The following is a 70,738-nucleotide window of genomic DNA, read 5'->3' as shown; positions in this document are numbered from 1 at the left end:
TCCGACCAGATTCCGATCTTACTACGCAAATATCAGAAAATTAAATCACAGGCAAGAAGTGGAACCAAAACGACAAAAACAAATCAACATTCAACAGATTAGAGCTTGGAGGTACCTTAATGTTGCGCGTAAAATTGCATACAGTTTTTGGCTGAGATCGATAGATAATAGTTACGGATCGAAGTCGAGATTGATAGATAGAGAGAAAAGAAAATGCAAAATTGGTAAATTTCTGAAGGATCAAAGCAAAATTCACATATTACGGTTATAAAAAAAAATTATTGAAATTGGCAGCTTTCATTTACTTTTTTGCCTTTTTTTTCATTTTTTTTTTCGGTTTTTGCAATAGAAACATAAAGAGGGCGATGATGATGTACAGCAAATAGAAATCAACTGATGATGTGTACTCACGTGACACATTCAAGGCAGGCACGTGACTTTGAACAAAATATACATCCCCTCCGTCTCAATTCAATAAACCGTGTTTCCATACTTTGATGTTTCAATTCAATAAGTCATTTTTAAAAAATAACGAATAACCACAACCCATTATTTACAAAATTACATTAAATGTTATTGTGTCTCTCACAAAATTATCTCTTTTTTCACTTAAAATAATACTCCCTCCGTCCACCAATTAAAGACCTATATGAAAAAATACGGGTTTTAAGAAAAAGTGTATTTTTATTAGTTGAGTGGAAAAAGGGTCCCACTTTTTAATAAAAAGTGTATTTTTATTAGTTGAGTTGAGAAAGGGTCCTACTTTTTTGTAAAGAATCTTTGACTTTTTTGATTAAATAATGAATAAAAACTTACCAAAAATAGGTAGGCATTTTTTTTGTGGACGGACCAAAAAGGCAAGTAAGCCTTGAATTGGTGGACGGAGGGAGTAATATCTTTATTTTTTTTCTATTTTTTCATAAATTATCCTAAAAAAAGTTATTTTATCTTATTTATTTTTATTATAAATTATTTATTTTTCAATATCCGTGTCCAGATCTTGTGTCTATTGAATTGGGATGGAGGAAGGGAGCATTTGATTTGTACGTGTAAAATCTAAATATTTAAGGAAGCCAATGTCAAGTGGAATATTTACGAGCTCATGGGCCATGATTTTATAAGCCTAAACATATCGGGCCAACTCAGCTTAGCCTACTCTCATATGGCCCACTTGATTTTGGATTGACCTAAGGTGGTTTTCCACGTTGGCCCGATTTTGGTACCAGCCCAACCTAAGGCAATTTCTCGCATTGGGCTTACACATTGGGCCTTTTTTTTGTATGATTGAGTATTTTTATTATCAAGAGTAGGATTTTTCTAATTTCACCTTTTTAGTGAAATAAGAATCAAATAAAATTAACTTAAATAATAAGAATAATTAAAGGTCTTGGGATATCTTAAAGTTTCAATCCATCAAAGTAAATAAGATATTAGTCTTACTATTTTTATCTATCAAAACTAATACTTCAAAGTAAACGCTCCTTGAAGAACGTTTGTTTTGAATGATAAAATAATTTGGTCAAATATATGATTGAATGCTAATTTGACGGAAAATATGATTGAATGCTATTAATCTTACACAAAAATTCTTGTGAAACTGGTTTTATAGTAAAACCGTCTTTACAATGATACTACTTCAACATACAAATGATACTTTAAAATGTTAGTCCAAGCTCGAGGGAGCTTGCTGACAAATAAATTACTCCATATTATAACTGCTTAAAGCAAATTAATTTTATATCTATGTTAGTTTAAATTTATGATTTCTTTTGTAACCAACGGTTATGTGTTTGCATTTTACAAGTACATGTGCATCTCCTCAAACACTAATTTGAAAGTGATAGCTGAATTTACTATTTGAGTCAAATATCATGATTTAAATATTAATTAACTCTAACTATAAATTAAATTTATAGAATTATGCCCCCCCTGCACCCCCACAGAATTGTCAATTGTAGAGAAAATGAAAATTTTATTTTTACTATGTGCTGAAAAATAAACTTTCAACTCAATTAAAATTAATTTTGCTATTTTTTAAGTGCTAGCTTCAACAAAATATGCGATAGATTGTCAGGTCAAATTTTTTAATGGTCAACTTACTAACAACAAAAGCATTTTCGCATCTAAAATTAAAAGTTGGAGTTGGAAGCTTCTTTTAAAGAATTGTGTGCAGCTCAAGAATTATTGTTGAATTTTCCCTCAACTTTTTTTTTTTTCATTATGTTGAAACTTCTCTGGCATTTTCTACCAATTCATGTCAATAAATTTTCATTTATGTCGATTATTTCATCTCACTCTCACCATGTAATATATATAAAGGCTTTCAAGAATTGTCTATTTAACTAGAGGAAGTTTTTACTTCTGGCGGTGGAGCCAGAAATTTTCATTAGGAGGAGGGGTTGAATTTGTATGAGAAATTTGGAGCGGTAGCTTTCGAGCAAAAAAAAACTTTTTATCACCCTACACAATTACTACAAAATATATATAAATAATAGAAACAGATAATATCTCCATACATTGAATAGATATAATACATTATAAATAACTTGATGAACTAATTATTTATGTTTGAAAAATCAATACAAGCATTCGCATTCGTTGAGTTAATTGAAGGCTCATCCACGGATGAGTCGGTTATGAGTCAATGCCCTGTTTTCTTTTTTTTCAAATGGCGCGTGCATTGCACGCGCGTGCACAAAATAACGGATGAGTCTGACTCATCTATATGAGTCGAGCTCGAGTCGCCCTCGCCCTATATTGGTCTACTCATTCGCCAAATCGACTGGAGTCGAGCGGATGAGTCAACTAATGTGGGTGCTCTAACAATTAATTTCGATGGGTACTAATTTATTAAAAATGTTTGAATTTTTTTTATTATCAATTATTGAGAAAATATTCTTTTATTGTAATGATAAATTAAAATATGATACTAATTAGAAGATTTGATGAAGTAAAATAAAGATTAATTAGATCCGAGAGTTTAGTGTTGGATTTGAAACCGCACACACACAGCCGACATGATAATTGACATATGATTGTGAAAGAGATGCTTCCATGGTGATTGGAGTTTCGTGACAATCAGGAAAGCAAAATGGAAATGGAAATGGATGGTAGTCGTCAGCTTGGACTCAACAGCCGCCAATGAAATTTCTACCCACTTTCATCATCATATTTCTTCATTTCTCATTCTATTTATACAAACTCCAAAACGCCGCGCCAAATTCTGTATTTCGCCTCTTTCAATCCTGCAACAAAAGTGTCACGCAAAGAATTTCTAGCTCACTTTGAAGAATGGAGTTTTCGGAGAAGCCATCGCGAAGATCGTTGATCCCGAGCTTCCTCTACGCTTCGCCGCTGACGTCGAAGAAAGCGGCGAATTTCGAGCAGAGGAACCCGTTAATGATTCCGGCGCCGGCGGAGGGCGGAATAGAGATGTTCTCGCCGGCGTATTATGCAGCTTGCACGGCCGGCGGAATGTTGTGCTGCGGCCTCACTCACACCGCCGTCACTCCTATAGATGTTGTCAAGTGCAACATGCAGGTTAATGACCTAAAATTTCTTCATTTACTGTATTTGATTTTGATAATTCCAATCGAATACTCCCACTTGTGGTATCTGGATTATTTATGGTGGTAATTGGGAATTGACTTGAAACTATGAATACTATTACTGATAGAGGAGTTTGCTTGTTGAATTTCTGAATTAGTTAAAGCAATAATCAATTTTGGGGGTTTTGCATAGATTTTGTTATGATTCATTTGAGTATGAGTTTGATTAGATAAAATCCCATTTAATTTTGGTGGATATATGATACACCCAGCCCATCCCCTAGCTTGGCCCTATTATGCTCTAGCCCATTAGCCCATTAGGTTTTTATTATTAGGTATAAATGATGTAATCTCCAAGTTTATTGAGTAGAAATGAATATTTGGTTGATAGTTATCAAACTTCTTTCTTCTCTCTTGATTTCTGGAGTTTGAGCTTGCTCGAAAAGCTTCGCCATTGATACGGATCGTATCAATTGGTGCTTTCATTGAGAGAATTTCTCTTTGAATATCAAAAAAAAAAAAAAAAAAAAAATGTCAAAATCGGAAATTCTTGCCGCCATTGATGAGCTTCACACCTCCATCTCCAGCTTGCAACCTTCCATTTACGCCAATTTGCAAGTCACAAACCCATTCCCTCTATCCCCAACTACTGCTCCAGATCTCAGCCTGTTTCCACTCTCTTCCCCACCACCCCTTATTTCCCCAATCCTACATACAACTAACTCCATCTCACTTCTTCCCATTCGCCGTCTAAGCCGATCTGAAATCGAAGCTAAAAATGACCTCGGGTTGTGTTACAATTGTGACCAAACCTGGTCCGATACCCATCGATGCCGCAGCAAATTCTTGATTATGTTCGGCACTGACGACGAGGATGACTCCGGCGATCCTAAATCTCCAGATTTCATGGCTGGAGTTGAAGCTACGGTGGAGAATTTCTCAAGTCCTTCACCATTCCCAACCACTCACAGCCCCTCTCCGATTTTCTCGCCGTCGGCACCCTCCGCCACCACCGTTACTCCAACGGATCGGCCCTTTACTGATGTTCCGACCCATCTGCCACCCAAAGCTATTCCACTTCACTCTGTTCTACATCCGCCCACTCTGCCACCTCCCGCAAGGATGGATCTCAGCTATTCACCCTGTATCACCCCTCCTCTTGTTTTTACAGAACTCAAATCACCATCACCGCTACCACTGATAGTTCCCCAATCGTTGTTGCCGCTGCTGCCAATACCAACACCAGCGTCAATACAACCTCCACCAGCCGAGCCGCCTCCGGGCTCCCCGCCTTCACCTGCAATACCACAACCACCACCAATAACTCCTCCGGTGATAAAGTATGAGAGTGTAATTCATGAATTCGATCCTTATTTCAATTACAGAGTGACACAGTTTCTTACAAAAAGTGGAGTATATGACTTCTGGAATTGGTTTGACGACCGAACATGGTATCCTCTTGGGCGTGTGATTGGGGGAACTGTCTACCCCGGGCTTACACTAACTGCAGCTTTTGCTTCATGGGCCACATACCTTCTGACAAAGGAAATTAAAGGCCCCGGTGCTGGCTTGACTGCTGCAGCTCCTCTGGCCATGGTGCCATCATATATATCTCGATCTGTGGCTGGCAGCTATGACAATGAAGCAGTAGCAATATTTGCTTTGATCTTCACTTTCTATCTCTATATAAAGACGTTGAACACAGGATCCCTTTTTTATGCTACTCTAAATGCAATTGCATACTTTTACATGGTTTGCTCTTGGGGAGGGTACATCTTTATTATAAATCTCATCCCAATGCATGTGCTGCTATGCATTGTAACTGGTCGCTATTCTCCACGCCTCTACATTGCTTATGCTCCCCTTGTTGTCTTGGGAACATTGCTAGCAGCTTTGGTGCCTGTTGTTGGTTTTAATGCTGTCATGACATCTGAGCATTTTGCATCATTCTTGGTCTTCATCATAATACATGTCGTGGCACTTGTCTATTATATCAAAGGACTTCTGACTCCACAAATGTTCAAAGTAGCAGTAACTCTTGTTGTATCAGTTGGGATGATTTTTTGCTTTGCTGTATTGGCTGTATTAATAGCATTGGTAGCATCCAGCCCAACCAAAGGATGGAGTGGGCGAAGTCTGAGTCTTCTTGATCCTACCTATGCAATTCTCTACATTGTTACATCAGTATATTTTTCGGGGGTCATGGTGCGCCTAATGCTTGTACTAGCTCCAGCAGCTTGTATAATGTCTGGGGATACCACTAATGTTACTCAAAATGATGTGAAGTCTGAGAAAAGTGAGGACACAATAAAGGAGCGACCTTCAAGGAAAAGTAAAAAGAAGGAAAAGGAAAACACTGAGAAACCGTCTCTTGTATCCCGAGTTGAAAAGAAGCTTCTGGTCTTGCCCTTGGAGACTTCTGTGATCGCCGTCTTCTTGCTTGTCTTGCTTGGAGCATTTTATGTGGTTCATTGTGTCTGGGCTGCAGCAGAGGCTTATTCTGCTCCATCAATTGTTTTAACCTCTCGTTCTCATGAAAGCTTTTATCAAGCTTTCAGCTAGATTCCAGCCGAAGCTTCTTACCAAGCATGTGACGGGCAATCTTTATGTCGGCACTATTTTGTTTCATTTTTGTAATTAGCAGGCTGAATCATCTGCTGTCTTCCTACCACCATTTTTTTCATAGCTTCACCTTGAGGACAAGGTGATTGTGAAGGGGTGGGGAATGATACACCCAGCCCATCCCCTAGCTTGGCCCTATTATGCTCTAGCCCATTAGCCCATTAGGTTTTTATTATTAGGTATAAATGATGTAATCTCCAAGTTTATTGAGTAGAAATGAATATTTGGTTGATAGTTATCAAACTTCTTTCTTCTCTCTTGATTTCTGGAGTTTGAGCTTGCTCGAAAAGCTTCGCCATTGATACGGATCGTATCAATATATGAAATGTTGATATTTATTTTAGATTGATCCTGCAAAGTACAAGAACATTAGCTCTGCTTTTGGAATAGTGATGAAGGAACAAGGAGTAAAAGGCTTCTATAGAGGTTGGGTTCCAACCCTGCTTGGCTACAGTGCTCAAGGAGCTTTTAAATATGGGCTCTACGAGTTCTTCAAGAAGTACTACTCCGACGTGGCTGGAGCCGAGCACGCGGCCAAGTACAAGACCCTCATCTACCTGGCCGGATCCGCCTCAGCTGAGTTCATCGCGGACATTGCCCTCTGCCCTCTCGAGGCTGTCAAGGTCCGAGTCCAAACCCAGCCTGGCTTTGCCAGAGGTCTGGCTGATGGCCTTCCTAAGATTGTGAGGGCAGAAGGAATTTCAGGGTATATATATATATATATGCCCCTTGACACCTTGTTGTTTTCTCACTTTTTTGTTTATTCTTGTCACCATTGATTTTGTTTCTGCAGGCTCTACAGAGGGATTGTTCCACTATGGGGGAGGCAGATTCCATGTAAAGTCTTGATTGCATCTTTGATTTTGGTATATATGTATGTGCCTTATTTGATGATTGTGGGAAAACTTGTGTAGACACAATGATGAAGTTTGCCACTTTTGAGAACACTGTGGAGGCCATATACAAGTATGCCATCCCGGCTCCGAAAGAGCAGTGCAGCAACGCGTTGCAGCTTGGTGTGAGCTTCTCCGGTGGCTACATAGCCGGGGTGTTCTGTGCTGCCATCTCACACCCGGCTGATAACTTGGTCTCGTTCCTCAACAATGCCAAGGGTGCAACGGTAGCTGATGTGAGTATTCTGCAATCGCCTTTTCAGTTTCCCCTGATCGCCATGTGTTAATGATGCTGCTCTCGTGTAGGCCGTGGACAAGCTGGGGTTGTGGGGTTTGTTCACCCGGGGCCTCCCTCTTCGTATCGTGATGATTGGGACTCTCACCGGAGCACAATGGGTGATCTATGATGCTTGCAAGGTCTATTTCGGGCTGTAAGTTCTCCTCCTCCTCCTCCTCCTCCTCACCATATGCGCTTGCTTCTTGAGACGCGGATGAAAGAAATCACCGGTGTTTTTGCAGGCCTACTACTGGTGGTGGAAGCCATGATCCTGCAACAAAATGAACACAGGGATGATGTGAATGAAGTGATGAGAAAAAAAGTGTTGATTTTTGATGGATGAGTGTGGTTCCAATGAGTAAGATTTGATTAGTCATTTTGCTCGACTCATAGTGACATAGTGTGGATGCATGTAGTGATATCATTTGTTGTTACATCTCTGTGTTATTAGTGTGCATTGGCTTTGGCTGCATAGTGATGAAATCATTAACATATTATATATACCATATTCTTATTTTTGTTTGCATCTTGTGGGTCAGATTTGTGATATGTTTAGCCCATTTTCTCAAAGTCTAGGGAAAAAGACTGATTCTTGGTTCCTAAATATAGGATTAATATGAGTTCAATTAGGAATTATAAAGTTAAAAATTACCCCACACTTGAGTTAGATGCAATTTTTACAACGGTTAAAATAAATTAAACCATTCATCCCTGCATTAAAATATATTGTTATATATTCTTTAATTACCTATATATACAACATTCCCCCAGTATAAACTGCATGCTGTTATAGAATAATTAATTTATTTAAAAAATGATTTTGCTTTGAGAAATTATGAATTCAAATAAATTAAATTTTTGCCCCCATGAAATTCGAACATTAAATCATGAATTTATTTAGCAATATGATGAATCCAGTGTAAATCTTCACGATAAGTTGAAAATTGATTTGAATTACCTAACTCCTAAAGGACAAAAGTACTGCTGGTAAAAATTACTTATACTTGTGGTAAAAATTACTTTTAAAAGACCCCTTCCCCCCACCCCACCCCAAAAAAAGAAATCTATTTTTTGAACAAGTAAATCTTGTTCCAAGATTAATGAGATTCAACAATATGAACCAATTCCCCTAGAATTTTTTTATAAAAGATGGTACCCGAGTTGATCCGAATCTTGATTCGAACCCGCATTCAGATCCAAATCGTATAAATGACACTATTCAGTTATACAAATGACACTGCATGCAATTGATACTATATATTATGTTATACATATGACACTATAAGTCTATAATATTGTAAATGACACTGTGTACAATTGACACTATTTAGAAATATAAATGACACTGTGTATAATTGACACTGTTTAGAAATATAAATGACACTTCTTGTAATTGACACTATAAGATTGTAAATGACACTATAATATTTTAAATAACACTATAAGATTGAAAATGATATTATAGCATTTTAAAATATTACAATGTCATTTATATAATCGAATAGTGTCAATTATAGGCAGTATCATTTGTATAATCGAATGTGTCATTTACACGATTTGGATCAGGACGCGGAATCAAATTAGGATGCGGAGTCAGGGTCTGAGTGCGGGTCAATTCGATTATACGCTACACCCGATTACCCAAATTTTTTTGTTTTTATAATTGATAGTTCCCATTGAAGAACAAAAGATGTAATGATATGTTCCTCTAAATCCTTATCACTCATCTTGTGTCAAATTATTATTGTCATCTTCTTGTTTTAAAACATCATTTTGAGGTGTTTTATTTTATTTTATAAATAAATAATTAAATAATGAAAATTTTAAAGATGATGTCACGACGGAAATGAACCCAAATTTTTATTCTATCGCTAGACGAACAAATATCCATACCAAAAATTAAATTAACACTTAAATTGAAGATCGAACCAAGAACTTTATTCATGCTTAGTGCAGTGATTGAATCAGATGTAACCGTTGTTAATCATCTTGTAATAATGTATGCTGATAAGCAGAAATATTTAGGAATCAACTAGTGTTTGCAAACTTTATTTGATTTGACCTGTCCCTTATAGCAGATTTTTTTTCCCCCATAATTTACAAAAAGAAAAAGAAAAAAAAAAAGACACAGATGTCAAATTAGTTGCATTTTCTAGAATGAGACGTGGAAATCGATCTTACGTTTCAGGAGCTTTAAAAGTAGAACAACTATTATATGATGAATATAAAGCTAACTTTTTATAGATTGTGCCTTAGTTTTTAAGTTATTTAATTAATTTCTCAATTTGGGGGCGATGCATATATTTGTCATTTTTCACGTCTAATTGAATTTTTACGATTAGGAGCTAGCTAGTTCGATTTATTATACTCGTGGTTTCTAATTATGATCTTATTATCATATTGAAAATTTGAAATGTTCTTAAATTATACTCTCTCCGTCCTGTGAATCTTGATGCAATTTTTTTCGGCACGAGAATTAAAAAATGAGTAGTAGTTTGTGTGTTAAGTGTGATAGGTAAAAAAATAAAAAGAATATAGGGAAATTTTTTTGCCATATAAAGAAATGACTCAAGATTTGTGAGACGGAGAAAGTAATTTTTTTTTATTTAAAAATAACTCTACAAATTTATACTAATAAAAAATCTTATCTCCATTCATTATTTATAAAAGGTATGAATGATACTCAATCTTCACTCAAAACATAACTATCACACTTTTTTCTTAAAACTCATGTAATCTTCATTGCACCATAATTTTTAGGGACGAAGAAAGTATATTAAAAAGACAACTTTTAATTTGAAATCAATTTTAAAATTGAGTAACAATTTTGTAATTATAATGAGATTGAAGTCTTATTTGTAAATTGTAATATTTTAATTTCCTTTTTCTTTACCTTTTTATTTGTTTGTTTTATTTCTTTTGAAAATTGTAAAATTCGATTAATTATAAAATATTTAATATGTACTTTAATTTGATATATTTTGTATAAATATTTGATTTAAAATGTAAAAGTAGTATTTATTTAAGATTAATATTTTTTTAAAAAAATCTCTCTCTTTTCTCATATTTTTTCGAATAAATCTATTTTTCAATTCTTTTTTATTTTCATTTTTTAAACTTATTTTTTTGATTTTTCATAATATCAATTTTTATTATTGTGAATTTTTCTTTGATTTTTTAATATTAAGCTCAAATATATTACGTCAACATTAATTTTTTTAGTATAATTGAGTTATCAATTTTATATAAATATAAAAATATAACAATGTTTTCCGTGTATTGTACGTGGTGTAAATACTAGTTTAGTTCAAACGCATTGAGCTTACAAATTATATATGACTTGTTTTTCTTGATGTTAAATGAATTTTTCAAGATTTTGATTGACTGCAATTGCACTTGAGTTTAAACTCGTTAAACATATAATTTATATTTATACTATATTAAAAAGGAATTTTTTAATTTAAAATACATTTCAAATTGTTTTTAGTGATTATTTTATAAATTAAGGAAATGTCAATGGTATAAAATATGTAAAATTTTAAATCAATTCATGAAAATCAATTTAACAGTCTACTAGCCCCTCAATTAACTACCACTAATTTTTAAAGTTTAAATTTCTTCATTTTTTTCTCACACACACACACTGACACACATATATAAGCGCTATTTGGACAAAAATTTGTCTGGACAAAAATAAGGTTAAAAATTTTAAAATCAATTTATTTGTAAATTTTGATTCAAGTTTAAAAGGATACATTTAGTTTTATTGTTTTCTTTATATTATAGTTTTTTCGTAATTTTTTAACAAATTTTTTTATTTTTTGTTATTTTATTTGTAGTTTGTGTACTTTAAAAAATAATAATAATTAAAAAGGTCATTAAAAATTTCAAAACAATTACAATATAAAGAAAATAATAAAACTAGCTAAATTTTATTTTATTTTGAACCAAATTTTTTAAATAATTTTTTTGTTATAAAGTATTTCATCATATTTTGTCCAAATAGCATTAGTAGTAGTGGGACGGAGGGAGTAGTATATAAATTGCTACTGAACTTTAAAGATTTATTGGGAAGATAAATGAAGGCAGGAAGCTGAATTTGTTTTGAATTGAGAAAAACGAAGACAATTTTAGGGGTAAAAATAAAGAAGATAAAGGCGGGAGGAAATGAGGCATTTACCTGAATGATATGCACCATGTTTTTTTCTGTGTCTCACTGAATTAAAGGGAAAAAAGCAAACTGGCATTCAACTCTATAACTGTTCATTATTTACTCACTAACTAATCACTACAGAATGGCATCGACTTGTCTCACACAAAAACTTCACATCTTTAATGCCCCCTCTCTCTCTCTCTCAATATATATATATAGGAATGAGTGATGCTAAAGCCACATTGTGGGCACCCACAATTTACCTAAATAGAAAATAGTTTAATTTATTTAACTTATTTTTTAAAATAAAAATAAGATTTAGTTATTTTATTATATTCTCTACATTGTAGTTATTTTTTTGTAATTTTTTGATAACTTTTTTATTTTTATTAAAAAATAAATTAAAAATAAAAATGCAAAAAAAAATTAAAAAAAAATAGTACAATGTAGAGAATATAATAAAATAACTAAATCCTATTTTTATTTTAAAAAATAAATTAAATAAATCAAAAATTTTCTTATTATAGTAGTGTGTGGGTGGCCACAATGTGGCTACATAGATTTATTGTATTAGGATTTCCTATGTCGATCGACATTAATGAAAAGTTAGTAGCATTTTACCCTCGACCAATCAATGTATTGGCTTGGGTTGAAGTGATGCTTCTATTGAGAACTTAATTAATAAACGATAATATTATAGTACACAAGGTTAAATATCATGAAAACCCCTAAATTATACCTACTTTATAAAAAAATACCCTAAAACAAATTTTCGAAATGTTCTCTAAACCCTCAAACTATCAGGTTTTTATCAAATATATCTCGCATCTATTTTTCGGTTACTAGAAACGTGATTTGGCTCGCCGGATGCCACAGTGTAATTTATATTCTATTTTTTTTAAATGACATGAAAAAAACGACTTCGTTTCGTATCATATTCTATTGTGTTTATCCCTAATTCTAGGTTATTAGTGTGAATTTCAAACACGATAGGAGTGAATTTTAAATTTCAGAGTGGATTTTTTTTAATGATATGGTACGAAACGACATCGTTTATTTTTTTTGTTAAATAGAATGTAAAGTAGTTATGGCATCCGGAGAGCCACATCACGTGTTTGGTAACCGGAAAATAGATGTGAGATATATTTAATAAAAACCTGATAGTTTGAGGGTTTAGAGAACATTTTAAATATTTAATAATATTTTCTTTTATCAAAATTAACCTTAACCAATGCTAATTAATCCTTAATTCGATATATAATGATAAATTTGGAGAACTTTGTTTAGAAATTTGTAGCGAGAAGAGGATAATAAACGTTTGTATTCTATTATATGAAATAAATTATCACAAATGAATGATAAATGGGATTCAAAAAAATTTGTCTTAGTCTATTAAGGTTAACTTTGTAAGTGTTTTCCAAAACGTCATACTCTCTCCGTCTCACAAAAACATGAATAATTGAGAGTGACACGAGTCTTACGAAATGTTAATTGAGAGTTATTGTGAGTGGAAAATGGATTCCAATCCATTTATAAAGTGTTGTACGAGTGAGTTAATTCTAGGTTATTAGCGTGAATTTCAAATACGATATGAGTGAATTTTAAATTTCAGAGTGAATTTTTTTTAATGATATGGTACGAAACAACATCGTTTTTTTAAAAAAAATAGAATATAAATTATATTATGGCATCCAGCGAGATATCACGTTTTTGGTGATCGGAAAATAGATGCGGGATATATTTAATAAAAATCTGATAGTTTGAGGGTTTAGAGAACATTTTAAATATTTAATAATATTTTCTTTTATCAAAATTAACCTTAACCAATGCTAATTAATCCTTAATTCGATATATAATGAAAAATTTGGAGAACTTTGTTTAGAAATTTGTAGCGAGAAGAGGATAATAAACGTTTGTATTCTATTATATGAAATAAATTACCACAAATGAATGATAAATGGGATTAAAAAAAATTTGTCTTAGTCTATTAAGGTTAACTTTGGAAGTATTTTCCAAAACGTCATACTCCATCCGTCTCACAAAAAACATGAATAATTGAGAGTGACACAGGTCTTACGAAATGTTAGTTGAGAGTTATTGTGAGTGGAAAATGGATTCCGATCCATTTATAAAGTGTTGTACGAGTGAGTTAATTGAAGAAAAATAGTGGTGTACCATGATGATTTTTTGTGAATATACGAGTAATTTCTGAAATGGTTATTTTTTTTTTGGAGGTTTGGACCGTTTCTAATTATTTTCATATTTGAATTGCATTAAAGTATATTTAATTAATTGCACAAGAATTAAGCATGATTGATAAAATTATTCTGACAATATTTTAATATGGGAAAAAGCCTAATAGTAATGAGTAGGACATGGGTATTGAATGGTTCCCCAATGATGCTTGCTTCGTACTGGCTCTACGGCCCTACGGCGATGGCCGATCTAGAGGGGGCCGTGGCCCCCCATAAGTTTGAATTTTGCTCTATGTGATGTGTTTTTGAGGACATATTTTTACAAAAGCTTACACACACCCTTCCATCTTCTTCAAAATAGTGATGATATATGATTGATGACTCAAACTCGTGGGCCCTCATTGGATATTAATTCACCATGAATTAATTTTTGTTTTCTTTTTTTTTCAATTCAAAACAAAAATAATGGGATTAAACTCTAGACCTCATTGTTAACGCATGAAGTTATAATGATTTGAATAATTAAAGTGTATTTTAATATAGGGTTTTGACAAATGAAATCACAAATTATTTTAAAACTGTAATTTTATTATTAACACATGAGGTTATAATTATTTGAATGCCTCCAATGGAACACCACCTATGTTTTTATATATTAGTTAAGTTGTATTTTAGTATAGGGGTATTAGCTCGTAAATACACCCATTTCTACTAAAAAATCCTGATTATACGCATCCAACTTTGTATTATTTTTGATTTTGCACACGATTTAAAAATTTCTTCAAAACATTGCTGACATAGCGGCCTGAATAATTGACGTGGCATGATCGGTCGATTATAGAACGACGTAGCTAGCTTCACACCTTCGAAAACGCCACCGTTTTATTTTAAATTCATAGAATTTTAGTATTTAGAATATTTAAAGTGTGATTTGGGGCATATTTTGCATAACAGAGTGAAGAATTTAGCGAAGAACTAAAGCAAGAATCGAGTGAAACAAGTACATCATTTCTTATTTATTCAAAACAACATCGTATCTGCCATATATATTTAGTAATAAGTACATATCAAATTTTGACTCATCAAAAATATTTATCATGTGCAAAATCCATAAGAATTCAAAGTTGAAGTATAGTGATATTTGAATTAAGTTTTCAAAAGAAAAATGTCAAATTTTTTTTTTGAATGAATGAATGAATAGTGACCCAAAATTGAATAGGTATGTGTATGTGAGCTTGACACTAGAGACCAGTCAAAATATGTAAAGTAATTAACTGCATGGAAAAGAGGATTTTAGCAAAGTCTTTGTCTTCTCTCTTTCTCTCTCTCTCCCCCTTATATAAACCTGTCCCTCTTGAGATTGCCTCAGACCCATCATCATTATTTTCTTCTCCTCATTCAGAAAAATCAATCAAAACCCCAATTTTCAAGAATCTCTCTCCCATCACTTTCTTCAACCCTAATTCCAATCCCCCTCCAATATTTCTCTTCACCAAAGAGAGAAAATAAATAAATAAATAAATCATGGCAGCTTTTTCATCATCATTTCAGCATCTCGACGCATCATCATCATCAGTCTTCCTGTCAAGGCCAAACTCCTCTTCATCTTCGTCTCCCTCCACCACCATTAATAGCATGTGTGCCCTTTTCCATGATCCAAACAATGCCTTATCCCATCAATTCCACCACCTTCATCATGGTACAACACCCTCTTCCTCAAATAATAATATCAATGATTCTCCCCCTTTAAATGCTGCTGCTGCTACCAACAAGAACAGCATGGATTCCTCAATATCTGTCGTCACCCACAAAAACCGCCAAACCAAGAAGAGGAAATCCAATTCTGCTCAGTCCAAGGTTCAATTTTTAATTCAATTAATTTTAGTTAATTTAATTCCAAAATTATATTGTAGTAGTAATTTGTTGATTTGGGGTTGCAGGATATGAGAGAATTAGTGAAAGGGAAGAAGCAGAAGAAAGTGAAAGATTGTGAAGAGAAGAAAGAAGGTGAAGAAAAAGGTTATATTCATGTAAGAGCAAGGAGGGGCCAAGCAACTGATAGCCACAGCCTTGCTGAGAGGGTATATATATATATTTATGGAGTATAACTTTTTTTTTATTTATTTAATAACTATATCTGGGAGAGGATAATGTTTCGAGTTTTACTAAATTTGGATGCAGTTACTTGTTGTTTTACTATGGTTTCTTTTTTTTATAAAAATTTTAGGTGAGGAGGGAGAGAATTAGTGAGAGAATGAAGCTACTACAAGCTCTTGTTCCTGGTTGTGACAAGGTCAAATTCAATAAATTTGTCTTAATATCATTGTCTATTTGTTTTACATATATATATATATATATATATATATGTATATATATGTATATGTCTCTTTTATTTTGAGACTCCTGACATGTTCATGTGGATTTGAGTGATGAACAGGTAACTGGAAAGGCCCTCATGTTGGATGAAATAATAAACTATGTCCAATCACTCCAAAATCAAGTTGAGGTGATTAATTAATATATATATCACAATTTTCATATAAAAAACTCTAATCATATAGTATTAATTAGTTCTATTTTTGCAGTTTCTTTCAATGAAGCTTGCATCTGTGAATCCCATCTTCTATGATTTTGGTATGGACTTGGAAGCATTCATGGTAGGACCTGATCATCAGGTATGTAGAATGTTTCTTCTGATTTTTTTTAACATAATATCAAATTAATTTTGGAATTAATTTAATTAATTACTGTTTCTTATTTGTTTGCCTAATAAATGCATGCAGAATTTAAATAGCTTGGCATCACCATTGCCAGCAGGCATGCAAGAATGCAGCCCCACAACAGCCAATACCTATCATGTCTTAGATAATTCTGTTAATTCTCTTCTCTTACACCAATCCCAAATTCCAAATGCTCTACCCCAGGTGCACAAACTTAACTACTACTATTTCATTTCTCTTAAATATTAATTTATTTATATATGTCACACATAATAATTTTGTATAACATGGACAAAATTGACATCATTTTCAGGGTGATAGACAGGTTTTGTGGGAAGTGGATGAGCAAAGACAGAAAAATATTAATCAGTCAGGAATCATCAACAACTTGTTTTCTTTCCCATTGATGTAATTAAAAACCCAACATCATCTGTCCTACAACCATCTGGTAAGAACTCATATCATTCATTTGTCTCAACCATTTATTTATTTTTTTCTTACAATATACTAATTCATTTCATTAATTATTATCTACATATAAATATATACCAACCCCGGCCCCAATAAAATAAAATAAAATTCAAGAGCTAGCTAGCTAGGTCATAAACTTATAATTTTGATATATTTTAATTTACGAGGCACGCTAAGCATACATCCAAATGCACGGTGCATCCATCGTAATTAACTCGTAATTGCAATTTACTAAACTTCAATTGAAGATTAATAAACCCTATTTGAAATTAATGGGAATGAATGCACCGTATATCTGAATGTACACAATTTTTTGCATACGTACATACGTACCATTTTACGTGTAACGCGCTCTAACTAGTACAATATTAATTATATCAATTTGTTAATTTGTTTATAATTATTTTCAGATGGTTTTGATCAAAGAAAAAGGAGCAAAGGATAGTAATTAAATCAAAGGCTGGTTATTCTTGTCTGCGGTATCAATTCCTAATGTGGAGAAGTGGTGAAAGAAATTCGAAATCTTGGAGTCAGAAATCAATGGAGCCGACCAAATATCAGCAAATCTTTCTCTTTTGAGATCCTTTGTTTCCAACAAAATTTCTGCACCCATAATTAAGGTTGTGGTGGTTAGAATTTTATAGGGGGTTGCTAGTGGTCAAGAATATTGTATTATTGTTGTAAAAAAGCAGGAATATTTTTGGATATGTATTTGGTTGTTAATTATTTTAGTGTACTTTTATTTTTTGTTTTTTCTTTTGTTTTCATAAGAAAGACTGTTCCGGTGAGTCTGTTATTACAGTTAATCTTACAGTTATGGGTTTCTTTTCTTGCCCATTTCCTGACTTTTGTCTTTGATTTGATGTTTTGCTGTTGACATGACTGCTTATACGTAATACGTGTCTAGTTTTATGTGGGTATCATCTCTCTTTTTGTAGTATAATCTAATCTTTAATTTGTTTTGAATAATCTATCTTTATATATGGTGGAGAGGAGACATATCTAAAGAGACGTATGTATATATATGCACACGTATAATGAAGTATGGGAATATCTTATATGATCGAAAAAAGTACTTTTGGGAGTATATATATTTCTAAAAGGCCGGCCAATAATTATGAAAATATATAGAAATAGTAGAAAAATGATACTCCCTCCGTCTAGGGAAGGAAACACGGTTTTTAAGATAAAGTGTATTGTTTATTAGTTGATTGGAGAAAAAAATGTATTGTTTATTAGGATTCATCAATTAAAAAATATATAAATAGTTACTAAAAATGGGTAGGACATGAATTAATGGGCGAACCGAAAAGAAAAGTAGAATATGAAATTGATGGACGGGTAGTCCAATATGAAAAGTTGAGTGATATTCTTTTCTCTTTTTGATTGTGTAAAGGGGAGAGATCATAATATGACTCTAATTAATTCCTTATTAATTTCCAACTCAAAAAAGAGTAGATGATAAGTAATTAAAATATTGGAAAAATACTATTTTAAATATACGTTAATGTTTGAACTTTTTTTATAATTATACCGTAACGTATGTGAAATTACAAATCAATATTTAATTTAGAGATGACTTGAATATTCTAAGTTCTAACTTCTAACTGAATATTAAAGGGAAAAGGGAACAGAGGAGAATCCTATCAACTAAAGGAACGCGAGGATAATTTAGTTCTTATTAATATTATATCATGCAAAGGTTGGTATATTTGTGAAATTATTAGTATAATTATAAATATATTATTGGGTATTAAATTAAATTTAAATCTCAATCCTATCTCACAATAAGATAGTCTTACCTCTCAAGACTCCACCTCTTTAGAAATAGATTAATATTATATCATGCAAATTATTTATTTAATTATATAATAGATATCTCTTGTAATTCTAAAAAAAAAAACTATATATATATATATATATATATGCAAAAAATAATTTGCGACGTCTCAATCTTTGTCTAAAAGTTTTTGTCTGGTTCTTTTTTGTCTACTGTTGGCGAATGCACCTTCCACACTTTTCTTCTTTAAATTGGTTTAACTTTTTACAAACCTACCTATTATAACTTATGCTTAGATATAATCATATTATTATCTTAGATTTAATTAATAATTCAACCGACAATTATGAGCTTAGCTAGTGGCATTTATTTAATAAATTATGTTTATCCAAATCGATTGGTATCTAAATATTCATGCCTCTCCACCTACTAACATTTTCTCTACGAACATTCAATAATACAATCGACTTTAATTTCCCAAAAGAGAAAGACAAGGCCAAATTTAAGGTGGGGTATATAAACTCTAAATTAATTAAGTTTATTGCGATTGAAAATGTAAATAAAATTTGCAATACTTGGCTGAAAAGTGTGCATGTCAAAGGCATATATGTAGACATTTTAATTAATCTTTGTGTCACATGGGTTTTAGTCTTGTCTAACACTGCCTTTCATGAAGGGCCAAAAGTAGTGTTCTGGCTTCAAGTTGTAATCCTTCTTAGCAATTAGAAATCAATCTTGTTCACAAACCTTCACTAAATAGATGATGGTGACCATGATCATGATTGATTTTCATGCTGAATTATACATTTTTCATGATAATACATTACGAATTAAATTAATTTGATAATGCAATTTATTCCAGGCACAACAAGAAAACGGGCCCTAAAGACCAAAAAAAACGGTCGTTAAAAGTCTTAACGACCGAAATAACGCCCGTTACCAGTGATTGCCGTTTGAATCGTCGTCCTAGTCTCTAACAATCGTTTTTTCGGTCGTTGCAATTAACGACCGTTTATTTATTTTTAACGACCGAATTGATGATTCTAATGATCTTGCATATATGGATGGATGCGAATTTTAAATTATTTGTGGTATTTCTTTTCTTTAACCTCGTAAACACTTTGTTGAAGTGGCCTAGCCGAAGTGACAAAAGTTGAGGCACCGAAAAACTCTCTCTTCCAAGAGGTTAATTATTGGTTAAAGTCTCACAAAAAACATGTGAGTTGTATTTTATTTAATTTATTGGGTTGTACTTGTATGATCGTTTATTTGTAACAGCATGATTATCATTTGATTAATTCATCGATGTGGGTATCATGTTTTTTACTTTCTCCCCCTTCTTATGTAAGATCATTTATTAAACTACTATATATTTTCAAATAACTTGCATAAAAGATCGCCAGATTAGTAGGTAAAGTTCAAATCTACCAATCAATTTGTAGTACTTGATTTTTTTAGACATATACTTGAAATAATTAATTCCCGACATTAATATAACCCAAATACAAACAGACAAGATTAAAAATTTAATGTCATAAATGATGCCTGGTTCAAACAAAAATGTTTGTTGGATTTCATCGATCAATCCTAATATACAAATTTCGCATGCTAAATGATATGCCTATTAATTATGTTATATAATAATTTACTAATTAAATATTTACTATATTAGTCATTATCGGAATTTCTATCATATACAGTCATTTGTGTTCCAACTTCCAATGATTTTGGCCACCGTGTCGGCAAGCCTTGGAGATTCTGTTATAGATTTTATCATGTCCTAATATTAATATCTTTTCAAATAAAATTAAATACATATATAAAAAAGTAGTAGCACATGTAAATGAAATTAAATACAACAAGGGAAAAGAGACTTGCTAACTATCTATATATGAGTATTATTTTATCGCAACATGTGTTGTCTTGTCTCACAAACTATTAATATAAGACTAATATAATGTATTTCCGTAATGTAATTTCTAATAATGACCTTTCATATTATACGTAGACATTCAAATTTTCTATTTATGAATTATTTTTTAATTAGAACTTAATTAAATTAAAAAAATGAATTACAATAATTAAAATTCAAATTTGAACTACGGTTGAATAGGACCGAATCGTGCCCAAACATGTTTGATTAGATCTAGTTAGAGGCGGTACATGGTGGACTCGTTTATCGCGGATGCTTGTATCTCAAGCCAAATACACTCGGAATTCCGACGGAGCTCTTTGCATAGCTTCATGAGCATTGCTCGACGCTGGATTGTTCTCCTCCTTTTCCCATCCTGTAGCATTGTCCATTCATCATCGATTATCATGTTGCACACAAACATGATATCGTTAAGTTGCTTCTTTTACCAAAGCCGAGCATGACCTTTGATAATAGCTCAACGTGATTGAAGAACGTCAAAAGTTCATTCTATGTCATTCCTTGCAGTTTCTTGCATCATTTTGAACATCTTCCAATTCTCGTCAGTCGAGAATGCAGACTCTTCACGAACATTATTACTGAAAGACTAATGATGTCATAATTGCAAACAAATAAAATAATAAGTTATATATGCCATGTTTTAATCAAAAGGCGCATAAAAATTACAAATCTAAATAATTATGATTATGATATCCAATAGTTAACCATGAAAGAAAAGTTCATGTGTGACATTATGCCCCCCCTAATCCCAAATCAAAGTGTCTGTCCCTCTCTAGAATAGTACTTAGCTAGCAATGCAACACTCATTTATTGTGAATATGATTACACAAAATGGCATGAGTCATCACAATCTAGATGTGACATGGCCATCCACCTATGGGCCTCATCCATCACTTTATCTAGCATATTCACAAACGTGGATGCATCCATCGCCAACTCCTTTATATTGTTGCTCCTCTTAATTAATCCCATTAATTTCTGCTCAAATTCATGAATCAAAAACACCATTAATTCAGATATCAATCCATACATATACTTCACACGTGTTGCTCCACCAACACAGAGATTAACGATAACAATAAATCTATGCAGCCACATTGTGACCACCCACAAATTAGTATAATAAAGAAAATCTTGATTTATTTAATTTATTTTTTAAAATAAAAATAGGATTTAGTTATATTATTAATTATATTCTCTACATTGTACTTTTTTTATAAAAAAAATTTGCACTTTTTATTTTTAATTTATTTTTTAATAAAAATAAAAATGTTACCAAAAAAAATAACTACAGTGTAGAGAATATGATAAAATAACTAAATTTTATTTTTATTTTAAAAAATAAGTTAAATAAATTAAATTATTTTTTATTTAGATAAATGTGGGTGGCCACAATGTGGCTGTTTAACATTACTCTAACTATAATTAAAGGATGTGTCACATTTAATTGATTAGTTTCCAATTCTATTTTTAAAATAATACTCCTTATTAATTACACCCTCCGTTTTTTATAATTGTCCCATTTAGCTCATTTTTTTGTTTCTCAATAAGTGTCCCATTTCAAAATTTGAGAGTATATTTATGACATTTTTCCTATTTTATCCTTATTTAATACTTGTATGAATGTAATAATTAGTTGTATATATGCATTTATTATGACAATTATTAAGGTTACAAATGTAAAATATCTTATTTTATTGGTATGTGTATTTTGACGGCTGGGGACACTTAATAAAAAACAGAGGGAGTACTTTTGAAATTAATTATGATTAGTGGGCAAACCCCTAAGATATTTTTATGATCCGTCACCATGCATGCTGTTTTCATGCGTTGTGGAACGTAAATTGAACGTAGCTTTCGTAGAAATTCAATAATTTTAGATCATGCATATATATGGGGATAAGGGATATGGATTCCTTTAAATTTTTTTTCCCTACTACTCTTTGTTAGAGAATTAAATAGGTCACAATTAGTGGTTATTACTATTTGTCAAATAGTGGTTAGTTGAGGGCGATCGATAAATCGTCGTTTATAATTATTAAATTCCACCAATACTTATCCTTGTAGATTGTGCTAAGCCAATGGTTTTTAAAGTATATATATTCGTGTCTCCATATTATACGACAAAAATCCAACTTTCTCTAAAGATTGTAACACGTAAAGGACAAATTGGATGTTCTAATTAATTAATTAATTAATTATATGTTATAATTTAAAATATTATTTAATATTTATATAAATATAGGAACACATAGAACATGTGTTGGGGGGAGAGAATTGAGTAGAACATGCAATTAATTGGTAACATATATGTTTAGTCGTTAACAATGATACTAATATGTTTACTCTTAAACACTATGTTGCCTTTATATAGCTAAGCATGCATGTGGATACTTTTAAATGAGTAGTAGTGAGATTAATTAGTATGTTGTTAATTTTTTTTTCCTCACATGTATTGTTGAAATTTATGTTATGGATGTATACTGTTTGAGGTAGTGGTCCTTATTAGACTTGGACAAAAACCATGTGATATACTTTTATTTTTATTTTTATTTTTGGAAATTAATCGATTGGGTTCGTAAATAATTTTGGATATATATAATAGAATTCATCTTATCATCTCATCGAAAATGAAGGATTTTGAAAATTGAGAGGAACGTAAATCTCTTAGCTAGCTTTGTGAATCATATTATAAGCCATGAACGTCTAACGTGAATAATTAATGAACCATAAATTTCTTATTTCTATATATCTTGGCTATCCATTTATTATTTACCACCATGTTCAGATCATTTAGCCCCAATACGAATTAGATTCCTACCTCAAATAGGAAGAATTGATAATTAGTATGTACATATATGGTAGGATATTTTAATTAGTATTCCTTTTCTATACTCATATTATGATCTTATATTTTTATGAGAAAAAAAATTTATTATTTGGACGATAACTCATATTTTTATGAGAAAAAATCATTTATTAGTGTTCACGAAATCCAACTTTAGAATCGTTATTAGAAGCAAAAATTGTTATTCTTTCCCATAAAAATGATTATGAGAAAAAATCATTTATTATTATGAGAAAAAAAATGTTATTTTCCCATGAAATTTGACTTGCATTTTCTTTTTTCTCATACATATGTATTATATTAATTCTAATTCAAAATTTGCCCAACCCAAAATGATTTAAAAATAAATACAAAGCTGATGTGTCTGTTAATGTGTGACGCAAGTGAAGAAAATCAAATGCGTTAACACCATAGTGGCATCGGCACTGCCGTCAACCGAAGTGTTTATTTTTCAGCCCATTCCATTAAATTCTGGATCCGCCTTCTATTAGAGAGATAAAATTGAACAAAGATTAAATTACAAGAGTATATAATGAAAATAACAAATCATAATAGTAGAGTTATTTTTATAAAATAATTAATGGTTGCTTATAAAATTATAAAAAAAATTAAAATTAAAATTGAGGAACTTATATTTGAAGGACTTATAAATTATTGGAGCTTATTTTTATAACTTATAAGTTATTCAAATATTTATTTTACCAAACAATTATCAAGAACTTATAAGCTATATTTAAGCCAGCTAAACATATTATTCAAACTAGTCATATTAGTCAACTGAAAGTCAACGATGCTACAAGTATTTGATTGATAATTAATAATTTTATCACTTTACGACAGACTTCACTTTAGATGTGTCAAATGTTGAATTTCTTTTCTCTTTTTGTTTTCCCCAGCCATTTAGGTGTATTAGAAGTTCCTCTTTTAAAACAGCAATACAATTTTCCTTCAAATTTGAAACAACTAAACATGACCCGGTTGTTTGGTCAATAAATAATTAATTCCCATGATTCCTTTTTGGCTGTTTGGTTCAACAAATCCGAATCATAATAATAATAATAATAATAATAATGAAATGGTGGTATTAGTGGTGGTGGAAGGATATGGGGGAATCCATTTAATTGTGTTTAGAATAAACTAGTATCTAATATGCTTCTTGAAGGAAAGATAATAAAATGAACTTTAATTTGATATATATGATATGTGAAAAATAGATTTAAAATGAGCGAGTTTTGATAACTTAAAATTTTAACATATTAAATAATTTATATTTTTAAGTGATAATATTTTCCTTGATACTAGAAACTTTATTTTAAACATTTTTAATTTCCTTCTTTTTTCTAAATTTTAATATTTTAATTATTTAAATTATGCACTATTTATTTTATATATAAAAGTATTACTGGGGCATTATGCATTTATTATAGAAATACTATATATTTTATTTAAAAAGATAAAAAGACACTAAATCAATATATAATCTCATTTAATATATTTAATTTTTTTTAATTTAATTATAAATATTTTATTTTAAAATATAATTATTACCGTACATTGCACTACTATTTTGTTATTAGAATGGACGATGTCGATCACTTAATTACCTTTTACCCTCATATATTCACTCGAATTATTTTCACTTAATCGATGTACACAACAACAAAAAACATGCAGCATCAATACAAAGATGATTGAACCAAATAAAATGTTGATATCCAACAAGAATTTAATTATAGTGACATCACTATCAATCATATACACAATGCCTCTCAAAAAAAATATCATATATACAATTAATTAGTTTGTTGTTTGAATTGATTAAATTAGAGAAGAAGATTCTTCTTCCCCATTCGTTTGTCCTTTTCTTGCATTAACTCCACATATCTTGTCTCTCTCAACATGTCTTTTACCGGCCACACTAAATAGTAACCCCCAACTCCATTAAAGAAAAACATCTAACATAGTAACAAACATTATTTTCTTGAAATTCTATATATAGCCACGATATAATTCTCTATGAAACTTTTATATCTACAACTAATTCTCGAGATTAGTACATGAATTTTTGATACCATTAGTGAATTAACAAATTATAGAAGGTGTTTTTCTTTAAATTAGTTACTTCATTTGTATTTTTCATTTCAATATTGAATGAATGTTCGTTTAATTTTAAATTGCATTATTTATCTCTCCTTTTTAGTGCTACATTGCTAACTAATGCGGCCAAAATTGTGCTAGGGATGCATAGTTCATCAAGCAATAAAATTACATTGATACAAAATAAACAAACTTACAAGTCACAACTAATTATTTACAAAATGTAAGAAAAATTACAAATTTCTAGAAAACTAACATACAACTTACAAAATGTAGGAAAAAAAATACAAGTTTAAGATTAATTCTAACTTTAAACATACAAATCAACATTAACCCTACAAAATTAAAAGGGTTAATGGCCTGTAAAACCACGAACTTTGAGCGAATTCTGGTTGTAACCTCTAACAAAAAATTCCGCCTGTAAAACCACGAACTTTGAAATCTTTTTGATTTTGACTACGGGATAAATTTCTGGCCAAAAATAGGGCAATTTATTAGCATCTTATTAAAAGAATTTTACATAGATATTACTTAGAAGCTATTTATATTTTCTTCAATCCACTTGGTTCCACCGAATGCCAAAATAATTTAGAAATAAATAGAGCTATTATAATAATAGGATGAAAGGTAAGAAAGCAATTAGAGGAAATGGCCGGAATGATTCTTACTAATGACCTAAGAAATTGGCCAAGAATTCCACCGAATAGTTGAGGATTTCTTACTTGAATGCTTCCTCCGACTCTGGAGAGATTTTGGGGGAAATTACTAAAGGAAATAGATTTTGAGAATTAGGGCATTTAATTAGAATAGATTCTGCCACAGGCCCACATCAGCTAGTTAATTTATTTATTTTTTAATATTTATTAGCCATATCAACTATTATAAGCCACATAAGATTAAAATGCCACATAAGCCGCCGAAAAATTATCCCATAGTCAAAATCAGAAAGATTTCAAAGTTCATGGTTTTACAAACAGAATCTTTTGTTGAGGTTAAAACCAGAATTCGCTCAAAGTTCGTGGTTTTACAGGCCATTATCCCAAATTAAAATTGGATGGTTAACCTCAAGTACGATTGAACTTGTCAATGATACATTGAAGTCACGTTTTGCTCACGATTTTTGCAGGCGTTGAATATATTGACATGTCACACAATAACTCAAAAATGGGACACTCATGTTATTTCAAAAAAAAAAAAATTAAATTAAATGTAAACTTAAAATTCTACTATATAAACTCAAATATAAGATTGTACATATAATAAGGCGTGGGACTTGATGTAGGGGTGTCGCGGCGATGCATTTGGTGGGGGCGGTATGGTGGCATTGAGATATGAAATTGTGTTGTCTCCTTAATTTGTGACTATATTATAATGAAGAAGGTGACAATTGATGTTATAAGTTAATGTCTTCATGTAATGCATCTAACCCATATGGGCTTGTCCTAATCTTGACTAGGATTTGCAACCCCACTTGCTTCTTTGTCTTCTTCTCTTTCCAACTCTATTTTTTTTTTAATTAGTTTAATTTATGATGTTGTTTTTCAAAGTTTTGTTGCTCACTATTTGTTTGGACAATGGTCCCTTATCCTATTAATGAGTTCAAAAACAATATCTAGGTAGATATAAAGTAGTCAAAATAACATGCATGGTTGATGCACCGCGGTATTGATTCTCTATGGGTGTTCCATTCTTTTATGTTGTTTGTGTTTATTGGGGTTGGTTCTAATAGGGGTATGTTTGTAATTTGAATTTCATCTTCTAGCTCCCATATCCCTAAATAAATGGGATATTTTCATAGATAATGGTGTTTGGCATTGTGTTAGTTATGAATTTTGGATATTGTTATGTTATAGTAGTATATAGTTTTTTATTTTCTTCCTAGATATTTATTTGCGATTACTTTCGAAATTCCTATATTTTTTTTATGTGTTTCGATTTATTCATATCTTAATCTGTTTATAAGCCCTCACTAAATATTATATGCCTATCAGGAGCTTTGTCCTCACACGTTTTGAGCGTTATGGAGTGATTGTCGGTGCAAAGGCACATACAAAGAGCTACTCCCGATAAGGCTTCTAAGCAGAGAGAGACATGAATGAACCAAAACACATTTGAAAGAGAGGAATTTTGAGAACATGTAAGAATGTGAATGCGTATTTAAGGAGAGCTTAAAAGATTTTATAAGTGCTACTCATATCAATAAAGTGTACCTTGTATTCGAAAGTTCATCTCATAAAAACTCCAAAGTTAAGTGTGCTTGGATTGGAAGAACTGTGAATATATGTGAGTGAGAACAAATAAATTGAAAAGAATGTTGGCATTTTGAAATCTTATGAGAAATGATATATATATATATAGGGTGTGGTTCTAGAGAGAACTACATTATTTGTGAGAATGGGAGAACCATCAAATCTAATGCATCCACTGTAAAAATTAATGCATTTGCTGTTAAAATTAATGCACTAAAAAAATTTAAAAAAAATGCTCCCTTCAGGATTCGAACCCATGATCTGCATTCATCCAACGAGATGATGCATCCATCGTAGATCTTGATGATCGAATGACTGAAAATGGTTCTTCGGTCTTCTTTTATTTATGGTTCTTTCTTGAACCTCTCCCTATATATATATATATATATATATATTAAGTAAGAGCTGCAAAATAACTAGAGAAGCTGCAAGGAAGAATTATACCAATGAAAAAAATATATTACTCATGACACAATAATATTATGATCTTCACAATATTAAATACCATTTTCATGAATTTAATATTAATACCACTAATCGGTGGAAACACCCCATAATTTAGGGACATGGAAGTTACAAGAGGACATTCAAATTAATGAACTTCGAAGGTTTGTCTGTTAGGCTCATAAACTTTATACCTTTGACTTTTATTAAAAAAAGAAAGAAAAACTTTTATTAGTGTAGCAAAAACCAGCCTAAAACAGCAGCTTGGGCACTAGGCTTGGTGCCATCCGGCCCAACCATTTTCTTATGTTTCATAACATAAAAGATAAAAACTTTCAAAAAAATCTAACATAAAAGCTAGTAAAAAATAAAAACGAGATACTTTGAACCGAGGGGAAAAAGCTTAAAGCATTGATTAATCTTGGCAATTTTTTTAATGCAATTTTTTGTTATTTATAATGCAATTTTTTTATCTTGGCACAAAAAATACAAATTGTATATATTGTGAATTACAACGTGATCGAAATGTGATGAAATTAAGTTGGTGTGATTGTTGAAAAGTACACGAGAACTACTCAGTCAACCTACTTAAATGAAGTCATTTCAGAATTACGATATTTTTTTTACAAAAAATTGTAACATAAGAAATGAATAAAAATCACGATACTATTAGTTTCCTCTAAGGGCTCGTTTGGTATGAGTGATTATGTTGTATAATATACCTACGACATTCTAAACAAATCTTTCATGTATTGCAAAGAAGGCTATTCTAGTTAAGTATGTATTAACAAATCTTTTATCGCATCAAATTTCTACGAATAATTTTGTCACTTAGTTAACATAAACACTAGTGAAGTTATTACTATATCAAGGGCTTATTTCAAAATCTTGGATGTCCTACTTATGGAACTGTGACACCCGGGGATGAAGTGCGGAGTGATCGCCGGTGCAAAAGAGGCACTGATAAGGAGCGACTCCGATTAAGATTTCCAAGCAGAGGGGCGCAGGGATGAACCGGAACACAACGGAACGAGAGGGATTCCGAGAATATGCAGGTATGCGACTGCATATTCGAGGAGAGCTTAAATGATTTGATAGGTGCTACTCATAACAACAAGATGCATCTTCTTTTCTGGTGCCCACATGGAAGAAACTCCAAGGTTAAACGTGTTTGGCTTGGAGCAATTCCGAGATGGGTGACCCTCTGGGAAGTTTTTCGGGGAGCGTGCGAGTGAGGACAAAAACACGCTAGAAAAGACTCGTGCCATAATACTATATCTTAATAGTTTTGAGTACACAATACCACATACTAGTCTAGACAGAAATAAGCCATTGTTAAGAGCCACCAAATACTCCATGCATATACAAGATATTTACTGTTTGTTTTAAACACATCCATATACAAACATACGGGGGTGAGGTCTATTGACAATTAACTAAGAACCAAATCCAATCCACTAATTAGATCATATGGATATGACCAATCTTGAATATATATATATATATATATATATATATATATATATATATATATATATATGAAGAAGTAACTATATTTCGTTCTGAATAAGTCAATAAATTTACCGAATAAATCACGCGACCGCACGAATAGTTATTTTACTGAATAAACACGTACATTTTTCGTTCATACGCTTGCGTGATTTATTCAGTAAATGTATTGAGTTATTCAGCCTTCGTTGTTTCCTTCTACATTTAGCATTCTTTATTGATTCATTCCCTATATATATATATATATATATATATATATATATATATATATAGGGTGTGGTTCTAGAGATAACTACATTATTTGTGAGAACGGGAGAACCATCAAATCTAATGCATCCACTGTAAAAATTAATGCATTCGCTGTTAAAATTAATGCACTAAAAAAATAAAAAAAAATGCTCCCTTCAGGATTCGAACCCAGGATCTGCATTCATCCAACAAGATGATGCATCCACCGTAGATCTTGATGATCGAATGGCTGAAAATGGTTTTCCGGTCTTTTTTTATTTATGGTTCTTTCTTGAACCTCTCCCTAGGGAAGAAAATATGAACAGAATATTATCCCGCTACTATCCCATGATAATATTATTATGAATTGGAGTGAAAATGAGGCAAAATGAGTTGCTCGAATTTTTTTTCCATGTTGCTCGGAAAAAATTATCTACCGTATAAAACATGTGAATATAGTGAAAAAATGATTAAAAAAAAAGAACTCACATCGTCCCATTTCACTTGGTCTTTTATCTTTTCGACACAGTTATTTAAGATAGTAACATTGCAGTGTAAAAATATGCACTTTATCAAGAAAGGAAACATGTCAAATTAAGTGGATAATCCGAAAACAAATATAGACTAAATCAAATGAGACAGCGAGAATATATGTTTTCTACCCTAATATATGAATGAGTAGGCAGTAGGCACCGTAGTAGGAATAGTAATCTTGAATACCTCTTAGGGTGCGTTTACTTTGGTTGTAAAATTTTCATTGGAAAATGATGAATAAGAAAATGTGAGAAAATATTATCCTTTTCTCATTTTTTTTTATCATATGTTTACCAGATTGAAAAGATGAGAAAATATTGAAAAATACTTTCACACTCCTACTTTAGGATAATATTATCCAACATTGGAGAGAAAATGAGAGAAAATTGACTGCCCTAGAAAATTTTTCATCATTGTAATCATGTGAAAATGGTGAAAGTGAGTAAAAATATATATATATTTTTTTTCATGAAAGTAAACGCATCCTTGATGATGGAATAAATATGGGGTTAAGATTGGGTTGAGGCAATGATGAGAATTTTGATAGTATTGAAAAACGTGGAAAACTAGAACCGCTAAGGCCGTATTTGGACCACTACCATTATTGCCTTGAGAGGGCCAACTCTAATATTAACTTTACTTTCTATATTTGTAAAAACAAATATATTTAACTCGTATATTTCTCTAAATACTACTATATCAAATGGTCAAAGGAGGCAAAAATAGCATGCAACAATATAAACACTTGGGCTTCAACTTGTGCTACCTCATCATGATCCCTCTATTTCCACACAAAATGACAACATATATATATATATATATATATATAGAGAGAGAGAGAGAGAGAGAGAGAGAGAGAGAGAGAGCAATTTGGCAAGTTGAGAATGTGAACACATTTTTCCTTGGTATCATCTAAAGACATACCTCATGCATATTCACCTCATCAAGTCACAATCTGAGAAATTCAACACTATTTATGTTGTGGTTTTATTGGGACAATCGAAACTGTGAAAATACAGCTAAAACAACACAGACAGGTAAAGAATGCCTACATATCAATTTGGTCGGAAAAATGGTTTATTCTCACTAGTAATTTCTCAAGTGATGATTAAATACATTCGACACCATAAATACGAGAGGAGATACATCTCCTACAGCAACAGATTCTCGTGCAAACAAAGGACGCGATGACAAAGCTTCGTACTAATGTTCGACAGCCAACGGATAATTCTTAAAGAAGGAATGAATCGGGTAATTTACTCTATTATACAAGCGTAGAATCGGTCCTTATTTGTGAAGGCCAGGCGAATGGACCATAGCACCGGTGACTCAGCCTAGATGAGATTAATTGTGAAGGAGACGTAAGGATGAGCATCTGCGTCGCCTGCAAAACCGGCCATCCCTCCTTCATCCTCTGTTTTCCAGTATGTGCTGCACACACACAAACAAGACAAATCGCATATCAACAAAAACCGTTTCTCTTTTGAAAAATATTGGAGCTCATATGTCCCGGGACCATAAAAACATGTGCATTCTGAAAGGAGCATATTGGAGTCAGTAAAACGAGAAACAATGCATCTGCTTCAAGAGGTGGACCAATGCCAAATCGTTTCGCAGTAAATGCTATGCATGTGTTGAACATGCAAAGGTTTACGTCTGTCCCTTCCTCTACATCTTTTTACAAATGAAGACAAGGTGAGATGAATGTAATATTTGATACTTCTAATCGATCTAGACTCTGAAGATGCCAAAGTTCATGAATTTATGGTTTAACATTTTATGCCCGAAACATTCTCCAGATATGATTAAAGCACATGATTCACAAGTTCCAATAACCTTGCCAAGAAACGAATTTAATTGCAAAGCTCAGTGGTGAACTATAGTACCTATTTGAACTGCTGCACAATCCCTCCAGAATGGATCGAACTTTCTTCTCATTTTTAATAGATGGTGACAGCACAACGGACTGAAATAGAAAATTTAGAGAGCCTCTCAGCATACACTACGTTGTCAAGTGCATCCAAGGGAAATGAAGGGACAAAGATATAGAAGTTAGAGGGATAGGTTGTTTACCAGAAATGATGGCGGCAGACCATATCGCAGGATGCTTTCACTAAAGACACGTACAGCGCAGAAGTGCATCCAGGAGCTAAAGACCTGTCGAGCAAATAAAGATTGAATTTAAGAATCCAAATAAGAATCCTGAATAACTATGAAACATTTTTTTGTTACTAGCATTTTTAAAACCCTTTATGTTTGGGTATGTAAGCATGTGGTGCATATGTATTATATTTGTGGGTAAGAGCAGCAAGACATTGAAATTCAAGTATTAAGAATCTATTTTCCGTCCTTGGATTTTTTAGGTAGCACGAATCACCAAAAATAAACATGTTAGCATCTTACAGTAAATGGCATTAGCATGTCAAGCTGAAAAATATAACTTACGCTACGGACTACTAAAAATGTTATCTTTGAATGTCAATAAAACATTGAATTCTCTTAGGAAGAGGGACAATTCCAATATATGAAAATGAACTTGCATAGAGGTTGAATATCTTTATTCGTATGATGCCTATATATAAAATATAAAGCTGGATAAATCTAATTACACCTATTAATCTGGTCTTATTTGATTCTTGTAGCTCTTGAAGTCGATAACTAGCCAGTAACAATATAATACAAGGGCACCCCAGGATAGTAATTGCAGTTGGAATATCTAGAGTCCTCAGTGAAGTACAGCGATCGTAAATTATTAAATTTCATAATGAGAGCAGCATATCATCTGCAGTGAAGATATATGAAGATGCGATACAGTTTACTTGGGACAAATATCAGATTATGGCCTAACGTTCATATTTTTAAACAATTACAAATTAATATCTACCTTTCAACATTTGAACAACTATATCCTGAGATGAAATTTTCGGCACCTGAAATCCCACGTGGTCGCTGGAATTTTATATGTAAATGGATGCCATACATAGAGGACTATGTGGTTTTTTTCACATGCAACGTCACAACAAACAATGTCGTTCTGGTCCAAAATTAAAAAATCCACAAAGACTTCGGTATATAGGTCGTCATCCAATACTTGTTGATGACGAAAAATTTTGTCGAATGAATTTTCAACAATTGCCATTAAACTGGATATCGAAATTCATCGACGTAAGCAAGTACTAGATGTCTTATATGTCAAAATATTCATCTCCTCAAGCTCGTCAAAGCCCAAACATTGATTTCTTAAATCAATATCTCAAAATAAGAGAATTTGAAGATTTGGGTTGCCAATTTTTGGGGTGGGGGGTTTTATTGCAAAAAAAAAATGAAAGGTTGAGTACTTGTTTGTTATGTTTTACAAGTAAGGTCAAATTGTGGGTCAAAGTTCGTGAGTTAAATAGTAATTATCCCAACAAAGAAAGTCTAGAAAAAAAGGGGTTTTTGATTTTCTTTCCTCATTTTCTCTCCTAATTGTGGAAAACAGTGAGAAAATTTAAAAACCCTAAAGAGGGATCCATGAAAGGGATTACTACGTCCTTTCGGTCGGAGACATCGAAGTGGTGAAGACCTTTTGTGTGTTAGGAGAGTGGTCCAGGGTTCAATCCCCACCGCCCCCTTACCCTAACTCAAAAAAAAAAGACAAAAAAAAAAAGTGAAAGGGATTACTACAGGCTGGCACGTGTGAATTGCTTTCAACTATAATAAATGGATCAAAGTATTTTAATTGGGTGGGCGAGGGCTTGTGGTCGGGTGAGAAAGTAGGCCTGGCGTGGAACATGGTTTTGCCATCGCCATCACCACCACCGGAATCATGAGTCTCATGACATCTAAAGTCTATTATTTAATACTATTTCATACCAAAATAACATCATTCAGTATGATGTGGTGTGTGAAAGAATTTATGCAGTTTTTGTATTTTAGCATGTTGGTAAAGACAGGCCGGGTATACCAGTTCTTAAATTGTACGAAAGGCGAAGGAAGAGACAGAAGTTGATTATTATATTCTAAAGTTGTTATTTCAGTTTTTGAGTTAGAGTTGTCTTTTGCTTTCCCGTAATTAGTTAAGTCCAATAAAGGTTTCTTGCATGGGCCTAAGTCAAGTAGTATAAAGAGTCAGTTTTAGGGTTTCTTTGATCATCAAGAGATCATTATTGTTGGCAATGATTTTGGTTTGGCAGGAAGATTTGTTCCTGTGGACAGTGGACCTGTTCCGAGGTTGAGTTTTCTGGCTACTATTCAGTTCTATATCAGTTATCTTTTTTATTGTACCTTCACTCCATCACATGTATTTTCTTATCGGACTCAGGGGGCTAGATGCACCTTTAACGACAATAATATTTCCGTCCAAATGGGGGCTAGATGCACCTTCCTCAAAAGTTCAGGCTGGATGACACTGCAACAGGATTCAATGCAACTTCGACCAAAGGAAATAGTGTAGGGATTTGTACGTTTTCCCTTTGTTGGAAACAAAAAAATTAAATCCTTAGCCTAATAGATGGTGAAACAAATACCTCCCCATAACTGGTGTAGCACCACTGCAACAAAGAGCTTCTCAATGTCTCTTGGTCTTGCGTCAGCTTTTCAAGCTCTTGCTTTCGAGAATCTTGTGTCTCTGGATTATATTCAAAATCACGAACCTATATTGCATAAAATGTGATTCAGTGCAGAATCCTTCCAGACCTCATGAATTCGCAACACCACAAATACTTGTGAGGTGATGCTGATAACAGCAGGCATTGGCAGAAACAAAATGCATAAGAAATTGCAACCTCACCTGAAAACCTCTTTCGCGTGCCTTAGTTCTAAAATTGTCAGCATCTCGACTGAATAATGTTACAGTATATAGAGCATATTCATTGTCCTCATGGAGCTTCTTGGAGGATCTGGGGGCCTAAAAAAATCAGTTCTATCAATAGGAATTCAATTTCAAGAAAAAATAAGTAAACAGCCACCAAGTAAACAAAATGCTAATTTAATGTCTGTCATAGGAGAAGACTTGGAATTTCTGCAACCAACTATGTTAATGTGGCAATAAATGCTGAAATGTAAAGAGGGCCCCTAGAATGCAAATGAGAGAGAAGAACATGATAGCCTCATAACCATTGAATGAGCACTTACCACATAAGTTGTGAGTGTCTCGTAGCTTGATAGCCAATCCTTCTGTGAATACTTCGAAACAACTGCAAGCAGAGTTGTCAAGTGTTCTGAAGTAACGATGTCTTGTGGCTTCACCAAGTTGGAAAGGTCACGAACAGCTAAGCTGCAAAATTAGCTTTGACTTAATTGCAACAGAGTCCATATTCTCAATTAAAATGGCAGTCTTTAAGAAATGCCGCTATTGTATTCCAGCCCCAGCTCAAGCATAGTATATTCATGCATGAGAATGAGTGTTTGTTAGAGAGAGTGAGAGAGAGCACAATAGTTAAACTATTCAAAACTTCATCCAATAGAAAAAGGAAATACCAAATGTACGACTTACTTCAAAGTTTTTATTTGACACCAAATCTGTCAACCACCGTATATTATAAAAACTACAAAGTTCCCTTTCCAAGTGATGTATAATCTTTCTTGTTTCTTGCAGATAAAGTAAATATGCTTTGTAAAAGGTGACACACGGATTGTATCATATCTGTCACTAGTTTTAATTGAGGAAATTTCTTGACGGAGAAAAGAATAGTGTAGGTAGAAATAGAAGGCAAAGTATCAGTTTTGCACCTATAATATGATAAGCCCATCTGTGATGTTTAAAATGCTGAAGACCAGGCTATCCTCCAATTGAAATTGATCTCAGACTTATAGCTCTTTCTATTCATCCATAATAAAGCCCATCATTCCTTAAATATCTTCATATCTTCAAAATTCTGTAACTTTAAAATTTAAATCAAGCCAATGTGGACAAATAATAATAATAATAGTATCCATGATCTATCTATATAGATGCTTCATTTATGCATCTAGCTTTTCAAGCAAAATATCACCCAAGACTGGATATTAAGTGGTTACTCCAAGTCCAAAGAACGTAAGTTGATAGTGATATATACATGTGCCTAAATTTTGCTCAATTGAAGGGCTAAAATTTATTAAGAACTGTAGTTTCGCCGCTTCCAGACTTCTCCAAGTATCAACAGGGTATTGTACTCTAAAGAAGCTCCAAGAACGTGGGTTTCATAAGCAAATAATTCTTGGTAATACCAAAGGAAAGTAATGCATATAAAATGGAGTTTCTCCTACAATTTGTGCCAATTATTTGACTAGAAGGAAAATGGAGGCTTAGAGCATTCATGCAAATCAGGTAGCAGCACGAGTTCCCTTTGCAAAACATTAGTTTGTAGGAATCAGATAAATGCAAACATCATACATTTATTTGAAAAGTACACCATATATCTTGCAACAAGACCATGCCCTTGCCAAAACACATGCAGGTGATGCCAAAATCCTAAATCACAATGATTCCTGTCAACAAAATACCTTCCAGCCTGCTTTCGATTAATGGCATTTAGTTGACTGCGCACGTTACTGTATTCAGCAACCCGAACCTGTGAGATAAAATCCACCCAGCAGTAACATGCTTAGTAAAAGGCTAGAGATGATAGATTTATATATTGAATTTGTAAATACACAGAAAGAATAGGGAACGATACAATGAGTGTGAGGGAGAATACTATTGCAAGAACTTTCTAAGTAAACAGAAAAAGTCCGGAAATTTATCTAGAACCTGGGGTAACTTAACACGTATGTGCTTTAGTCCATGGACAATAGCATCTTGAGTTTAACCAAAAAGAAGGTATATAGACTAACTCAGCCTTGTAGAATATCCAGATAACAAACAGCGGTAAGGGGAAGAAATCGAGTTCATATGAAACTTAGACATATCTCTAAAAGGTGAGGTTCATCTGGTAATAGTTACAGTTAAGATTATATCCTCCAGTCACAACTTATAAAAATCAACCACCGAGTAGATACATCACATAACTCCTATCTTCAATGATGAAGCATTTCAACATAATTAGTGTTGAAGAAAGGATATTTTTTTATTCACCAAACCACTGAGACCTAAATATCAAAGTTTAGACAAGCAAGCATACCTTCAAATCATCTTCAATTTTAGCAATATGTACATGAATTCCATCCACAATCTCCTTAAGAGGTGACATTGTGGGATACTTTGCTTCATCCCATGCAAACCTACACCAATCATCAAATATTTACAAAACCCAATCACTCACATAGTCGAACGCGCGGTTGAACATATGATCAGTCCAATTTAAAGAAAGAACAATGACCTAGTGAGATAAGAGTCAACTGGAACCCCATCAACCGTAAGAGAGCTACTAACAACCCCAGACAACCTCTCTAATTCCTCAATCTGTCGCCGGATTTTGTGCGACACCCCTTCAATGAAGTTGTTCGACTGAAACATAAAACTCATTATCCAACAACACTGTCTTCCTAAATCCCTAAACAATGTAGACACAATAACTTTAAATTCTTCAAACAACTCACTTTCAACAAATCATCACTCAATGCCAACAGCGAATCCAGGGTGCCTACGCGCAAATTCGGAATATTGAACTGCAAAATCCAATAAAAACCACACGCGTGACCCAAACAAAAAACGAACTTTACTCGATTAAGTGGTAAAAAAAAGTAATTTTTCCCAAATTAGATCTGCAGCTCACAGGAAAAAATAGACAAATATGAGCAGAATTGCACATAATGATAAATCAATCATTACTCGATAAAGAGCGGTGTCAAAGGCTTGTTTGGAGATAGATTCTTGAAGGCGGCTCCACAAAGAAGATGCCGACGAGCCTTGGCCAACGGGGAGAGAAGCCGCCCAGTAACGAGTCGTCATTGCCGCGAATTTCTGATTATTGAATCAAATCAAATTATATGCAAAAGTGGCGAATCACTTTTGGGGGGAATTTATCGGAGGGCTGGAGATGCGAAGAAGGATGGGATAGTGGCTGCTGATCTGATGAGTAATCACGCTTCCATTTCTTCGACCAATTTCGTTTCTATGCTGTGATCGTGCTTCTTGTCACGTTGTTCGTCTAAACAAAATGTTTTATCATATTTTGTTTATCTTAATTTTTCTTCTTTTAATTATTTCGATAACGACTTATAAATATCACTGTTTGTCAAAAATTATATCACTATTGAAACATTTTGTTGCAGCATCATCTTTTCATATTTTTTATACACAAAATCTCCTATACACCCAAGTGTACGGTAGTCGGTACACCCGGATTGTACCTAACCCGAATTCTGACTCGAATTTAATCCAACTGGACTATCCTACTCAAATGTCAAGTGTTAGTGTCATTTCGATATAGTGTTAGTGTCATTTTCGAAATAATGTCATTTGTAAAACAAAATAGTATTAGTGTTATTTCAAAATCGTGTTAATTGTCATTTCGTGTTAGTGTCATTTTAAGAAAAAAATGGGTCAGAATAATTCAACTGAGTCAGGATCGGGTCGGATACAACCCTAATGTACGATACACTCGGGTGTACAGGAGACCACCTCTTTTTTATATCACCAATTAAATAACTGATTTCTAATGTCGTGACTTTTGATCACGTTTTCCAGATATTTTCTTATGGCAAAAGAGATGTGTCCTTTCATCGGAAGGTTAGTTGCTATTGAACTTTCTTCGTATTTTTTTCTCTGACTCATTTGTATCGGTTGCACACTTACCTTTAATTTAATTCTTCTATAATGCATGTTGCTATTAATTTTTTATTGACTAAGGTTTGTAATTTTCAGTATTTGCAAAAAGAGAGTATCAGAAAAGAATTGGGAAACAGATAACAAAGCTTCATCTTGTTAATGTGTTCAAGAATTCACATTTCATCTGAATAACACAAGATAATGTGATTGTGGATAATGAAAAATTGTTAAGAAATGTCAGGTACCTTTTTACATGGAAATAAATGGCACATCGAAACTTACAGAAAGAAAATTGATTTTCTGAGAGTAAGTATCAAAGACTTTCCATAAGTAAGGCTATACATGTTGTAGCTAATTAAACAAAGAGAGCTGTCTGTTTCTGACACAAAAGAGTATAACTCACCACACTAGTAACAAAACCACATACAGCTTTATGTACAAAAAATGGAAACAAAACTTAGAGGTCAGGTGCAGAGCCAACTGGAAGTAGTGAATGATAGATACTATGAAGCTAACAGAAACTACTTTGGGAGACTTTGACAACCTCACTGATGAAGGATTTCTCATCATTCCAGCTTAACTCTGTCTCCTTCCAGCTGCTGTTTGTTTGGCTCGGCGGGAAAGTATTTTATACCTACCATATCGCCTACTTCGCTGATTACCTGATATCAAAACCAAGTGGATTGGATGAATTACGAACCACAACATGTGACGTATAGCCACTAATTCAGACAAGTCAAATGATAAACCCAACTTTGGTCTACAAAATCTTCAGGACCTATGCGTCAAGCACACGAACAGCATGGTTTCCAATCACCATTTTTTACATAGCCATTTAGAGTTAGTTCCATAACATAAATCTACTGAATCAACTATTAAACGGTGGTCAAACGACAAGGGCAATTTAGGAAGGAACATGTAGGAGGAAACACGAGAAAGGAAAGAACAAAATTAGTATACAGCATAGGAGGATAAGACTCTGACCTCCAAAGCTTTAAGAAGGTCTTCCCTTGAATGAGCAGCAGAGATGCAAATGCGTGCACGTGCCAAAAGCAAAGGTGTGGCAGGAAATGCGACAGTCACAACAGCCACCTACATGGTGGTGGAGAACATAAGAAGACATAAAAACACACTAGAAATAAACAATCAAAGAGCTTGCTTGTGAAACTAAACAAACTCAAATGCAAAATGTATGTGGAATATTTCGCCAGCTTTTGGGTATTTTGGAAGAAGATTGTACTGGAAAATGTCATCTATTAGAAAGAAAATACATTGGGAAATGTAAAATATTTTATTGTGTCATTGCATATTTTGCGAGAAGCGTTACCTAGGCTTATAAAAGGTTCAGGGGAACAATAAAGCTGAATAAATCAAAAGACGTACATTTCTTTTCAGGCACTCTCGTGAAAATGCAGGAATTTTTGCTGGATTATAGAGCATTATGGGCATGACAGGAGAATCATTATCACCAAGAACTTCAAAACCCATTTTCTGCAATTCAGATCTGAAAAAGTTGCTATTCTCCCGTATCTTGGCTAGTTTCTGAGCCCCTGTCATAACAAAATACTTGATAAGTTCACAATCGAGTATAATATAAGAGCAGTGAGACATTACAGTTATCCAAGCAACTAAAGGTAGATCAAATTCCACCTCTGCTGGAACCATCTTCTCCAAGAATAACCTTAATGGCAGAAATGATCTGCTCTGCAGCAGGTGGCGATATTGAGGTGGCATAAAGATGAGCAGGGCAAGTATACTTCAAGTATTCAATAAGTTCCTGCAAAAAACAATGACGTGGTCGTGTACGATTTGGTCACAGAAATGATAACAGAGTTCACTATGATGGTATGCACATATACTCCTTTCATCTTGTAAAATAGTCCTAGGAGGGAGTGGCAAGGGATTTAATAATTGTAGTTTGTATAGTGAGTGGAGAAAGGGACCCACGTTCGTCGAGTGTATTGTGAGTGAAGTGGTGGGCCATACGTGGTTAGAATATGTAAATAAGTTGATATACTAAGGGTAAGGATAGTATCTATAAATAGAATAGGACTATTTTTGTGGACATTCCAAAATAGAATGACATCAGGCAATTATGAAATGACATTAATTAAGAAATTATGTCTGAATATCCAAGGAAACAAAAAAGGAAAAGCACTTATGAAGCAAGCATTTTATATTATCATATGCTATATATTTGTATATAGTCAGAAGCCTGAACAAAATTGTATAGCTCACAACTACGATGTTTAAGATTACACTATGCTGCCACATTTACAGGAAAACTGAAAGGTTATAATGAAAAGCACCTTAGATCCTGCAATATAGCCACCACACGATCCAAATGATTTTGTGAAAGTTCCCATCATAATATCTACATCTGCAGTATCAACACCTAAGAGCTCACAGACGCCCCTTCCAGTTTTCCCAACAGCTCCAATGCTGTGTGCCTCATCTAGATAAATGTATGCCTGTTACAAAGAAAAATCAAATGAAAAGAATAGATTAGATGTAAAACTGTAGAAGAAATGCAGGTTAGGAAATAGCAAAAACATAATTAAATGAGTTAACATGTAGCATGCCTCAGAAACTGAAGTTCCGAATTTCTTTACAAGAAGAAACAGAAACCTTATCAAAGATCATTAGTATCAAAACATTTAAAGTTTGAAATGGAAGATATTTAAGTTTTCTTTAATGTAAAATAGAAAATTGGTGATTATTGAACAAAGAGAGGAAGCTGCCTTGCTTAGATAATTGCCTTGTATTTCTTGCATATGGCGACAATCTCAGGGAGCTTGCACAGTTCTCCTTCCATGCTGTAGATTCCTTCCACCACGACCATTATCTTTTTCCAAGGTCTGTGGGTTCTTGGCTGTCCCTCAGCAATTTGTTCTCTCAGAACTTTCTCCAAATGGGACGGTGCTAAAGAAAGGATGATGAAAAATAAAATAAAGCACTTAAATTATTCGATAATCTTTCCAGATATTTCAGTTTAGAAGAAAAATGAGGGATTATAGACATACTATTATGCTGAAAAACCCGTATAGTGGCTCCAGATCCCCGAGCACCATTAACAATAGAGTTATGATTCAGAGAGTCACTGATAATCAGACGTCCCTGTAAATTTTGAAATAAAATAAGTACCATTGACAAAATAGAACCATCGGATAATACCAGGTTAACTAACTGGCGTACCTTCCCCATTAATACAGGAAGAATGGCAGAATTTGTGGCATAGCCCATGCCAAAAACTATAGCAGCTTCCTTTCCCAAATAATTAGCTACGCACTTCTCTAATTCCACATGCAACGTGGTAGTGCCTGATCACATAGATTTACTTATCACTATAAACATTAAGAGCAATATAAATCATGGTATAGCTAACAAACTAATTTTTACCTCCATCAACCCGAGTACTGCAGGAGCTAGGGGAAAATTTCTTCAATGTCTCAATTGCACGTGGCGTGCAGTATTCGTCTGCTGCAGCAAACCCCAAATAGTTATAAGATCCTAGGTTCAGACACCTTTTCACTTTTGTGGTTCGCCTGCATAAAATAGTTTTTACTCAGAATAGCTGTCCAAAAAATAGTAGCTTTTACATAGGGAAACCATGCTTCAGAAATATCAATATTTGATTTTCTTTAATTCAACCTCCATATGGTGCCATAACAACTTGATGCCAATTGTTATCGTATAAAGATAGCTTTGTTCAAAAATAAAATTATGGAACCGGAAAGCGATTAAGTAAAAAGTAAAAGGAAAAAGAGAAAAAGCAACACATTGTAACACCAGCAAACAGATACTTACTTTAAAGTTTTGTTGTTGTCGTTGGAGATACGCTCCACCACATCGAACCAAGCATCAGGAGAGCTTGATATTGGTCTATTAAAGCAATCCTGCAAATTACATGGATATTACTTGGGGTAATCACATACTTTTAGCTTCTGATGATGTCTAAAAGAAATAATCATATTCTACACCAATAAAGATTCCTTTTTTTTTTTTTTGCGAATATCAACTCCAATTGAAGGAGATCAACTGCCATATATTAACCTTGTTACTAGTTTGACACTTCATATCGTCTCTACTTTTCTTTATCGCTACAGAATTAATTAAGGTTTGCAATGAAACTTTCTAGCATTCGCCATTGAAGGAGAACATAAAATCTTGTTCAGACAAGGCATTTGGCATTCAACCAAAATGAAAATTTAAACAAAAGAACTAAATAAGTACCACCACTCACAAGATGTGTGTCACTAAAGATCCCCAAAAATCAAACAAAAAAAAACAATCCAGATTCTATTTACAGAGCCAGCAGCCTATGCATAATACACACACACAGGAAGAAAGTGCGAACCTGAATCCGTAGATACAATCTCCGAATATAGAAATCCTCAAGCCCCAAGCAGATTGGCGCGTAACCCTTCCACAATGAAAAACACATGATATCAAAACCAAATCCCACAGACAAACTTCTTAAAAACTACTTCATGCTTACGAATAACTAAACGCTGAAACGCTCAAGGTATACAGTATGGAATACCTGAAGGTTGCTCTTGGACCACCAGTCGAAAAATTTTCGGAAAAAATCGCGGAGCTGACCGAATGCGAAGAGGAGGCCGTAGCTGAAGTATGTGGTAAGGGCGGTGATGTAAGGAATTGTGATCATCTTGGAATCCACGGCGGCGGCGATCTGATCCTGCGGCGTGGAAAGGAGAAGAGGATCGGAGCCCCCTCGGCTGAGATCCCGATAGAGAGAGAAAAGTATGTAAGAGAGAGAGGAAGAAAAATAAGAAAAGAGGAAGGAGATTGATTCTGACCGTACCTCTTTTTCACTGATTTGAAATTTCTTTTTTTTTTTGCGGTTTGGGGTTTATCGATTTTCTTACATTTTTGTTTTATTTTGCTGTTTCTTTATCAATTTTGGATATTTATCCTTCTTTATATATTAAAAAAATAATTTTCAATTAAAATTCAATTATTAATTAATTTCAATGACAATTTTTTGATTTCATATACCCAATTTAAAAGAAATGCAGTATGCAATAAACATTGTTTTTTTTCGATACGAGAATTTAGATGGGATGATTAAAGAATATACTCCATCCGTCCACGAAATGAGTACCCATATTTCCTTTTTCGTCCGTCCACAAAATGAGTACTCATTTCCCTTTTTGACAAGTGTACCCCACACATCTCTTTAATTAATACACTCAAAAAGTGGGACCCTTAAACTATTCACACTACACTCCATACATTTCTTAAAACCCGTGTCGTCCACAAATGGGTACTCATTTCGTGGACGGAGGGAGTAGATAAAATATGGTGGAGCTCACTTTTTTTTTTTATATATAAAGTACACTTATTATGAGACGGCCCAAAAAGAAAATGTAGATACTACTTGTTATGGGACGGAGGAAGTACATGTTAAATTAAAAATTATGATACGAGCTCTAATTTGATATATATATATATATATTTAAAAAATAGATTTAAAATAACCAAGTTATAGGCCTTTGTTGTAAATATGGTACAAATCTATATTTACATAATCTATAAAATAAACAAGTTAAATGACTTGTTAGATGACTTCTTTGGTAAATATTAAACGTGAATGAAGCTGAAAATATAAGGGCATGTGTGCCAAAATAAAAACACTATGCTTATTATATAGATAGATTAAAATGAAAAAATATCACACTTTTATAGAAGAAATAATTCAAAATGCAAAATTTACGAACACTCAAAGTTTAAATTAAAAACAAAACAAAAAATTGAACAAAAATATTTCCTGACTATTCTTTTTCATTTCTTCTTTCCACTGGTTTCGAGCCATCTGATCCAAACGGTATTAGGCATTCTATTTTTGTTCAAATCATTTCCAAATGGAGAGCATATAAATAAGCTTCAATTTCATGCTATATAACACAACACTCAGAGAATCTCTAGTCATACCAAGTGATCTATATTGCCGATAAAAATTAGTGAATGTTAAGATTAAACTTCATTAGAAATATCATCTGCAGAGTATAAATTGATCTAAAGAATCTGGTTGTTCAGCATCAGTGCCTTTGGTAATGTGGGCAATTCAGTGCCTCTTCTTTCCAGCACTTGCTTTTGTTGGAGAACGGATGATGTTCGCGAACATGATGATGATAAGCACCGCTGAAATTTGTGAGCCGTACTTCGCCAACAACATCTGCAGAGATGGATACAACAAGATTAGAAGAAAATGTTGAAGTAGAACCTGCACAATTTTTGCAAGTTTTTGATTGCATTTGAGAACACATTGGTCTATAATAATTGGCCTAATAGGCAGATAACAGTCGAAGATATATTTATATTGTGAGGAAAGAAAGTTGTTACCTTTGCCTGAATAATATTTGCACATCAAGAGATGATTGCACAGATGAAACAAGAGGGTAAACACCAAGTCAGTATCATATGAAATCCCCATTTAAGGTGAAATGAAACAATAAAGCTTCATAATAGCAAGTAGAAGAATATTACAATTTCAATTGTGTTCTCAGCAGTTGATTCCGAAAGAATTCTCACTGGTAATATAGGAGTTGAATATGCTTCCTGTGTAAAAAGTAATCAGATCACAGGCCTTATAACCGAATCGGTTTTGATCAACTCAGTTTTGGAGAGAGCATACCTGCAGTTTCGAATTTGTGGGAATGCGGAAAGTGATCAAAGCAGGTGTCCCGTAATACACAGTTTTCACCTTAGACTCCAATTCAAATGAATGAGACACAAGGGAACCGCTGAGATAAAATGGAAACAACCCTCAAATCAATAAAAGAAAAACGTCAACGAATGAACTGTATACACATAAGTTCTAAACTTTGGAAGCTTACGAATCAAGCTTTTCCCAAGTCTTGGATGTATTTCCAATAACAGTGTTGAAAACCTCTTCAGCCCAATTATCATCATAGAGTGTAACATCATAGGCAGGTCTGCAGTCGATAATACACATCTTATTACTTTCTAGATTCAATGTTTCAATCATGTGTAAATCATAAGGCTCAACAAAATGCTGGTTATTGTGAGAACAAATTACTCCTAATCTTGGCAATTCCACTCAGAGCCAAACAAAAGGAGTGAAATCCTTTTGAGGTTGGACATTGTTCTTGAAGTGTCAAGCAGCTAAAATAGAAAAACTTGTTTAGCATAATCAACTGCATCATCTCACTAATGAACTATTACGATATTGTAAACATAAGGATACATCTCAAAGCAAGCAATTAATAAGAAGACTTTTGGAATGCATTCAACTGTTGCCAGAATCCATATCGAAATGTTGAGATTTGAAAAATAAATCAAAATTAAATACTGAATTCAACATAATTAAGTGATTGTGTAAATCAGATTTTGGAGAAGAAATCTCAATTCTTTTCCCGATTTTGCTTAGTCAAAGATTAATTTTGTGAATTATGGAAACAAATAAAAACCAGCTACTTATTTGATTTTATGTAAATATTTTTCTCTCTTCTTTTACAATTTTATCAATACGAGTTTTGAGTACAAACAAACGTCGTATGAATGCACCAAAATCAATCAAACTGTTCATAGGCTAACGCCTTTCTTTGCATTTCTTCAAATCTATCACATATAGAATGAAAAAAATGAGCACACAACATGAACATAAACAAAATGCAGCCTACAAATCGATCATAGAATCGAAAATTTACACGGTAAATAACAAAACGATTAGCAACAAGCGTTCTAATCACAAGAGCAATTTCAGCAATCAACTACCAAATTGGAGAAAAAAATGAGTTTGTTGTGCGCACTTCCACACACATTCTTAAAAGAAATGCAAGTGAGAGAAAAGAGGAGTACTCGGATCCAGTGTTATAAATGTCGATGGAGACGGACACCCGCTCCAAATCCGAATTCATCTTCGTGTGAGAAACTCTTTTATGAGCCACGAGAAACGGTGAATTTGCGGATTCCACAAAAGACAAACAAAGAATTGAGATCGCGCATGCGACGGCGACGATCGGCGATGGCAAGTAGTTCGCCATTGATTCTTCAATTTCAAACTGTATTCCTTCGTTTTCTAGGAAGATTTCACTGTCAGTCGCCTCGACTCGTACGGACATTGGTACGAAGTCTTCCTTTATATCGTCCGAAATGGGCCAAGCCCACTCTAGGATATGGGCTTGATGGCCCATCAATTCTCACTATGTTGGTGTATTCATTTTATACTATTTATTTTATTACTTTAATAATAAATAAAAGCATCTAATGCTTTGCGAGATTTTGTTATTTTGGGAAATTTGTTTTAAATATGTTGGTTAATTAATTCGATTAAGTATTTCTATCAATTTGTGAAGTCGGTCAATGATGATGTAATGACAAGAATCGAATAATATAGTCATAATATTTTATAATTTATTCATGATACACTAAAAGTGCATTAATTAAATTTGTTATCCATTATTTATGTGGATATGATACCACATATATTTTATAAAGTATTAAGATTAAATTTAAAAGCGTTGTTGTGAATATATCATATTTCTTCCACATCAATGAATATGTTAGTTGATCCTGACCAAGTCAATAATCGGGCTAAAATTGCACCAAATTAATCAAAATGATCATGAGGAATCATGATCATGTAAAAATAATTCTCTTTGCAATCGTATATTCGACTAATATTCTAATTCAACCTAAAAAATATAGGAACAACCAAAATTTAACCTGCCGAAGTCCTATAGAAATGTCACATGATATATATATATCTTACTTTGCTTCAATATATTACCTCTTAATCTATCATTATTACTACTTATATAAATGCATATTCTACAAAATTTTGATATACCAATAACATTTTGTATATAATTTAATTTTAGTTATAGTTTAGTAATTTAATAATACTTAGGTTTGTTTATTTTAATATAAGAAATCCTTTTACATCTTAAAGAATTCTTTATAATTGTGATAAAACTCCTCATAACTTTTACATATGTCGCACGTAACATGTAATTATTCATTAGAAAATAACTCATAATTAAAGTTGGAAATAGAATATAAAAAAACTAAGTTATAGCTATTAATTATGTAATTGTATCAATCATTCTTGACAAAACTCCATAATTGATCGTAGCTAACATGCACAACGAGGTATCGATATATATATTTTGTTATATTAATACGACCAATACATCCAAATTAAGAGTATAATGTTAGTAAAATATGTGATTTATGCAAGATATATATATATATATATATATATATATATATATATATATATATATATTGGGAGAAATAATCCAGTGAAAATGCTATCTTTAGCAAGAATGAGAAAAATATATGAATAAGCTTCTCTTGTAATGCACAAATAACCATTCAAACCTAAATTCCAATCTTGGAGGGGGCGCAAATTTCACCATATTATCTTGAATACGTTGCATTACAAGAGCAGCTTATTTATGGATTTATACTGACTTATTCATTATTCTCATTTTTCACGAAAAATAACATTCACACTATAACCTATATCATAATAGATGAGCTCGTGGACGGACCAAGGACTCAACTTGAAATGCATGGAAGAAAAGGTCTAGCATGAAAGATAAGAACCTATTTGAATAGCCAACGGACGACGCCTAGAAACCCTAATTAGGGCTCTTCACATTTGATGAGAAGCCATAAATCATATTTAGGCAAGTCATCCTTGGCTACCAAATGAGAGGCTCTTCATCTTCATACAAGGCCTCTCTTCCTATATAATCTCTCAAATTTCTCCCTCTTGTGTTTTGCCTGCAATTTCTCATTAAAAACACAACATATATATATACATCTAGGGTGGAGATTGGAAAAGGTGAAAGAGATCAGATTCTATATGGGAGATGGGTGAATAAGCCAGCTATGTGAGTTGACTTTTCATTCAAATCTTTGTCACTCTTTGTTGCATTTATCTTTGCTAATTGACAACTCAGTTGCATCCTAGTGCTTCCAGAATATAGAAATTGTCCACTTGAGGTCCAAGTGATTTTGTGGTTTTATTTTTGGGTGTTTTAGGGAAAAATGAATCAAATGTTACTCTACATATTTTTTTGATTATAATTTGGAACTAGACCTCTTGCTTAAGCAATGCAGGTAAACAATAAGGGCAGGCTGGGATTGAGATAAACATATAGATATTGTAATTCTGAATTATGCATTCCACTTGGAATTTGATTCTGCTTAATTTATGTGTATATTTAATTTATGAGGATTTCGAATATAAATTTTCAAGTATATTTGGTGTTTAGGCAGTCGATTTTTGTATTTCTTTCTAAAAAAAACTTATTTTTCAGATCTAGTCGAATATTTTGTTCAGTTATATTTCGAATTTAAATATATGGTACACTTGATATGAAAGAGGATTATTTGTATTAGGCGTGCCAAGGACGCTACGTGCCTGACTCGTATTAAATGTGCGTCAATTCTTGGGACGAATTGTACGAATAACGAAGAAATGCATGAGAGAAAAGCCTATTGGCTAGTGATTGTGAGGCCCCAATTCTTGATTGGTCAATTCGTACCATTCGTGCTAGGAGATTAATGTGCACCAGTTCTTGGGACGAATAGGATCATTCGTACTATTCCTGTCAAGAGGTTGTGCGCCAGTTCTTGGAACGAATGATATGAAATAGTAACTCATATCAATCGTTCCAAGTATTACGCGCTACCTCTTGGAACCCATTCGTACCATTCTTTCCAAAATCTGTGGTGCCAACGAGTGACCAAAAAAAATGACGCAATTTATCCCTACAATAAAAACCTTACTCTTGCAGTTTGTTCCAGTAATTCCAACTATAATCTATGAACAATATTCAAATCAAATAGCAAAATAACATGAAATCTCATAGATTTTAACCCATCCCTTCCTTGGATAGCTATATATATCAATTTAACATTATTGAATAGCTATATATATATATATATATCAATTTAACATTCTATGGACCATCTTTAATATTCCCATTGTTTTGTAAAGGTGAAATACTTGAAGTGGAGATATTCTAAGTTGACCTTATAAATAAGAATATGGAAACAGGGTTAAGATCAATGAAGAATTTCCTATGTATTAAGAATAAAGAATAAATATATACCCTAGATTACTAGAAATCCAACGGTGAAGATCAAAACAAATTGGAAACTTCTCATCACCCATTTTGTGTTTTCACACGGTGGAAGGGTAAAAAAGAGTTTTTATCCCACCGAATCACCTCCATTCAAAATCAAATCCCATCAATTTCGGCTTCCAATTTTGCTCCAATAATGAAGGATTTATCCACCTCCACTAACACCAATTTTCAATCATTCGTCAAACCCTACCCACTCAACTCTTTTAATCAGTTTCAGCCGGCGGCTCCTCAATTATTCATATTTTTCATTCGGTTTTCATCAGCGGCTCGTCGCTCGCTCACCATCTTCCCTTCGATTTTCGCCGGCGGCTCGTGAACAGCAGGATGTACGGCCGATGTTGGCGGAGCACGAAAATGGAGTTGATGAGTTCTTTGAGTTTATGGCATGGATTACACCTTTTCAATTGTTTTCGTTCCTTTTGTTTGTTTTTTACTTTAGTGTTTTTAATTCAAATGGGGACATTCCTTTGTTGTGTCTAATTCTTTGAAAGTTGAAACCTTGACTTTTTGGTTGGGATCTTATTATTTACAGAATTAATATTAATATTGAGAAGATCGGTTTTTGTTATTTTTCTATGTAGTTTTGCAGAAAATTTTTTTTTTCTGAATAGATTGGACGAGATGAACGTATTCAGGCAGTTCACGAAGCTGGAGGTGAAGGTGATCGCCGATATAATTCTCAAGGAGGTCTTCGAGAGGCTTAAAATCAAGAAAAATCGAGCTTCAGGAGATTCAGATTTCAGAGATAGGGCGGTCGACGAAGGATATAACCCGAGCTACGGAGTTCAGCGGAATCTGAAGAGCTATCATGAGACTTTTGGAGGATAGCATAGCGGAATGAGTTGGTACTCTTGCAGGGGTTATGTTGTTTCAAAATGGTGATTCGCTTGAGACATATTGGAAAAATATGTCTTGGGGGCTGTATTCAACAAAATATTTAACTTATTCATAATGTATGAGTAGTTATTCAGCAAATTAATATCGTTATTTGGAAAAATAATTCTTGTTTGGTATGTTTTGAACAATATTCAAATACAATATAATTATTGTTCATCGTACAGAGAAAGTTATTCAGCAAATTAATATCCTTATTCACAAAATATAATTCTTATTTAGTACGTTTTGAACAATATTAAAATACAATATAATTATTGTTTATCGTACATAGAAAGTTATTCAGCAAATTAATATCCTTATTCGGAAAAATATAATTCTTATTTGGTACGTTTTGAACAATATTCAAATACAATATAATTAATGTTTATCGTACAAAGAATGTTATTCAGCAAATTAATATCCTTATTCGCAAAAATATAATTCTTATTTAGGTACACTATGAACAATATTCAAATACAATATAATTATTGTTTATCACACAAAGAACGAAAATTAATATATATGAGTTTAACATAAAATATTTTGAATCTAAACAAAATATATTGTATAAATTATAAATTTCGAACATAAAAGATTTTTAATTTTTATGTCCATGTATTTTTAATCTCTGTATCAGCAACAATGGAGTATCCGAGTATGATTAGAGTCTGATTTTAGTGAAATATGCAGTTAGCTTATGTGTTATTCAGTATATATTGTAGTTTATTTGTTAAGTCATATATTTATTCAGTATAATTTATAGTTTTATTTCATTTTATAATATTAGTCTTACTGAATGGATTTGTATTAACACATGACATTTATAATTAAACTGAATAATCTTTCAATGTTTGAAAATAAAGTGAAAAATATACTGAATATGTTACAAAATATGAAATACAGACTCTGCTGAAAGAATATTTAACATATCTGAATAATTTAACATATTGCATTTATAGACTGAATAAACTTTCAAGTTATGCGAATAATGTGAACAATCTGCTGAATAACTACATTACGATTCTGAAACAACAGAAAAACTCAGTTAAACAACAGATCTCTCCCTCTCTCTCTCTCTTTTTCTCTCTTCTGCATTCACAAAACACCGTCGCCTCACGCCGTCGACGCCATTCGTCTCGCTACCTCCGGACAGCAACGGCACGCCACAAGTAGCGGCAGCAGCACAACAAAAGCAGCTGCACCGCCGCTTCACTCTCCATCCTCCCTTTCGCCGAGCTCCATCTCCCCCTCACCGAGCTCACGCCGTTGCTCGCTATCACCGCGAACCACCAGCACCTCTTTCTCCTCGCACTGAACACATCCTCTGAAGCTCGCCGCCTCCATCGCTCCGATTCCCCTCGTTTAACCACTGGAACTCCAACTGAAGCTCCTGTGCGAGCTCTCTTCGCCGCCTCACTTCACACGGCGACCGAAGGCCAAAATAAGCCTGTTCTTGAAGGTTTTTTTTTAATCACAGAGTCGACGTAAATTAACGAGACTCCGATGAGGATGTTTGGCGCCGGAAAAAATAAGGTTGTTCTTCAAGGTTTTTTTTTAATCACAGAGTCACGTAAATGAACGAAACTCCGATGAGGATGTTTGGAGTAATTGTGGGGAATAAAGGATATTCACGCCTGCTCACTAAGGATTGTGGTTTTGCTAAGATTAAGGAAATAATCAAATCTTGCCATATTATTTAAAGATATTTTCGGATCACTTAAATATGTTATGACAAATCTATCCTTTTAGTGAGTTATTAATTCAGATTATTAAGAAATTCAAGAGCCGTTGGATTGGCAGATTTAAAGGGCCAAGATTCATTCCTTATTCTTCTTACATTTAGCTTTCTTTTTTGATCCCTATATATATATTCCATGCTCATTTGAAATCGACTAAAGCCTAAACCACAACATGTGAACTAACACCTTTACTTTTTACAAACCAATCCGAAATCGAAACCTCTGTGTATAACAATGAGCAGATTTAGAGGGTGTTTGGCTGAGCTTATTAGCTCCTCGTTTATAGGTTCTTTCAAAGTGTTTGACAAAATAAGCTCCAAGAATTTATAAGCTCCTCAAAAAATAAGTTCATCTACCCCAACTTATTTTTTTATAATCTCATATGCAACAATCATTTTATAAATATTTTTCAACTATAATTTATTATTTTCATCATTAATCATTTAAGTTCATTTCTCTTCGATTCTCTCTCTCTAACTTATAAGCTCAATTATCAAAACACTTTGATAACTTATAAGCTCTTAAAAATTACATCTTATAAGCTCTTGAAACATCTTATAAGCTCCAAGAATTTATAAGCTCTTTAAAATAAGCTTACCCAAACACCCCTCTAAATAGTATTACTGAAAACACAATCAGATAAGATAAAAACACAAAAGTCATAATTACTTGAAAATATTCTACTAGTATCTAACCGAATTGTCTAGCACTGATTTGGTCCTTCTTTGAAAAGAACATCAACGATTGATTTGCATTAATTTGAAAAGTGAAAATAGGAACAATTAAAGTCAAAAGATTATAAACTTAAAAATAGTTCAAAGCTCTAAATTAAATAAAAGTAGGTCAATTTTAATCATCTTCTATTTTCTTCTATTTCATTTTGACACCAACACGTGCGCCCTTCCCTTTAGAATATATACCCATTCTTCCTTCACACAATCTAGATCCTCACTTTATAGCCATACAATACAAACATCATTCGACCTAGTTAAATTATAATTGGGACTAATAAATATTAGTTGAAAATTGATAAATTCAAGCCTTAATTAATAAGAGGTATGGTTTAATTAGAAGGTTAATTATCTTTATGACCCAATTTTGGGGCCGAGTCGTAAAACTGATCCGACTTCCAAAAAAACTCAAAAACAACCCGGTTTTAAAAAATTGAAAATAGAGTTCGAGTCTAATTTTAAGCTCAAAATTCAAACGTGCAATGCATGAATCCTACATGAATTTTATGTGATTTATTTTTTCAATCAAGCATCAAAACAATGTCGAATTCGGGCCTTACACGTCAAAACTCTGAGCCCAATAATATACGCTCGTGTCATATTTATAACTTTTTTGAAAAAGATTTGGATTTTTTACCCAATTTTTAAGGTGATTTTTTAAAAGGATTATTGTCAGAAAATATTCAAAGTTTGTCAATTAACTGATTTATATCATGATCATCTTTTTTTTTTTTAATACCAAAAATACATGAATTTAAGATTGATCGTGTATCATCCCATGATGGACAATTTTTCCCAAATCTAGTCTGATACCGCAATGACCAATTGCAAATCGTGAGACTATATAGATTGAATTTGGGTGAAATTGTCCTATTCTGCCCTATTATTGGTTTATAGTGTTGCTTAAACCTTCTAATCAATGGACTATTTAGATTGGATTTGAGCGAAATTGACGTTGGTGAGGCGATTCAAAATCAATCTTAAAATTATATTTTTTTAGCAAAAAAAAATAAAATTATGATATAAATCATAAAATTAACAAATTTTAGGTATTTTAGGACAATATCCTTTTTTAACATCGGGTCATTTTAAAACAATCAAAGATAAAATATAATTACACCCTAACTCAAAACTAATAAGCCCGAACTGGAAATTATAGTAAATCATTACGAATGATTTCTTCTTAATGTTTGATTTGACTTAATGATTATGGTGCCAAATTTTAGGCTTGAATTTATGAGGTTATGCCAAGTGTAATATTTGTGAAGCCATCTTTATGAATATTTAACATTATTCCAAGCTTCTTTGTGCAAAAAGTTGCATAAATCATAGCAAACTCTTATACTAGCCATTTCGCATCTTTCCTACTTCGCATAAGATGCTTGGAAATATTTCTCGCTTTAAATATTATGTTGGTCAACTTATTTATTAATAATGAGGTTAATTAAGTGCAACTTTATACAGAAATCGATCACCTATCCATCGTGGGCAAACATAACGTGCTCATCACTGATATGACAATGTTAATCAAAAAGGAAAATTAATAAATATTACTCTAATTAAAATTATCTTACTCTAATTACAATTGTCACATCAGTGATGAGCACGTTATATTTGCCCACAGTGAATAGGTGATCTGATATGTAACCAGCAAGACGAGAACTTGATACAATAATAAATGTTACGCTGACATGCACATATATATATTTTCTTTGTTAGAAAAGACATGCATATATAATACTAATTAGTTCCAATTTTCCACGCCCATAAATGACACCAACCATGCAACGTGTATTATGTACAAATTAACGCAACGATGGAGGCTAGCTATGGAGCGAGAAGTTTTCATTGGGAGGGTTAAACTTTGTTACACAAATATTCCTCTGCAACCGGTTGTATCATGTAATTGATTTTTAAAATGACACTACTTCATTCGGAAAATGACACTTGAACATTTTCGAATGACATTACTTCAACATACAAATAACACTTGAAGATCTCCAAGTATCATTTGTATGTTGAAATAATGTCATTCAGAAATTAGTTGCACAATGCAACTGATTGCACGGGAGAGTGCCTCAACTTGTTAAGGGGGTTTGAGTGCGGTGGTCCCCGAGTCAAATTTTCTTGATCAATTTATATAATTATTATAATAAATATATAAATAATAGAAATAAATAATATTTTTATATATTAAATAAATATAATACACTATAACTAATTTAAGAATAAATATTTGGCAGACTAATTGTTTCTATTTGAAAAATTAGTAACAATTAATGTTGATCTGTACTCATCAATTAAAAATATTGCAAAATCTTTTTGTTATAAATTGTTCAGAAAATATCTTCTTAATGTACATGACTAAAGGTTAGTTATGTTCACTCTTTTCTCTCTCTCTCTCTCTCTCTCTCTCTCTTTTAATAAAAATTACAAGAGGTATTTATTATATAATTAAATAAATTATTTGTACGTAAGGGGGATTTCTACACCACACAACTGTGAAAAAATAACCGTACGCAGATAGGACATTATCTGCAACTATTCATACAAATGTGAAAAAAAATATTAACATAAAATTTGGGAGTGGCTTCATTCCGCCCCTAGCTCTATGTGGCTCTGCCACTGCTTTCTACGTGCATATATCGATGACATACAAATATATACTCCCTCCGTCCCGCTAAAAGCGGCCACGTTCTTTTCGGCACGGAGATTAAGAAAGGGATGGTTATGTTTTAATTAAAGTGTGGTCCACTAAAATTAAAGAATTAATTAAGTCTTTCTTGAACTTGTCTTCTTCTCCATTTTCAAGCCGCCGACGACGACAGCGGCGACGGCAACACCGGCGATCGCCGCTCGCCCCTCTATCAAATCGCAAACCAGACACCCAAACTAGACATCTCAAATCGCAAACCAGAAGTTCTTCAGGCGGCCGAATTACAGAAAATCGTAAGGGGATTCAAGCGACTCCCTCTGAATCCGTCGATTTCGTCCGAATCCCTCTGAATCTCTCGATCCCACCGCACACAGATCCACCAAGTTCTCGTCGATTTCACCTGAATCCCTTCGAATGTCTCGACCCTACAGCGCACAGATCCACCAAGCTCTCGTTGATTTTGCCCGAATCCCTCTGAAAAAAAAAAACCCTGAAGCAGCGTGGTGACGGAAGGAAGAGAGATTAAGGGGAGATGATGGAAGTGGGCGGCGGAGCCTTCAAATCACAAGTTGAGTCAGTGTAGTGACCCGCTCTTTTATATATTTTAAATCCAGTAATGAGTGTTTATTTTTGTTCATCAGTGAATGAAAACGGTTAATATCCTGATATGAATTCAGCTTATGATCCTGAATTCATATTATTAAAGCAGTCAATGATATTATTTCAGAGTTATAACTGACTTAGCAAAGTCACGTTAATTAATTAAGCGAGATGAGACTATCGATTCTATTATTTATAATTACTTAAGTCGTGGATTATTTCCGGCTTGTGAGGAGAATTAAATCTACGGATTTAATTTAGATTTATTTTACAGTCCATCGATGCTAGCAAGCAAGAAATCAAATATCGTGCGAGTATATATATATACGCTACATTAGTAAGAATTCAAGATTAGTATTTCATTAAGCGCGTTACTGTACTACAAGTTTATAATTCCCAAGAGGCAAGAGCTGTACTTCAGCCATATCCCACATTACTACACATCAAATGCAACACCATTCCTTGTTTAATACCATCAGCCGACAAGGAATCAATAAAGGAAAATCATTAAAGCAATAAAGGAAAATCATTAAGGTTAGTGGAAAGAAATAAGTGTGCTGCCACCATCCTTTGTTCCCCACCTCTTCAACCACCAAAAGCCATGCTTTCTCTCCCTCTACAGCCACCAACTTCACTCCTTATTATATCACCCACCAAATCCTTTTCTCTTTACGCATCAACAGCTTGAGGAAGTTGTCATAATTGCTGCAAGATTCGAGAGGTAAGATTGACCTGATCCTCTCCAGTTTCTTCCTAAGTTCCTCCTGCATTGTTAAGCAAACAAAATACACAAATTGTTTTCAGCTATCTTCTCATTGAACTCAACATCACCGCAGCCAACCAAAAGCACAAACATTCAAGGTAATCATGCTATCCTAATATTCAATTCAGTTCACATCCATATCTTACATATCACAGTTCATCTGCATCAAATAGGGAAGATATGTCGTACAGTAGAGAGATCATAAGTTTCACAATCTGATGCACTCTAGAATAACAAGTTATAAGCATCTTGAACTTAGTAAACACCCAACTATGCGATCATGAACAAGTGACAGATTACATAGGAGTAAACGAGCATAATTTGAGATGTAAGCAAAACAAGAAGATTTCACCTTGCCTTGTCCGATTGAGAATCGATTAAATGGATTGAGAGGGTAGTGGATTGTCGGAGCTCTGCGACTCACGGCGACGGCGGCTCCGGGAGAGGCGGCTGCCGGGCTCTTGCTGTCAACAGCAGCGGCCGACGGCGGCGCTCCTCCAACGAGCCACTGACCACCGAACGAGCTGCAGCAGCTCCAGGCCGCGACTCCGGCTAAACAGCAGCGGTAGTTGGCGGCGACTTCGGACGAGCTAACGGCGGCGGCGTTCCTCCAGCAGGCGTTTTGACCACCGATCTCAGACAGCAGCGGCAACAGCAACACCTGTCGGCGGCGGTTGCGCCGGATCCTTCGCGGGTCTCAGGCGGCGGCGGCAGATCGCGTGAGAGGGTGAGATGTGCGTCTGTGTGTGTGTTTCTTTGAGAGTGAGAGAGACCGACGCAGGAAGACGAACAAGAATCGGCTGTTCGCCGGAGGTTGCAGTGACGACGGCGACCTTCAATTTGTGAGTTAGGGCTCGCTCTCCCCGCCTTGAACGAACTCCAGAAGAAGAGGGGAAAATAGATCGGAGGTAGCAGCGGGTGCCGCCGGATTTGCAGAAACAGCGGCGCTGAATCGACGAAGCCGGATTTGGTGGGCTGTGAACGAGAGAGAGAGAGAGAGGTATCGGTTGTATTGAGAAGAAGAGAGAGAGAGATCTATTTGTGTGGGTGCGTGTGAGTGTGTATTGAGAGAGAGAGAACCGAGATGTTGGGGGGGGGAAGATTTGGGCTTTTTCCTATTTTAATTTGAGTTGGGCTATTTTTTTTTAATTTCAATTGGGCTTTCTGATTTTATTTATATGGGCCTTTGATTATTCACTTATTTGGGCTGCTGTATCATTTCAGTTGGGCCTTATTTATTTTACTCAGATGGGCTTTTATTACATTATTTCATTGGGCCGAATTTATTTAAATTGAAGCCCATCTATTTTATTTTAACTGAGCTGTTATATTATCTTCGTTGGGCCTCGTTTAATTTATTTAATTGAGCCCAGTTAATCAAATTATTTATTTATTGGGCCAAGATTTATTTAATTACTTGAGCCGATGAATTATTTCAATCGGGCCTCTCATGTTAATTATTCAAGCCCACTGTTACTTAATTATTAGGTTGCCTTATGTTGAGCCTTTTAATTATTTAATCTTATAACATTACTTATTCATATTTATTAAGCCGATTAATTATGAGGTTATAAAGCGAATAAGCTGAAGTATTTATTTATTTTCTATTGACTACGAGGAGCGGGGTTTATTTAATTGACGGATTAGAACACCCCGAAGAGAACGGATTAATTTTTGTTAATTATCCGGCTTCATGAGACGAGACTTAGCTTTTGTTTAAATCCGATAGCCTGGATTAACAATAGAAATTCCCTGATTATTATCTCAGAATAATAGTTCATGCATACGAGATTCATGCATAGTTTAATTACGCATTCTCATTTAATTGAGAATTTTCCCTCGATTTAAAGTCTTACGTTATTTTCTCGGATTAAAGGTCGAGCGCAAGAATAAGAGCTCGTCAAGGAGTCACTAATCTGTAGCAAAGCTTTGCTATCAGGTGGGTTACTTTCATATATATCAAATGAGTTTAATGTTATGTTTGAACAGTTATTTCATTGCAAAATCTTTGAACTGAAATTTTTTTTTCAACTGTTGTCTTGCCATAAATGTTTCAATGTTTGGTATGATATCTATCTGATGTGGCTTTGCCAGTTATTATGAAATCGAATTCGGGTCCTGAGCAGTTGATAGCTATCCTGCCAGGGCTAGTGTACACCAGTGACCGTGAGTCATCTAGCGGGTTGGCCGGTCAAGTGTCCGTGAGAGGTGGCCACCTCTCCGGCACACAGTTCCAGATATGATAGATTACAAGAGAACTTAGTCTGCAGACGAACTTTAAGAATCACAAATAAATTTAGTAAGCTTGGGCCTTTTTAAGCGAAAAACTCCCTTGCTGTACTGTTTATGATGGCATGACAATTTACAGTTTTGAAGCATGTATTTTTATACTTAGGCATACGTGCCCACTGAGTACTTTTGTACTCAAGCCCTGCATATATTTCTAAATGTGCAGGTTGAGCAGCTACCGATGGTGTTGAAGTGACGAGCGGGATTCTTTTGTCTTATTATGTATTAATGAACTCTAGGGTTACATGTCTTCATACATGTAATCAGAACCTTATTCCGCTGCGTACTCAGAAGTTTTATGTTTATTTGGCTAAGTCAGAGATATCTGAACTTACTAGTTATTTGAGTCTATACGACTAAACTTCTGTTATATTATAAATATTCCTTTTGTTAAATGATGAAATGCGATCCTTTCTTGTTTGATTATTCCCCTTTCTACCCCGCTTCTAATCTCCCTCCATTAGTCACGGTTTCCCCGGCTTAATTATCCTTAATTAGGGCCGGTCGTGACAGTCGGATTTGTTCGAGGCGCTGCAAACCCTAGCCACCATCTCCAAGATCAGCCCTCAAAATCGGAACATGGTTGTGACAGCCCTGATTTCTCGGGAGAAAAAGAAATGGGCTATGTGACAGGATTACTAAGCTTTACTTGAATAAAATAAGTAATGTGCCCTGAGGGTTGGGCATTATACCGTATTTAAATGAGAACAAGTACGACATTATAACATAATTATTCTCCCTATCAGGATCGGAAGTTCGAAGGTCTGAGACCAAGACAACGTCTCATACAAAGCATATAATAGGTGCGGAAAACAATCGCTAAGAAAGTGATGGAGAGTGAAATTCATATCAAAAATATGAGTAAAAGTATTAACAAAGTTAGGCATCAGACAATATTCACTAAGTGAATTTATTTCAGAGGAAGTAAACATAGCATTTCTTCAAAATCCATAGCAACAACTCTTCCTCAACCTCGCACATCACCACCAGTTGCTCAATCTGCAAAAGGTTTGGAAAACAATTGCAGGGCTGAGTACTAGTGTACTCAGTGGGTTGAGCCATTTAAAAACATTTTAAAAATCATTTACTGAAAAAGATAATTCATGCCTTAAACAGTATAACACAGAATGTTTTTAAAGTGAGTCATTCCATGCATACTAAAATAATCTGAGCTCATATTTTCCTGGCCATCTATTGGGCATGCTATCTACAACTGGTTGTCACCGATCTCTCGAGACAACAGGTTCTGGTGTACGTACACAATTCTGGTTAGCAGAGCTAACAATGTTCTGGTTGGCGGAGCCAACAATGTTCTGGTAGAAGCAATAACCAATAGAGAGCAAAAACATTTTAAGCATGAACCATCAACTTTAACTTTTCATAAAACAGAGCTTATTAGCTCAAACATACATTTCGTAAATAAAGCCTCACCTGATTTGAAGAAAATCCAAACAATATAACTCAGCTGACCAAAAGCCTAAATATCCTCTTCTGTAGGACCTACAAGATAAGTTCTCATCTTAAACTCATAGTCCTAAAATCAAGCTTAACCTTCATGACTTGTCATCATTTTCTAACTAGATTCGCAATACCCGGGTTTTCATAAATTCAACATAAAACTTAAAAATCATTTTTCTGGGCTAAGGGTTTCAATAATACCCTTGCTCAGTTTTTACTTTAAAAACTCAATTCACAAATAAGTAAATTCATGGCCCAAAGTAATTTAATAAGAGGCTCTCTTCATACAAAAATACAGCCCAAAATATAATCAAATAAGGCCCATTGACAAATTTGCCTCAAAATTTTAACAAACCATTTATCTGAATTAAAACAAATTTTCTCCGGGGTGCGAATCAACTTAATTCTAAACCCAAACATTCTTCTAAAATCATATTGAGGAAAAATTCGGGGTATTACAATGGTGGCGCAAATCGACGGCGCCGTCGCGTCGCTTCTCGCCTGAATCCCTCCGAATCGCTCTGGCTGGACGGATCTTGGTTGTTTGTTCTGAGCAAGGGAGAAGAGTGAGGAAGAGAGAGGGCAGTGGCGCAGCGGCGGCGCCGTTGGCCGGAGAGTGCAGACGAGAGGGCGGGCGGGGCGGCGGCCGTCCGCCGGAGAAGAAGAGAGGAGAGGGAGAGGGTGTGTTAGAGGGAGGCGCTCAGTGTGTGTGTGTGTTTGTGTGTGATTTGTGTGTGTTAGGGTTTAAATTTACTTCAAACTTTAAATTAAATTAATTAATTAAACTTAATTAAATACTAAACATTTCCATTTTAGGAAAGTGGCCACTTTTAGTGGAACAAACCAAAATGGAAATGTGGCCACTTTTAGTGGGACGGAGGGAGTATATATTTGTATGAATGAATTTCTTGTTTGAAATCCCCAACTTATAAAAGAGAGAAATTAACATACATGCTCATGCTCATATATCAAAGTCAGTCAAAGCATCAGTAAAAAAATATAATCCTATAAATCAATTATTAAAATTTAATAAATTGGATCCATTTCTAGACGAACATCGTGACAGTTTAGATAAAAATACCTACAAAAGCTAAAGAGCACTTAGCTTTTAGCTCTTGAATATACTTGTAGTGCGTGAAACTTGTCTAGTGACAAGAAGCATTAAGAATTTAAGAGCAAAATTTTAATGTTATTTTAGGGTTAATTGTCTATAGATACATGAATTAATTTAATTTTAAATTTTTTAATTAGCTAGATTTAATTTTTTTATAAGAAAATAAATAAATTTTTAATTATGTGAAATTTAACAATAAGCTCAAAAATCCGCTGACAAGTAATTTGATTGTCCTGGATCTAATGGAAAATCCAAAGGTACTTTGAAAGTTTTTGATGTTAATACTTGAATTATTGAGTTTTAATCACTATAAGTGAACGAATAAAAAGAAAAAATGTAGGGTTTCGTGACATCAACTTTTATGCAATTTTTTCGATAATTTTCGATGATCAAAACCTAACAACATAAATATCATTAGAATGATAACGTCAAAAGCTATTCAATAATACCTTCAGATTTTTCATCATACTCCACACAATCAAGTTATTAGCTAATGAACTTTGGGCACATATCAAATTTTTAAAAATAAAAATTTATAGTATATTTTTTGACAAAAAAATAATTTTAATTAAAAATTAAAATTTGAGTATAATTCATATATTTATAAGATAATTAACCCTTTATTTTATTTTTTATTTTGAGGAAAATTAACCCTTTATTTTATTAGTTGCATTTGCAACATTCAAAAGACGCTAGATTTGCGGATTTATTTCGATTAAAAATCAATTGACACTTAAATTGAAAACATTAAATTAATATGATTATATTAATTTAATATTTTCTCGTATACTTCATTAAGATACAAGCAGAAGCAGTGCGCCGCCCTCACCTAGTCTTTCTGCGCCCTGCCTCCTTCGGCCTCGGTGCCTCCGTCCGGCGACTCCGCAGCAGCAGCCGTAACGCCCAAGTTCCCAACAGAAGGTAAGGCGACCGTATAATACATGGCATTCAGAGGAGGGGGCCGCGGCGGCCGTGGCCGTGGCCGTGGCCGTGGACCGCCTAGGGCGAACGAACTGGCTTTCGATTATTTTCCGGTAACCAGAAATATCGCACTCTTTTAACGCAGTTTGGTTATCTGGCGTAGTTTTGATTCGGAGACGAATATGATTGATTGATTGATTGATTGATAGGAAATCGAGTGTTTAGGAGCTGTGAATTACACTAAGGAAGAAGTAAGAAAGTATTCTCAGTTCGTGAATTGGTCACAGAATCTGCAGACCTTTTTCGAGACATCTCCTTACCATTACGAAGATAAAAGCCTAACCCTTGAGAGTAAGTTTCCCCCTTTTCCATTTCCATCCATTCTTTGTTTTTGGCACTTTGTTATCTAATCCATCTGCTGACGAAATTTTTTGCCATGATCCGGTTTTAGATTTGGGGTTGTATGATAATTTGTATGTTAATGCTTATCAATTCTGTATTAGGAGACCTAATGTGAGTATCTCTTTCGCTAAGGATATAATCTTGCAATGGAGATGAAGAGTTTAGCTTAACCGTGTGCTTAAAAGTAAATTATAGTGTCATGCGAAAATAGCATAAAGAATTTCATCTGCACCTCATAAATCATAAACCATAAATGTGTGCATATGAAATAAAACTTAAAGAGAATTCTCCAGTTGTGAGTTTCCTGCAGTTTGGACATGTTGCAGATATACTGTATTATGTTGTAGGCTTGATGTAGAAAAAAATGCTACAAAAGTCGGAAATGATAAAGAGGAAAGGTAATATATCTCATCTGAATATATAGTCCTGCTTCAGTGTTATGAACTTAGTGTGCAGTTGAATTGCTACTGATAATTGTATCTTTCGAGTTCCTTTTGATTCCGTTAATCTGGTATATCTCTTTATATTATTACTGCAGAAGTGCAAAAAGTGGACATAGCTAGGTTCTCAGATAAGAAATCGCAAGAAACAACTGTTGAGCAACCACTCTGGCACCTCATAATGATGGACAAAGATCATATGCCTGCAGAACTAGCCAGAGGTTGATGTTCATACCTTTTGGTGGATATCAGTTGATGTTTGTTTGTAGATTGCCCATAACATTTCTTGGTCTCATATATGTCATATATTACGTTACAGGTGAAAAACGTATTGTCAGGAGAGTTCAGTGGGACAAAGATATAGGTAAGTTGGCAAGAATTAAGTCTTTATTTGTGGCGAGAGGAAGAGGAGATAGAGATTCTTTATGTGTTGGTGATCATTGTAGTCACGGATGTTACTTAAATAATGTCCTATTTGTGAAAACTCTTTTCTTTATAATTTTGTTTTGAGAATATGCTTCTGACTGAATGAAAATTTGAAATGATCATAACAGACTTGAACAAACTTGATCACTTTGAGAAGCTTGAGGAGAATTCTAAGGTATATTTTACATGTGTCAATTGAAACTCTTTTTAGCATTAACTTCATCTATTTTACTCAGAGCAAAGTCTTATTTTTTGTGATTACTATGTCATTTTTTTTTTCTTTTCCTTTTTTTTTTGTCTCGGAAATTTGTGTTTTTAGGGAAAGGAAGGAGAAGATGAAGAGGAGGAACCAGAAGAGGAAGAAAATATAGAAGATGGAGAACTCAGCGATGATGATTATGTGAAGGTATACTATATGTATTCAGACGACCTTGCGCTTCTGACTTACCTTATTCCAGTTTCCATTGATTTGTGTGAAATAATTCCTGGGTGAGAATTAAATGATACGTAGCTAATACCTCTGTGCAATTTATAGGGTGAATATTGTGATGACGATGAAGATGATTTTAACATGGCTGAAGAGGATGGTATTATGCTTGATCTCGCTCATGCTTTCTTCCATCCATATTTATGTTTCCTTTGATTTTCGCTAATGAACGTGCGATTTTTGCAGATGAGCCGATATATTGAGTAACCATTCCCCGGATTGCATGACGAAACTCGATTCAATTGAGCCTCTTTTGCATATTCATCAAAAATCCATGTTAATGATTTGGAGACAGGTGAAAATATGCAACTTGGCTACATGAGGTAGACATAGTTTAGTATTTCTAGTTTAATTTATATTCCGAATGTACAGACCGGTGAAAATATATATTCAACTTGGCTACATGAGGTAGACATAGTTTTAGTATTTCTAGTTTAATTTATATCCCGAATGTAGAGGTAGATGTTGGAGATCAAAGCTCCAAAGAAAATTAATCACTTAATTTTATAGATAATGTTAAATAGATAATGTTATTTGTTTGTTTTCTAGAGTATAACTTAACAATTAAATAAAGAAAATTAAAGACCACGTCACGGTGGACTCGAAGTTAAGATCTTTGGTCTTAGGCATTAATCACTCTATTGCTCAGTCAACACATGGACACCATGTTATTTGTTTTTTTATTATAATTTGAATTAAGCTATTGTAAGACGGGAGAAAGGATCAAATAGAGAATGTTAAATATAGAGAAAATGGAGAATGAATATCTGATCGGTCTGAATAAGCCAATGATTTCATTGAATACGTCAACAATTTTACTGAATAGGCGTTTTTGCTTGGGTTTATATCCTGAAGGGGGCGTGTTTTATGCGTATGTTTGTTTGTGTAGTCTTTTAATTTATTCGAAAAAGTTATTGACTTATTCAGAATGATCAACAAAAATTCTCAATCGAACCTATCCCTTAAAACGGTGGTTAACTGTTTACCAATAGTACATGTTTCAAAATGGCGGCTATTAATTTCCTTATCAATAATTAACATGTGATCAACATTCAAGAAAGTTTTTAGGTTGTTTTGGACATTGACCTAACCTTGATAAGTAAGATTATAAACCAATTTACCTAAATAGTACTAGCGGACACAAGCTCTGCTCCAAGATTTGTCGTTAGGGAGATTAAATTTGCTAAAGTATGATTGCTTGAAAGTATTTACACGGGGTTTGGGGCGGGAAGTCCACAATTTGCTCAAGTTTCATTTACTGTGAAGAATGAAGTAACAATTGTTGGGAGTGACGTCAGTCACGTCTGGATCGACGGGCATTAGTAACCTGAAGCCACAAGCAACGTTAGAGCCCTCCGATGAACATCGGTGGGGTGTCGATAGAAGGGCCTCCGACGCTCAAGTCAGTGAATGGATATAAATAACAGACGTAAGTAATGTAAGGAAATAATAGACACTAGAAAAGAGATAGTAATAAGAGTGGTCTCCGGAGGATTGGGGTGTCCTGGTGCTTGGAGTTAGAGCTATCGAGCAATGTGGAATAAGGGGCGACGGACGTTCGGGCTAGCCGGGCTAGTCGGGCGATCGGAACCCTATAGTGTCATGAGCGTGGAGGCAGAACGGAAGAGCAGGGAGTGCGAGAGTAAGAGATCGTGTGTGAGTGCAAGAGTGGATCTGAGTGATTGTGTATCCCCTATTTCATTATTGAATTAGTATATATATATATATATATATATATATATATATATATATATATATATATATAGGGGAGGGCTATTCAGAAAACTCACATTAGACTATAAAATAAGACTAATTTATGGCCATAGATCTGCTGGTAATTAACGATCCTGATTAAATTATCTGATCTTGCTTTAGTTCGCAGTATTTCATCTTAAAATGCATAATGATATTTAATCGAAGGACAAAATGGGAATTGAATTTTTGATCTTCCATATCTTCACCTACATGTTCCGATTCGTACGCCCACTAATTATGGAAGAACAAATCTGCCATTATTGATTACAACTAATAGCTTTATTAAAAATCATTTTTATCATTCTAAATTGATAGACTTGAGTTTTTTAAAAACAAATTTTTGTATGATATCGTTCATGTGTAGGTTTTAAAAAAATCGTATGATATAGTGTTGCGTGAATTATTTTTTATTTTTGTACGAATTATTTATTATTTATGTATGAATTATTTATTTTAGCCTCATCTTATATGTGTTGCATGAATTATTTTTAGTTTTTGTACGAATTAATTTTTATTTATGTATGAATTATTTATTTATGCATGCGTAGTAGTTCATATTAGTTCAGTACATAATTCATGACAGTTCAGCAATAAAAATAAATATGTGATTTAATTTGTAGTAGTTCATATTAGTTCAGAAATAAAAACATAGTGTAGTCTGAATTAAAATTGTACTCGTGATGAACTATACGTTTCATTGAGATGTTTAAAATAATTTGTGCCAATCAAATAATATATGAAACCCACATTACAATTTAGATGTATCATACTGTACAACCCATGAAATCATGTGCGCATAAAAAGAACAAACAAAGAACAAATTACGCATGCAAAAAAAAAGTTTTATGCGGATGTTTAGAAGCTCCGAAGGTGAGGTTTTCAGTTTTCTAATTAAAGTGTTTAATTGTGATTTATTAATTGAGAAAGAAGATACACACTTGAATGTAATCCCCATAATTTAGGAAAAGATATTAATTAAAACCACAAAATTACTTGTTTACCCAATACACATATGCACCGAAAATTTGCTAGAGAAATCATTGACTAAATCCAACCGTTAATTGATTAAGATCTAATGGCCTATATTAGTTCTTATTTTATAGTCTAACTTTGGTTTTTATTTTAGCCTTCCCCTATAGGGGAGGCTAAAATAAAACCAGAGTTAGACTATAAAATAGGAACTATTATAGACCATTAGATCTCAATTAATTAATGGCTGGATCTTATTTCCATTTTTTGCAGTCAATTTTCGGCCAAATGTTATTGGGTAAACATATAATTTTATACCTTTAATAAATATATTTTCCTTAATTCTTGGGATTACATTTAAGTGGATATCTTTTTCTCTCTATACCTAAATCACAATTAAACACAGTAATTTAGAAACTGAAAACTTTACGTTAGAAACTGGAACGTATAATTCATAATTATTTTAATTATAATTCATTATTGTACGAATTATTTTGATGAACTGCTATGAATTATCTATTTTAATGATTGAATAGTCCGAACCTGTACAAATTAAACAATATTTAATAATGAATTATATGGGCCAATTTAGAATATGTGTACGAATTATCAGACATATATATATGATTCTTCAGTATGAATTAATGTCTTTTATTAAATGGTGAGTGTGAATTATTAGTACATATCAAATGTATATAACCATGCATACTTTCGATTCATTTCTACAAGTTTAATAAATCATACTCCCTCCGTCCCGCGAGTCTTGACACGTTTGGGTTCGGCACGGGAATTAAGGAGTTGTAGATTAGTGTTTTAAGTGTGTAATTAATAAAGTATAAAATTGATAAAGTAGGAGAGAGAAGGTAATAAAAGTGATAAAGTAGGAGAGAGAATATAATAAAAGTGATAAAGTAGGAGAGAGAAGGTAATAATTATTGCCAAAAAAGGAAACGTGTCAAGATTCGTGGGACGGCCCAAAAAGGAAAACGTGTCAAGACTCGCGGGACGGAGGGAGTACTACCCTTCGATTCATTCTACAAACTTAATAAATCATACTTCCCCATACACTACAACAATATAATTCATACACTCACTGCAAGTGAATAATTTCCAAAAAAGTAGTGCAATATTTTCGAAAATCGGCTCATTAAGATGGAAAGAGATTAAATTGCAATACCAAATATACCCTGGGGCGACACATAACTATGAACTATAGGAAGTCAGCCCCGAATGTAACCGCCCAATAAAATGTAATCTTAGCCGTCCAAAATATGATATAGATGGTTGTGATTTGTTCTTATATTATAGTCTAAGGGGAGTTTTCTGTATAGCCTCCCCCTATATATATATATATATATATATATATATATATATAGGGAATGGATCAATAAAGAATGCTAAATGTAGAAGGAAACAACGAAGGCTGAATAACTCAATACATTTACTGAATAAATCACGCGAGCGCATGAACGAAAAATGTACGTGTTTATTCAGTAAAATAACTATTCGTGCGGTCGCGTGATTTATTCGGTAAATTTATTGACTTATTCAGAACGAAATATAATTACTTCTTCATAGATCCCAACCATATATATATATATATATATATATATATATATATATATATATATATAGGGGAAGGCTAAAATAAGAATGCTTCTTAAAATATAAATTAGGAACCATTTTCAGCCCTTAGATCATCAAGATCTACGGTTGATTCATCACCTTGTTGGATAAATTCATGGTCCTGAGTTCGATCCCAAAGGTAGCAAAAAATTATTTTTCGCAATTCATACCTTTATACAGTTTATTCATGCGTGTTATACATAAAATTCATGCATTTTTGCTGGTTTGTAATTCTTAAAATAAGGGTGGTTTATTGAATAACCGCTCCATATATATATATATATATATATATATATATATATATATATATATATATATTACTAATAATATTGTCAATTAATCAATTTCAAGCAAGAATATTTGCTTTTCGAGGTCAAATAATTAAGTGCCTAAAACAATATGTTCGTGATGTCCACAAGCAATTCTCATTTACAGAAATATTGGTTATAATGCGTGCAAGCAACTTTACCCAAATATTCTTTTATTACCATATTTGCATTACTCATTTGCTAAATCAAGTGTTAATGAAACTCCACGAAATTAAACAATTTTATTAAGATTGTATTCTCTATCGCATGCATCCATCTTTAATTTACAGATCACGTGTAAATTACAGTCGTTTTTAAATGTACAAATTATAAGAGTAACAATAATCATCCAAAACAATAAATGAACATATTATTTCTATGAGTACTGCTAAATACACATAATATGTGCGCACATAATGCCCTTGAAATTTTATTTCCTAATTTGAATTATTATTATCACTAAATTACCCTTAATTAATATTGGAAATTTTCTAAAGAATTTTTTCCCTTTATTTATTGCAACAATTTTGGAAACAAAATATTGATATGGCCACTAATCAAGATCCTATACATAGAAATTGGCACTTCATTTTAGGAAAAGATATAAACACGATTTTGTTAGTTTTTTTTATATTTAAAATACAATTATTTTGATTTATCATGATCATATTTACTGATATTGTTTTTAAGAATAAAAATTCATAGATAAAATAATACTACGATTTATTTTTTTAAATATACTTTAACAAATGTCACGATATTCCTCTAAAATTTAATATACATTATACTATAATATAGGATAATACTTTTTGTTTCGTTTTTCCTTTCCATGTCCTTTTTCATTTTGTTTTGTTTT

General features: G+C 33.4%; 8 protein-coding genes and 2 long non-coding RNA genes across 17 annotated transcripts in view; 5 read left to right on the top strand and 5 right to left on the bottom strand.

Moving 5' to 3' along the window:
- The window catches only part of LOC130987902 (protein transport protein SEC24 C-like), a 12,600-nt gene extending 12,245 nt beyond the window's left edge, over positions 1-355 (bottom strand). The window contains exons 1-2 of one of the 6 annotated variants that reach the window (XM_057911606.1): positions 116-355; positions 1-21 (exon numbers count right to left, since the gene is read on the bottom strand). The exon at positions 1-21 is cut by the window's left edge and continues 46 nt beyond it. The gene's annotated coding sequence lies outside the window, so the exon portion shown is untranslated. The remainder of the gene's footprint in view (positions 22-115) is intronic. The other 5 variants (XM_057911607.1, XM_057911603.1, XM_057911604.1 and 2 more) reach the window with 5 other exon arrangements.
- Positions 356-2,985: 2,630 nt separating this feature from the next.
- LOC130987901 (mitochondrial phosphate carrier protein 2, mitochondrial-like) lies at positions 2,986-7,866 on the top strand. The gene is made up of 6 exons (XM_057911602.1): positions 2,986-3,540; positions 6,515-6,876; positions 6,964-7,007; positions 7,085-7,299; positions 7,370-7,494; positions 7,583-7,866. Exons 1-6 carry the CDS (start codon positions 3,292-3,294, stop codon positions 7,623-7,625), a joined length of 1,038 nt encoding a protein of 345 aa, XP_057767585.1. The 5' UTR covers positions 2,986-3,291; the 3' UTR covers positions 7,626-7,866.
- Positions 3,936-6,413, top strand: LOC130987900 (dolichyl-diphosphooligosaccharide--protein glycosyltransferase subunit STT3A-like). The gene has a single exon (XM_057911601.1). It carries the CDS (start codon positions 4,080-4,082, stop codon positions 6,108-6,110), a length of 2,031 nt encoding a protein of 676 aa, XP_057767584.1. The 5' UTR covers positions 3,936-4,079; the 3' UTR covers positions 6,111-6,413.
- A 7,177-nt stretch (positions 7,867-15,043) lies between the features above and the next one.
- LOC130987899 (basic helix-loop-helix protein 80-like) lies at positions 15,044-17,724 on the top strand. The gene is made up of 8 exons (XM_057911600.1): positions 15,044-15,545; positions 15,629-15,769; positions 15,916-15,981; positions 16,126-16,194; positions 16,274-16,363; positions 16,472-16,612; positions 16,722-16,856; positions 17,290-17,724. The coding sequence occupies exons 1-7, from the start codon at positions 15,213-15,215 to the stop codon at positions 16,818-16,820; spliced, it is 939 nt and encodes a 312-aa protein (XP_057767583.1). The 5' UTR covers positions 15,044-15,212; the 3' UTR covers positions 16,821-16,856; positions 17,290-17,724.
- A 13,836-nt stretch (positions 17,725-31,560) lies between these two features.
- Positions 31,561-38,650, bottom strand: LOC130987898 (V-type proton ATPase subunit C-like). Its single transcript, XM_057911599.1, has 11 exons — positions 38,234-38,650; positions 38,002-38,070; positions 37,782-37,909; positions 37,584-37,683; positions 36,967-37,034; positions 35,617-35,758; positions 35,273-35,389; positions 35,010-35,135; positions 32,575-32,658; positions 32,388-32,467; positions 31,561-31,932 (listed from the first exon to the last, which is right to left on the bottom strand). The coding sequence occupies exons 1-11, from the start codon at positions 38,351-38,353 to the stop codon at positions 31,836-31,838; spliced, it is 1,131 nt and encodes a 376-aa protein (XP_057767582.1). The 5' UTR covers positions 38,354-38,650; the 3' UTR covers positions 31,561-31,835.
- Positions 38,651-39,450: 800 nt separating this feature from the next.
- Positions 39,451-44,017, bottom strand: LOC130987897 (long chain base biosynthesis protein 2a). The gene is made up of 12 exons (XM_057911598.1): positions 43,716-44,017; positions 43,530-43,595; positions 42,980-43,068; positions 42,572-42,717; positions 42,368-42,492; positions 42,196-42,289; positions 41,931-42,094; positions 41,482-41,643; positions 40,823-40,949; positions 40,556-40,722; positions 40,157-40,264; positions 39,451-39,834 (listed from the first exon to the last, which is right to left on the bottom strand). Exons 1-12 carry the CDS (start codon positions 43,839-43,841, stop codon positions 39,739-39,741), a joined length of 1,470 nt encoding a protein of 489 aa, XP_057767581.1. The 5' UTR covers positions 43,842-44,017; the 3' UTR covers positions 39,451-39,738.
- Positions 44,018-45,069: 1,052 nt separating this feature from the next.
- On the bottom strand, positions 45,070-47,348 carry LOC130987895 (uncharacterized). 2 transcript variants are annotated; one of them, XR_009089873.1, is made up of 5 exons: positions 47,018-47,348; positions 46,033-46,131; positions 45,831-45,939; positions 45,539-45,754; positions 45,070-45,371 (listed from the first exon to the last, which is right to left on the bottom strand). XR_009089873.1 is itself a non-coding variant. In XM_057911597.1 (4 exons), the coding sequence occupies exons 1-4, from the start codon at positions 47,278-47,280 to the stop codon at positions 45,656-45,658; spliced, it is 570 nt and encodes a 189-aa protein (XP_057767580.1). In that variant the 5' UTR covers positions 47,281-47,348; the 3' UTR covers positions 45,070-45,655. The 2 variants fall into 2 exon arrangements, 1 of the variants encoding a protein (XP_057767580.1); XM_057911597.1 differs by having other exon boundaries at positions 45,070-45,754.
- Positions 47,349-57,117: 9,769 nt separating this feature from the next.
- LOC130987894 (uncharacterized) lies at positions 57,118-59,648 on the top strand. The gene is made up of 3 exons (XR_009089872.1): positions 57,118-57,645; positions 57,729-57,785; positions 59,564-59,648. It is a non-coding gene; the product is annotated as an uncharacterized LOC130987894 (long non-coding RNA).
- Positions 59,649-60,612: 964 nt separating this feature from the next.
- LOC130987893 (uncharacterized) lies at positions 60,613-64,659 on the bottom strand. Its single transcript, XR_009089871.1, has 2 exons — positions 64,547-64,659; positions 60,613-60,975 (listed from the first exon to the last, which is right to left on the bottom strand). It is a non-coding gene; the product is annotated as an uncharacterized LOC130987893 (long non-coding RNA).
- Positions 63,269-65,772, top strand: LOC130987892 (uncharacterized). 2 transcript variants are annotated; one of them, XM_057911596.1, is made up of 8 exons: positions 63,269-63,582; positions 63,679-63,820; positions 64,410-64,532; positions 64,631-64,675; positions 64,866-64,912; positions 65,057-65,143; positions 65,273-65,324; positions 65,411-65,772. In XM_057911596.1, the coding sequence occupies exons 1-8, from the start codon at positions 63,490-63,492 to the stop codon at positions 65,425-65,427; spliced, it is 606 nt and encodes a 201-aa protein (XP_057767579.1). In that variant the 5' UTR covers positions 63,269-63,489; the 3' UTR covers positions 65,428-65,772. The 2 variants fall into 2 exon arrangements, with proteins under 2 accessions (XP_057767579.1, XP_057767578.1); XM_057911595.1 differs by having other exon boundaries at positions 63,325-63,582; positions 65,273-65,772.
- The last annotated feature ends 4,966 nt before the right edge of the window (positions 65,773-70,738 follow it).

This window comes from Salvia miltiorrhiza, chromosome 6 (genome assembly GCF_028751815.1).
Source record: "Salvia miltiorrhiza cultivar Shanhuang (shh) chromosome 6, IMPLAD_Smil_shh, whole genome shotgun sequence".
NCBI classification, from domain to species: Eukaryota; Viridiplantae; Streptophyta; class Magnoliopsida; order Lamiales; family Lamiaceae; genus Salvia; species Salvia miltiorrhiza.
Note: the sequence above shows the minus strand (reverse complement) of the source record. Positions and strands in the feature narration are given on the sequence as shown.

Excerpts from the sequence above, each read along its gene's own strand:
- LOC130987901 (XM_057911602.1), top strand. The coding sequence starts at position 3,292 with ATGGAGTTTTCGGAGAAGCCATCGCGAAGATCGTTGATCCCGAGCTTC. Across the intron at positions 3,541-6,514 it reads TTGTCAAGTGCAACATGCAG|ATTGATCCTGCAAAGTACAA; the intron begins GTTAATGACCTA and ends TATTTATTTTAG. Across the intron at positions 7,300-7,369 it reads AGGGTGCAACGGTAGCTGAT|GCCGTGGACAAGCTGGGGTT; the intron begins GTGAGTATTCTG and ends GCTCTCGTGTAG.
- LOC130987900 (XM_057911601.1), top strand. The coding sequence starts at position 4,080 with ATGTCAAAATCGGAAATTCTTGCCGCCATTGATGAGCTTCACACCTCC.
- LOC130987899 (XM_057911600.1), top strand. The coding sequence starts at position 15,213 with ATGGCAGCTTTTTCATCATCATTTCAGCATCTCGACGCATCATCATCA. Across the intron at positions 15,546-15,628 it reads CCAATTCTGCTCAGTCCAAG|GATATGAGAGAATTAGTGAA; the intron begins GTTCAATTTTTA and ends TTGGGGTTGCAG. Across the intron at positions 16,364-16,471 it reads TGGTAGGACCTGATCATCAG|AATTTAAATAGCTTGGCATC; the intron begins GTATGTAGAATG and ends AAATGCATGCAG.
- LOC130987898 (XM_057911599.1), bottom strand. The coding sequence starts at position 38,353 with ATGACGACTCGTTACTGGGCGGCTTCTCTCCCCGTTGGCCAAGGCTCG. Across the intron at positions 35,390-35,616 it reads AGACACTCACAACTTATGTG|GCCCCCAGATCCTCCAAGAA; the intron begins GTAAGTGCTCAT and ends TGATTTTTTTAG. Across the intron at positions 32,659-35,009 it reads GCTACACCAGTTATGGGGAG|GTCTTTAGCTCCTGGATGCA; the intron begins GTATTTGTTTCA and ends TTTGCTCGACAG.
- LOC130987897 (XM_057911598.1), bottom strand. The coding sequence starts at position 43,841 with ATGATCACAATTCCTTACATCACCGCCCTTACCACATACTTCAGCTAC. Across the intron at positions 43,069-43,529 it reads GATTGTATCTACGGATTCAG|GATTGCTTTAATAGACCAAT; the intron begins GTTCGCACTTTC and ends TGTAATTTGCAG. Across the intron at positions 40,950-41,481 it reads GCTATATTGCAGGATCTAAG|GAACTTATTGAATACTTGAA; the intron begins GTGCTTTTCATT and ends TGTTTTTTGCAG.
- LOC130987895 (XM_057911597.1), bottom strand. The coding sequence starts at position 47,280 with ATGTCCGTACGAGTCGAGGCGACTGACAGTGAAATCTTCCTAGAAAAC. Across the intron at positions 46,132-47,017 it reads ATTTATAACACTGGATCCGA|ACCTGCCTATGATGTTACAC; the intron begins GTACTCCTCTTT and ends TATCGACTGCAG. Across the intron at positions 45,940-46,032 it reads ACTTGGGAAAAGCTTGATTC|CGGTTCCCTTGTGTCTCATT; the intron begins GTAAGCTTCCAA and ends ATTTTATCTCAG.
- LOC130987892 (XM_057911595.1), top strand. The coding sequence starts at position 63,490 with ATGGCATTCAGAGGAGGGGGCCGCGGCGGCCGTGGCCGTGGCCGTGGC. Across the intron at positions 63,821-64,409 it reads TAAAAGCCTAACCCTTGAGA|AAGTGCAAAAAGTGGACATA; the intron begins GTAAGTTTCCCC and ends TTATTACTGCAG. Across the intron at positions 64,676-64,865 it reads TCAGTGGGACAAAGATATAG|ACTTGAACAAACTTGATCAC; the intron begins GTAAGTTGGCAA and ends TGATCATAACAG.